Genomic DNA, 52893 nt, shown 5'->3' with positions numbered 1-52893 from the left:
TTTCGTGTTCATAGGGTTTACTAATTTAGTAGCTGCCAAAGTGGCCTAGATTTGTAAAACTTATGAATATAGAACTACATAAAAGAATTGTTAAAAGGGTAACATTAAGGTCGATAATATTCTCAATTGCAGTTATAATTAGGAGGTTGAGACTAGCCCAAAGGAGAGTCACTTTCAAATAATTATAAACTGGGTAGGATAATGTAACTTATGTAATTTGACAGATTAGAATTAAATACCCAAAGGTAACATGACTAACTAAAAAATTACATAAATTACTTTAGACTTACATAAGTGATTCTTGATGAGTGGACAATAGATATACCTAAGTTTTGCCTAAAGGAAAGACTTATGTGATATCAATAGTTCATCATAATTCTCAAAGCTTTAATATGTATATTGTTCTATCTTATTTCAGTGAAAGTTCCCACCTCATTGCACTCTCTTGCATCGAGCGTCCCTCTACTTACTGGCTCAAATTTTTTGGAATAGTATGAACATGTTCAGTTTACACTGGGAGTGTTGGATCTCGATATGGCATTGCTTGAAGGTAAACCTGCAGACATTAATGAATATAGTACTGCAGAACAAGTTGCCCTTTCTGAATCTTGGAAAAGGTCCAATAGACTCAGTTTGATGTTCATGAAGATGACCATTGCAAATAACATCAGGACCTCCTTACCTCAAACTGTTAATGCATTGGAATACTTAAAGGCTGTTGAAGATCGATTTAGATCTGCTAACAAGTCACTTGCTGGTACTATTATGGCTGAATTGACAACAATGAAATATGATGGCAACCGAGGAGTTCAGGATCACATCCTCAATATGGCTGACAAAGCTGCAAAGCTTAAAACTTTAGGAATGCAAGTTGATGAAACTTTCCTCGTGCAGTTTATTCTCAACTCACTTCCATCACAGTTCGACGCATTCAAAATTCACTATAACACCAATAAAGATAAGTGGAGTTTGAATGAGCTGACTAATATGTGTGTTCAGGAGGAAGTGAGGTTGAGGGAGGAAGGACGTCAAACTGCATTGGCTGTAACTCATAGAGCTATAAAGAAAAAGAAGGGTAAGTTTGTAGAATCAAAGAAAAATCCACCAAAGAAAAATAATGAACCTGGGGAAGAAAATCAGGCTCAGAATGGTTTCACTGTCAAGTGCTACTTTTGTGGCAAGAAGGGACATGTGAAGAAAGACTGCAGCAAGCGAAAGGCTTGGTTCGAAAAGAAAGGTAAGAAATTTTCTTTTGCTTGTTATGAAGCAAATCTTGCTGAAGTACCTTCTAATACGTGATGGATTGACTCTGGGGCCATGAACCACATTACAAATGACATGCAGGGATACCTCTCAACCAGGAAACCGAAGGAAAGTGAAAGATTTGTCTATATAGGGAACCGTCTCAAAGCTGAAGTCGTAGCTGTAGGAACCTATCGACTGATCTTAGAGACGGGTCATCAGATGGATCTAGAAGACACTTTTTATGTTCCTTCAATTTCTAGGAATTTAGTTTCATTATCCAAATTAGATCATGTTGGATATTCAGTTTTATTTAATTGTAGAAAACTCAATTTAATGTTTAATTCAAAAGTGATTGGTTCTGGTAATTTATGTGATGGTTTATATAAAATTACCTTAAATCATGAGTTTGCACAATCATGAGTAATTTTGCATTCGAATATTGGTTTAAAACGTGGTCTAATTAATGAAAAATCCTCAAACTTGTGGCATAGACGGTTGGGGCATATCTCTAGAAATAGAATTGAAAAATTGGTGAAGAATGGGATTTTGAAAAACCTAGACTTCACTGATTTTCAGATATGTGTGAATTGCATTAAAGGAAAGCAAACCAAACACACCAAGAAAGGTGCCACAAGAAGTAATGAGCTTCTTGAGATAATTCATACAGATGTTTGCGGGCCACTCAACATCCCATGTCTTAGTGGTGAAAAATATTTTATCACATTTATAGATGACTTCTCACGTTATGGATATGTGTATCTAATTCATGAAAAGTCTCAAGCTGTTGACATCCTTGAGGTGTACATAACTGAAGTCGAGAGACAATTAGATAGAAAAGTTAAAATAGTGAGATCAGACAGGGGTGGTGAATATTATGGTAAATATGATGAGTCAGGCCAAAATCCTGGCCCATTTGCCAAATTCTTAGAAAAGAAAGGCATTTGTGCTCAATATATAATGCCTGGTACGCAACAGCAAAATGGAGTTGCTGAAAGGCGTAATCGTACACTTAAAGATATGGTTAGGAGTATGTTAAGTTACTCAATTGTACCTATTTCAATGTGGGGTGAAGCTTTAAAGACTGCAATGTATATCTTAAATAGGGTTCCTAGTAAGGCGGTCCCAACAACTCCTTTTGAGTTGTGGATTGGTAGGAAACCTAGTTTGAGACACTTACATATTTGGGGTTGTCCAGCAGAGGCAAGAATCTTCAACCCACAAGAGAAAAAGTTGGACTCAAGAATAATATCTGGATATTTCATTGGTTATCCAAACAAGTCTAAAGGATACAAATTCTATTGTCCTAATCACAGTACGAGGATAGTGGAGACTGGTAATGCTAGATTCCTAGAGAATGGTGAAATTAGTGGGAGTGAGAAAACACGAGTGGTGAATTTCGAGGAAATTAGGGTGGATGTCCCAACATTTGACCCTTATTGAAAAAATTGTTGTACCTTAGACTATTTTACAGGCTGAGGGAAACGAACAACATAATGAAATTCCTTCACCACCTCATGTTTCACCACTTCATGAAGATACCACCATTGAAAATATTGTAAAACCACCACAACTGGCAGTTCTGAGAAGATCTCAGAGGGAAAGAAAGCCTGCCATTCCAGATGATTACATGGTGTATCTACAGGAATCTGATTTTGATATTGGGATTAACAAAGATCCAGTCTCATTTTCACAAGCCATGAATAGTGACGATTCTTCTAAATGGGTCAATGCTATAAATGAAGAGTTAAAATCCATGAAACAGAATAGTGTTTGGGATCTCGTCGAATTGCCTAATAACTGTAAAAAGGTCAAGTGTAAATGGGTCTTCAAGACCAAGCGTGACGCAAAAGGCAATATCGAACGATTTAAAGCCAGACTTGTTGCCAAGGGTTTTACTCAAAAAGAAGGCATAGACTATACAGAGACCTTCTCTCCAGTATCTAAGAAGGACTTGCTTAGAATCATCCTAGCATTGGTAGCTCATTATGACTTCGAGTTACATTAAATGGATGTGAAAACTGTTTTTCTAAATGGGAATTTGGATGAAGAAATTTATATGGAGCAGCCAGAAGGATTTGCAAAGAAAGGTAAAGAACATTTAGTTTGCAAATTAAAGAAATCCATATACAGCCTTAAACAAGCTTCCAAGCAATGGTATTTAAGGTTTAATGATACCATTATCTCTTTCGGATTTAAGGAAAATGCAGTTGATCAGTGCATATATCTGAAGGTTAGTGGGAGCAAGTTCATTATTTTGGTGCTATATGTGGATGACATTTTGTTAGCTAGTAATGACCTTGGCTTATTACATGAAACTAAGGAATATCTCTCCAAAAAACTTTAAAATGGTCCATATGGGTGAGGCAAACTATGTTTTTGGCATAGAGATCTTTAGGGATCGATCTCGAGGATTGCTAGGACTATCACAGAAATGATATATTGATCGTGTTTTGGAGAGATTCAATATGCAGTTTTGTTCAGCTGGTGATGCAACCATCATGAAAGGTGATAAATTAAAAAAAAAAAAAAACAATGTTCAAGGAATGACTTGGAAAGAAAACAATGAAGGACATTCCATATGCTTTGAGGCTACAAATCATGCTTTATGGTTGCGAAATTTCATCTCAGGACTTGGTGCTGTTAGCTTAATTGCCAGGCCGCTGAAGATATATTGTGACAATATCGCAATAGTTTTCTTCTTTAAGAATGGAAAGTACTCTAGTGGTTCCAAATACATGGAAGTAAAGTACTTAGTCGTTAGAGAAAGAGTCCAGAAACAACAAGTGTTAATTGAAAACTTAAGCACATCTCTTATGATTGCTGATCCATTCACAAAGGGATTGCCACCAAAGACATACAAAGAGCATGTTATCAGGATGGGTCTTTTAAGCAACCCTTGATGTGTATGGTTAATCGTGAGTGCTTATTTTTATTTGACACTATTTGCGCAATAATAATTTTGTTTATGTTTTTCCTGTTTCTAAAAGTGTGTGTATACATTAATTTGAATGTTGATAAACAGGGAATGTCTTAACAAGACAAATTACAGGGGCCTTTCAGGCAAATAATTATATATCCCAATAAAGGACTGGGTTGGTAAAGGTTATCGATGGTGTAGTGCATAGAAGGAAATATGACATAAATGTTATATAACCGCTATGACTCACATTCGTGATCTGAAGTAATCACAGTATTATAGTTTCTAATATATCTGAACTTATTGGCTATTTTTAAAATTCGTGATCACGTGTCAAAGTTTTTAGTGTGGAATCCAATGAGTCAAAAAATTTTATAAGTTGCATATTTTTTGGAAAAACTCACAATTGCATCATAATCGGCTTAATGGGCCAAGTGAGAGAATGTTGGATTTATTTTCTAGTGTGGCCCAATAGCCTACATATTTTTACATGTTTTATTTTTTTTGGACTCTACAATTAGATAAAGCCAATATTATATATAAAGTTCAGTAATTAGAATTTTAATATAATCACTCTTCTAAGATAAGAAGGAAACCTTGATGGATTAGGAATTCTTCTGATTGAGTTTATCTGGCCCTCTTCTCTCCTCTATATAAGGATGGGTGACTCCCCTTTATATGATAAGTATTTTTCCATCACTCTAAGTTTTATAGTCATCCTAATAAAGTGAGAGACAGAGAGAAGAAGGTGAGCCAAGAATTAAAGATTCAACTGTTAGGGGTATTTTCTCAACTTCTCTAATTCAATGACTGACAAAGGTATGTTCGTTTTATTCTTGAGTTGTATTGAATTCAAGATCCTGTTAAGTTTAATTCCGCATTATTATTATGGTTACGTGTATTATTAACACTTACAAATCAAAGCATTGGTCATCGAATCAATAACCATGATTGTCGATTTTGATATCTAAGAAAATATCTCAAGAAGAATTTGAGAGAGAGAGAGAGCAATTAGGTATAAAGAGAGACAAAAAAAGAGAGTTTGTTTGGTTGAATTTAATAGAATTGAATGGAATGAATGAATTCATCGTTCAATAGCTTTGTATTTCATTTATTTATTTATTTATTTTTTGAATCTAGCACATAGTATCACTAAATAGGGTTTTTAAAGTATTGATTGTGTGTGCAGGGGTACACATTAAATATAAACACACATATATATAATGATTAATGGATTTTAATAGATTAAATTTGAATTGAACAATGCTTATTTTTTTGGATACATATAAAAAAAATTGTATAGAATAGTTTGAGTCAGGCTGATGGGATGATTGGGTTGGGCTTACCTATGATAACCCTGTCCCGTGCTATATTAATTAATCTTAATTATGATTGTGGTTATGTGCTTAATATAATTTTGAGTGCTACTTATATGATTATGTGTGTGTTTGAATTCATATATGTTCACCGTAGGAAAATCTGTTTGATTTTCTACTATAGAATTTAAATTGAAGGCCGTAGAGGCATCAGAAAGTGAAATTGACTGTATTTTTGTACTTAGCATGATTTTTAGAACCTACAGTGAAATTTAATTAAAAATTGATTTAAATCAAAATAGATTTAAATCAAAATAATTAGATTCAATATGATTGAATTATAGCACCATTACTTAACCTTAATCAATTGGGTTAGGCAAACCTATAAATAGGCTTATATACACTCAAGTTCCTTCCTTTGAACTCATTTTGGCTGAGAATACACTAAAGAGAGAAGAGAGTGCACGGTTTAGAGAGAGAAAGAGGCCCAAATTGAAGGCTTTGCTAAGAAATTGGAAGACTAAGGGAATTGATACAAGATTTAACAACATTTGTGAGGATTGGAGCCTTTAGGTGAGTAATTGAACTCAACTTCATGAATTTAAGTTCATAATTGAGTGAATTCAAGCAAGATATGAAATGAATTACAAGAATTGAATTGATTATGATGAATTTGAAGTCAACATAACCATGCATGTAGAGAATTGCCATGAATTTGCATAATCTAGCATGTAGAATGTTAATTATGAGAAATTGAGTGCCAAATCATACATGCAAGTATGGTTTTGTTAAGTTCCATGAGTATGAACATCATTTGTACCATTTGAAATAGAAATACAGTCAATAAGTTGCATGCATGCATAATTCAAGCAAGATATGTAACTTGATTTCATGAACTTTGAAGAACTTGAAATGGTTGTTGGAAATTTGGGAGATGAACCATGATTTTGGGACAATTGATTTCAAATTATCTAAGTTTTATTGTCACACAATGTTTGTCTACATTTTTTGTACAAAATTGCAAGTTTTGGAGCCATGGGGGTTGAGTTTTGAAGCTTACACAGAATTCTGGAAAACCTAGAATTCGACCTGTCCGCTCGAGCGAGGAAAGTCTAGCTCGAGTGTGAAAACTTAGCTCCTAAAAGTTTTGCAGAAATTTGCACTGTGGCTCAAGCGGCGAACTCTATGCGCGAGTGAACCCTGTTTTGCAAAACTCCTTGCTCGAACGTCAGAAATCTCGTTCGAGTGTAAAATTCATGTAACCAGTATCTTTACAGAGTTTTGTAGTCTGCTTGAGCGACTAAAGCTGCGCTCGAGTGGAGAGCCTGTTTTCAGAAATTTTGACAAGTTTTATGTTTTGTTTTCCGTTCTCTTTCATTTCTAAGCACTCTTAGGCATGCATTGGGCATTGTAAAGGACCTAAAAGAATAAGAAAGAGGCCTAAGAGAGATAAATAAATTAAGAACGGATTGAATCGCTTGTAACCTGATATGTTATAAAATGTGTAAGGTCAAGTGCAAGGGCAAATCCACCGACAGAACACTGTGAGTAATATCTTAATAAGAATGTATTGAAGTATGCTACTTCCAAATGCTCACTTATATATGAGTTCTACAGAGTTATTAAATTGAATTGGATATTTGTCATACAAATGATTGGGCCAAAGGCCGTTTGATAGAAATGATTGGGCCAAAGGCCGTTTGATATGAACAATTGGGCCAAAGGCCGTTTGACATGAATGATTGGGCCAAAAGCCGTTTGACATGAATGATTGGACCAAAGGCCATTTGATAGAAATGATTGGGCCAAAGGCCGTTTGATATGAATGATTAGGCCAAAGGCTATTTAACACGAGCGAATTGGGCCTAAAGCTGTTTGACATGAGTGAATTGGGCCTAAGGCCGTTTGATAAGAATGAATTAAGTCCAAGGCCGTTTAATACGTTTGGGCCTAAGGCCGTTTGATGTATTAGATGAAAACATGAATAGGCCTAAGGCCGTTTGATATGTTTGTTAACAAATTTTCATTCATGTAACTTCCTTATTTGATATTATTCACTGGATTTTCGCTCATTCTCATTCATGTGTATGCAGGTGAGCAAAGAGACGTCCAAACCCAGCCTTGGAGAAGACTATGAGAGAAAGTCAAGTTTTTGAGGAGTCAGTATGAATGTCTCACGCACAAGACTTTGTTTTTGTCCCTTTTGTTCTTTTGTTACTCTTTTGCTATTTTGGTGAGCACGTTGGATCACCTATGTATATGAGTTTTTGTTTGGCTGACTGCATATCTGAAAGTTCTTGGATGTATATAAGATGTTAACTCTATTTATATGTGTGAGTTATTTTGAAATACCTTTGAAATGATTTTGCTAAGCACAACTCATTGGACAGAGTTTTTAAATCTGCTTCCATTTTGGCCCCTTTAATATTTATGAAATTGTTTGAGGCCGTAAATAATCTCATGATTATTGGCCGGTTATGACCTTAATCCTTGAGGGTGGGACCGGGTCATGACACTACCCATGTGGGCTCTTATGTGCTGGGTTCATTGGCGGGCTTGGGTTACAAATTTTTGTCCAAAATCCTAAATCATTTTTTATGGGTTAGAATGGGCTTGGTACTCAAGCGGACTATAATGGGCCATGGATCGAGTGGACCATGTTGGGTAATATCGGATTTTTTGTTCGCAGGCCATTTAATGACCCCTACCAGTGATGGCAAGAAAAGAAAAAGACACTGGTAAGAAGTGCACGACATTAATGGCGACGGAGGAAGGTGGTGGTGTGTAGATCGGTGATGTTAGAGTATAGATTGGCAACAATGGAGATGATTGGTCAAGGGTGGTGGTGACCAAACGATGACAGCAGTTGGCGGCCACATGAAGACAGCAGTGGTGGTAAGTGGATAGCATGGCGATAGTGGTGGTATAACAATGGTGGTGGTGTGGCGGTAGACAATGGTGGTGTGAAACTCTCTACAAAAATGGTAGAGAGAGAGAAAGAGAGAAAGGTTCTCTAGAAAAACTGTAAGAAGAAGAAGAAGAAAAAAAAAAAAAAAAGATAAAATTTTTTCTAGAAACATAGAAGAAAAAGAAAGAAATTTAATGAGGGAATAAATTTAACGAAGGTAATATATATCGTAGGACATTGGTGTATTCAAAAAGTTGATAGAACCTATTAGTATTTAAGTATACTTAATAGGACTAGTTGGTAATTAACCCTATAAGATCCAAGAATGACTTCAAGAGGCTCTAAATTCACTCCAAAAGTTAAGTTAGGCACCCCATTTCTTCCAACACCCCAACCCTAATTTTGAATTTTGACATTTTTTTAGTTGAACACCACCAAACACTTTAATTAATTCCAATTTTACCCCCAAACTCATCTCCTGAGATCACCATTGCTAGCAATGTCTTATTTGTCACCGCCGCGGCCTTTGGATGACCACCCCTACCTCTCAGTTGTTTGCCGACCCTTTTCTTCTTTTACCGTTGTTAGTCGCCTCCTATCTCCTCTTATCTAGGGTCTTGAGAGGAAGAGAAGTGAAGAATAAAAAAAAAAAAGAAGGATAATGGAGTGAGAGAGGAGGTTCACGATAGGAACAGGTCACCACAAGGGAGGAGGTGGCAGAGAAGAAAATGAGGAGGTGTCATGGCGACGGTGATGAGTAGGGTGTAAAAATGAAAAGAAAAAGAAGAATGGGTCTGAGACCAGAAGAGGTCGCAGCAAGGGAGGAGGTTGTAGAAAAGAAAAGAGACGGCATAGCAGCAATGGCTATGGTGACGACGGGTAAGGTGTGAAGAAGAATAATGAGGAAGTTATAAGGGGCGACCAGTGATGTAGAGAAGGTATGTTGCTGGCACCAAAGGACGAAAAAGGACTGGAGCATGGCAGCAGGGGCAATCGAAGCTTAGTGGTTGATCGGAGCTGGGTGTTTGGCAAGACGTGTAGTTTTGGTCATTTTGCTCATTTTGTTAAGGGACAAAATTGTATTATTATTTTATAAAAAAAAAAAAGATGCCCAACCAAACTCTTGAGGTGCATTCAGGGCCGCCCAATGACTTCACACTAGTTTTCGGCCTTATTAACAATCAAAACCTCTCTGGATAGCTCATTTTTTGGCTTTTATTAAGCAATCTAGCTCAAGATAATGGGCTTATAGTTTAGAGGAAGCTCAAATGCTCTAATGGGGATTCCATTTACACTAAAAAAATTATTAAGTACTCTCAATTTTTCAGTATATTTTGTTCAATTATTTAGGATTTTATGTTATTCTCAGTACACCTTATAATTTTTTTTTCAAATTACCCTTCAAAATATACCCAAATAAGAACAAAGTCGCTATATTCGAACAATATTATTTGATTGGGATACCGTACAGTGGATTTCACTGCTAGTTGGTCTGATTTCAAGGCAGCCAACAACATTGAAATTGGGGACACATGTTTGTTTTAGTTCATTCCAATTCTGTTGTTGTCATTCATGTGGTGGTGCTACGTAACTACAGTTGATGGCTAAATTATTGTTTTTTTTTTTGTGTGTGTTTTGGCTAAATTATTGTTTTTTTTTTTGTGTGTGTTTTTGCTGGGAAAAATAATTATTCAGATCTGAAAGTCCGAACAATAATAACATTAAATAGACTAAATATTCATTTTTACGTTAAAACAAATAAAAATAAAAATCAAGAATTGTATTTTGATATTTATGTGAATATTTACCCCCTCTTTGATAGGTTGTTTCAAAAAATGGATTTCATTATTATTCTCATCCATTGTTTGATTTTGTTCAAAATTTCTTTTATTCGCAATGATAAGAAATAATGATATTAATGACAATGGTGAGTTTTGGTGGGTGGTTTGGAGATTTGGAGTGAGGAATAAGAAGAAAGGAAAATAATTGAAATTTGGGAAAGAAGATGAAGAATACGTATATGCAATTAGAGTGTACCATGAGAAAAAATATTATTTTATTTTAGAGTTTAATAGGTGTTATCCTTATTAATAAATTTATAGTAGAGTATAATATAAATTAAAATTTTAAAATTTTAATTAAGTGTACTTAATGATTTTTTAGGTGAAAATAGAATCCCCCTTAGCACAATAGATTTGGCCCAGATGGCCAACCAAGCAACATGAAGTCCAACATTTTTATTGTTCTAGCCCATCATGCCCAAGCCATGGGAGAGTATTTCGGTGAGCCCAACCCATGATTAGCCCAAATCAGTGTACTCTTCAGTAATGTAAGTTAAATAATATATAAGAATTAATAATTAATTTAAATAATGAGTAACAATAATGAGTAAATAATAATAATTAAATATTCAGAAATAATTAATGTAAAAAAATGAGTAGTTAATAAATTTAATTAAACTAATTAATGTTACCGACTGACGAATGAGATACAAAAATTAATTTTTTATGATAAAAGTTTCTTCTTGTTAGTTTAAGAGAGAGAATTGTTTGTGAGATTTATTTTGGAAGAGCGGGGATATTTTTAGGAGTTTGGAAGGTTGAGGTCAATTTGTAAATAAATAAATAAAAAAATTTGGGTGGTTGTGTTAAATGGTCATGTGACCGTTAAATTATTATTTTATTTTTATTGTTACTTTTTTTACTTTTAGTCGGCTCTTGCAGACGTTAATTTTTTTTTTTTCATTCATTGAATCATCGCCATTGCCATGGAATGGCATAGGGTAGGCAGGCATCAGCCTCTGCGTAATGAAATGATTTATATATATTTTTTTAACTGTTGCAAGTTGCAGCCTTTTTTTTTGTTTGAAATTTGACCGTTGTCAATCTAATAGAGAGGGAGGGGATGGGTGGGTTGAGTTAGACCGCTCGCAAGGGGAAATTTTTTTTGGTGGGTCGGGTTTCAAATTGGCAGCCCAGGCTCATGCCTAGGGTCTTGGGTTGGGCTTAGGCCTGGCCTAATCTAGGTGGTCCAACATCGATTTACAGGTGGGTTTTGGACCGTCCATGAGCCTTAGACCATTTTAATACCTCTAATTAGACGCTACAATTGAGCCAGTGAGGCCCCAAACACGTCTCGTTTTGATGAGCCGTTCAATGTGTAGTTCAATGAGCCTGTTTGGTAGGGCTTATAAGCTGCTTATTTCAGCTTTTAGTTTAATTTAAGCTATTTTATTGTGTTTGGTGTAGCATAAGAATACAGATTATAGCTTTTTGTAAGCTAAAAATTTACTTTTTCTTAAAGTGACTATTGGGGTGCTTTTCTAAATCAACTTAAACGGCAAGTTGAGAAGGAAGGGGTAAATTTACTTAAATACCCCTCATCAACTTCAGGTATTACCAAAACACCAATATAAAACCCCCGATCTCAATCACAGTTCACTTCTTTAAGAGACAAAAACTTGAGATACGATTTCCGGTTGTGATTTCCAGTGAGCTCTCTCTCTCTCCCTCTCTCTCTCTCTATTTGACGATGGGGGCTGCCGGCTAGGGTTTTGCAAGTGAACCAGAGCTAGCTCAAGCTTTCTCTCTCTCTCTCTCTCTCTCTCTCTCTCTCTCTCTCTTCGCGATCGCGGCAGATCTCTCTCTTTCTCTCTCTCTCTCTCCGTTATTGTTCGTGTCTGTGATCAATCTAAAACCTTTCTATGCCGGTGAACAAACCAAAGCTTTCTCTCACGAATCTCCCGTCACCACTGACATCACGATCGCGACCTAAACCTAACCACCGCCATCGCGATCACGATCTGCTCCGTGCTTTCTCTCTTTTCAGAATTAATATTTACTTTTCAAAATAAAATGAAAAACAATTTAATTCAAAAAAAATTAATTGTAATGAAAAAAATTAATAAAAACAGAATTAATTTAAATTGATATTACAACATTACACAGAATTAATACAGAATTAAACAGAATTAATTGAAATAAAATAATATGTAATGACATCATAACATTAATTGAAATAAATTGATATTACAACATTACAAAATTAATTGAAATAAATTTTTATTACAACATTAATTAAAATAATATGTAATGACATCACATAATTAATTGAAATAAAATAATATGTAATGACATCACAACATTAATTGAAATAATTAACACCACTAATGATTTTAGTATTAATTGATGCTAATTAAGCAATTAATTTTATACTAATTGATACGAAATGATAATTTTTGTAATACTAATTATATTAACTTTATTAATGAAATAATTTTTTTAAATTAAAACTGAAACTATTAATAATTTTAGTATTAATTGATGCTTATTAAGTCATTAATTGTCACTAATTAATTTATAATGAAAAAATAAAATTATTTTATAATAATTGAAACTATTAATAATTTTAGTGTTAATTGATGCTTATTAAGTCATTAATTGTCACTAATTAATTTATAATGAAAAAATGAAATAATTTTATACTAATTGATACTATTAATGAAATGATAGTTTTTGTAATAAAAATTATATTAACTTTATTAACGAAATAATTTTTTAAAAATTAAAACAGAAAAAAATTGAGAAAATAATTATTTTTATATTATATAAGGGCAAAAAAGATAATCATACAGTAAAAAATTATTTTACATTCCGTTTAAATTTATAATCTCACAGCTGTACCAAAAAGGTTAATCGCTTATATTCACAACGGTACCAAACAGGTTAATTGCTTATATTCACAACTATAAATTATAATCTGTTAAGTATAATTTATAATTAATTTTTCAAAGTTATAACAAACCGGGCCAATGTGTAGGGTTGTTAAGTATTTCATTCCTTTTTTTAAAAAAAAAATTCATATCATATTGATTATCGATTGAGCCTTGATCCTATCATATTTTTTAGAAAAATGATTGAGGGCCCGAAATGGCTTGGCTCGAATGTGGCTCGAATTTTTTTTTTTTTTTTTTTTCTGCCATTTTCGACGCAGAGGAAGCGGAGGAAGAGAGAGAGGGAGAGGGAGAGAAAGAGGGAGAGGGAGAGGGAGAGGGGTCGCCGCCGTCTCCGATCCGTCGCCGATCGCCGCGCCTCCGCCTCCGTCGCCTCCGCCATGCCTCTGCTCGCCATGCCTCTGCTCGTCGCCTCAGCCATCGCCGATCGCCGCCTCTGCCATCGCCGATCGCCGCGCCCCCCGCCTCCGCCTCCAGCCCATTTTTTAGGCCCCCTCCAGTCCCCCTCCTCCCCCTCCCCCTCCCCCTCCCCCTCCCCCTCCTCCGTCTTCGTCTCCCCCTCCCCCTCTCCGTCTTCGTCTCCTTCTTCTGCTGGAAAAAAAAAAAAAAAAAAAATTAAAACCACGAAACGACGTCGTTTCGTGGTTTAGGGGCATTCGGGGCGGAGGAATTCGGGCCCTGTAGCATTGTTGTATTTTTTATTAATGGTACCCTAGCAAGAAAAACTAAAAAATCTCCTCGTTTTGTTGAATCGATTGATGAAATAGAGAGTTAGAAATCGAAAAAGAGAGATAAAATGACTAGCGATCGTGAATCCATGGAAATCTTCTACGCGAATTGGGGATGGAGAGAGTTAAACGACTACGTGATTTAGCTCATGAATCAAATTGTCCTTGTTATTGTGAATGGTAATGTTTCAATTGTTTAATTATTCTTAGTTTCAGAATCATAGAACATTGTGTTAAAAGTTTGATTATTGCTTTCCGGATTGCTGGTATTGTAATCTTCAACTTTGGGCTGCTTATAATTGCCCCTTTTTATTTTTATTTTTATTTTTCTTTTTATAGTTAGCATGGAATTTAAGGTGAACTACTTGTCAAGGATATTTTTTTTATCTGTTTCGATGTCATTAGACTTCTAAACCTACTGTTACTTTGTGAGTTTAAAGTCAGAGTCTTGAATAATAGAAATTTCTGTTACTTGTTCAAGTTGTAATTCCAAGATCAATAAAATCCTGCTCTACATTCTGGAGCTTGAGTAAGAGTACTTGGATGGTTGCTGGTAAGCTGGATATGGTTGTTTAATCAGCTTTGGTGTTTGAGAGATTTACTGAGATTGGAAGTTTTGGAAGAACATATCCTTCCTTTTTACATAATAGGGCTCTTAGGGGCATTAGCTATTTGGCTAGGTCCATGACAGAGACACAACTAAAATTAAAATTTGTTTTTTGTTGATACTTATTTTAAGATTTACTTGTTATTGATGTTTTAATTTTTTTTTTTTTTTTCTTTTAGTACTTTCATGTTTAGTTCATAGTACACATTTTGAATGTACGCATGATAGGGTGAGACTTGAAAATTTCCCGAATATGCCGCTTGCAATTGGCTTTGGAGTACTTGAAATTTGAGGAGATTGAGAAGTAAGTTCCTATATTATATTTTTGCTTCTTCTTCTTCTTTTACATTAGTTTTTAGGGGAAATTACAAAAAAAAACCTCAAGGTTTGACCATTGTAACAAAATAAACCCTGACTTTTTAATTTTATCAATTTAAACCCGCAACTTTTGATTTATTTTCAATCTAAACCATTTTTCTATTAAGTAAAATTGATGGAAAAGTGAGTATTTTAGTCATTAAACTTAATGAAAATGGATATTTTAGACGTTTTATATATACTTATATTGAGTTTAATAATTAAAATAATATTTTTTTCACCGATTTTAGTTAACTAAAATAGGCAAATTGTTTATATTGAAAACAAATCAAAAGATTAAGGTTTAAATTGACAAAATTAAAAATTCAGGGTTTATTTTGTTGTAAGGGTCAAACCTTAGGATTTTTTTTGGTAATTGTCTCTAGTTTTTATCTTTTTCATTCGATACAAACTTGAATGCCAAGGTGTTAAAAGAAGGTTGATGTCGACAAGTGTGAGGAAACACTCTTCTATGAGTTTTGGTGCCAAAATGGATATATGGAAGCAGCAGGAATACTCTTTTTAGAGGCTTATTGTAATCCCATTTTTGTGGCTAGTGGGCAGGAAGTATGCATGGTAATGATATGGAGGAGTTGAGGTAACAAGACATGTTTTTGGTGGCTGTAAGAGGTTTTGATTTTAAAGTTTGAGACTACAGATTTTTACTGCTAAAATTCATATATTATGTAAGAAATAATGTATAGAGAAAGAGAGAGAATAAATTGTATGTATTATTATTGATTGATATATTGATTTCAATTACAATGATTCATGATTCCTATATATAGAAGAGGGTGAGTGTGTAGTAGGTAAGGAGTAGGTGAAGTGGAGGTGGTAGTGGTGTAGTGGGTTAGGTTTAGTGGAGTAGGTGAGGTGGTAGTGGTGTAGTGGGTTAGGTTTAGTGGAGTAGGTGAGGTGGTAGTGGTGTAGTGGGTTAGGTTTAGTGGAGTAGGTTTAAGTGGGTAAAGTAGGTGGAGAGTAGGTGGATTTTAACAGCCCCCCGCAAACTCAAGGGGGATAGGAACTAACCAACTTGAGTTTGGAGAGAGTAACAAAATAAGAAAATACATAAAAAATAAAAGAGGATAAGAGACACTGTATGGTCGTGTCAGACCATTGGTGAAGACACTGGATGGTGGTGTCATAACGTTGTAGAGGACACTGTATGGGGGTGTCATAACCATGTAGAGGACACTGTATGGTGGTGTCATAACGGTGTAGAGGACACTGGATGGCGGTGTCAGACCGATGTAGAAGACAGTTTATGGGGTCATGTCGGACCATTGTAGAAGACAATGTTGTGACAGTTGTTGTGACAGTTTACGGAGTCTTGCTGGACCCTTGTAGAAACTAACCGGAATCAATGTCGGGACAGTTTACAAAGTCTTGTCGGACCCATGAAGGAGCTAACCGGAATCAATGTCGGGACAGTTTACAAAGTCTTGTCGGACCCATGAAGGAGCTAACCGGAATCAATGTCGGGACAGTTTACAAAGTCTTGTCGGACCCCTGTAGAAACTAACCGAAATCTATGTCGGGACAGTTTACAGAGTCTTGTCGGACCCTTGTAGAAACTAACCGGAATCAATGTCGGGACAGTTTATAGAGTCTTGTCGGACCCCTGTAGAAACTAACCGGAATCTATGTCGGGACAGTTTACAGAGTCTTGTCGGACCCTTGTAGAAACTAACCGGAATCTATGTCGGGACAGTTTACAGAGTCTTGTCGGACCCATAAAGGAGCTAACCGAAATTAATGTCGGGACAGTTTATAGGGTCATGTCGGACCGTTGTAGAAGTTGCACCCTCAAAAGGTGTGCCCAATTTTGTCAAAAGGCGTGCCATCAAAAGGCGTGCCCAATTCATCAAAAGGTGTGCCGGACATGATGGCGAGGCACGTGGGCGCCTTGGGTTGCGCGCCCGTTTTGTCGTCTGGTGGCAAGAGGCACGCGATACGCGTGGCTGCCTCGCTATTTAACCAAGGTTGATGCTGAGGCTGAGGCAGACAAAAAAACTTCTGAAAATCCTCTGAAAACAACTCTTCCTTTGCTGAGAAAGAAACTCTGTAATACTCTGTAACCAACCCGTCTCTGAAACACTCAGCAACATGGCCTCTTCTTCCCGTCCAGCTACCCAGAACATGGCCTCCTCTTCCCGTGGTCTGCTCACGTTCTTTCCAGAACTGAGCGAGTCCACAAGAGAAATAACTGGTGCGGTGGCCAGTGAACCTCAACCAAACACCTCTGGTTTTGCTCCGTTGAACTTTCCGATGCGGTCGGTGGAGCAAAAAATGGCGGTGCAGTCGGATGTGGAGGCCAGTCAGTATACCTTGAAGTCATGTGTGGAAACCATGACTGCGGTTACAAATTTGTCGAACCGGCTGCAGAGTAGGACAAATGAGGTGCAGCAGTTAAACGCCCAACTGGCTCTGCTCCAACGCATGTATAAGGATGCGCGGGCAGAGATAAGTGTGCTAAAGGCGGAAAACAAGGAGCTGAAGCGGAAGGCCAGTTTTATGTTCCGATTTGGAGGGCCGCCATATGCTGCAGTGGAGGAGCAGTGAGTAGTGATCATGCCCAGTGGAGTGGGAAACACGGAGGCAACACCGGCAAGGGCCGCCCAAGACGGTGGCAAGAAGAAAAGACCGGCAGAATAGGCGAGAAGAAAAATCCCACTGTTCCGATTTGTGTTGGTTGTGTTTTGTTTTGTTTTGTGTTTTTTTTTTATTTTTTTTATTTTTTTTATTTTTTTTTATGGTGTAAAATGCTGATCGGGGTTGATCCCCGACATGAAGAAATGACAAGTTTGTAAAATGTTGTTTTTTTTTTTTTTTTTTTTTTTTTTTTTTTTTTGGGAGTGTTTTGTTGAAAAAATAAAAATAAAATGAAAGAAAACAAGGGAGAAAGAAAATAGATAAAAAATATTTATAGATGGATTATATGAAAAACATCAGTGCGATTGTTTCAAAATAAAGTGGGGTATTTAAAAAAGAGGAAAAGTGACTTGGAAAAAATAAATAAAAATAAGTGATTTTTGAAATCAAATGGAGGAGAGAGAGGGACAAACCCATGTGATAAAGTGGAGAGAGAGTCGGTGAGTGGGGTGCAAAAGGTGAAGGAGAAATGATGGATTGAAAATGGTTTGGGTCAAAAGTGGACACTGTTAGTGGGGAACATGAGTGCATTGATTATTTGATATAATAATAATAATAATAAAAATAAAAAGTTAGAACAGTTGGAGAGAATGAGTGGAGTATGGTAAGGGTTTCATCCAAAGCCAAAATTCCTGCAGCGAATCACTTCGCAAATCCTAGCATGAGCTTTTTCTCTTTCCAGGCTTATTCATGAATTTCCTGGTGATTTCAAGAGCCTCTGGTGGCATTGTGGCAGAGAACACCCCAACCTGGATTTTGGGTGGCAGCAACTGAGAACACCCCAACCTGGATTTTGGGTGGTAGCAACTGGAAAATATCATAGATCTGATTTTTAAAAACCTCGTGACAGCATTTCATCAGCTTCATCCAAGACAAACATTTTGATGTAAACAGGGCGAAGTGATTGTCTCCGCAACATGTCAAACACACGACCAGGAGTACCAACAACAACATGAACCCCACTGGAGAGAATGCGCTGATCTTCGCGCACACTAGTCCCTCCAACACAAGCATGAACCTTCACACTTTGCTGGGCAAGTTCAAGAGTGGGTGGAAGAACCAAAGCTTGGCACTCAACCAAGCTATAATCTAGCTGCTGCAGAATTCCAGAGCAGAATGTTGCAGTGTTTCCAGTTCCAGACTGTCTCGTCATATGAGGTGAAGAATTCTTCTCCATCAGCCTCACACATGACTACAGTTGCACAAATCTTTGTTGATTTTATCAGCGGAATAGGTTGAGGTCCGGCGGGCGGCTAAGGTGAGGTTGCCGCCCGCCGGGGAAGCGAAAATACTAGGTTTTAAACCAGCTCTGATACCATGTAAGAAATAATGTATAGAGAAAGAGAGAGAATAAATTGTATGTATTATTATTGATTGATATATTGATTTCAATTACAATGATTCATGATTCCTATATATAGAAGAGGGTGAGTGTGTAGTAGGTAAGGAGTAGGTGAAGTGGAGGTGGTAGTGGTGTAGTGGGTTAGGTTTAGTGGAGTAGGTGAGGTGGTAGTGGTGTAGTGGGTTAGGTTTAGTGGAGTAGGTGAGGTGGTAGTGGTGTAGTGGGTTAGGTTTAGTGGAGTAGGTTTAAGTGGGTAAAGTAGGTGGAGAGTAGGTGGATTTTAACATATTAAAACCCAATAACATGACTTGATCCAAAGTATGACCCATGTGTGATCAATAAAGCCCATGTGTAGAAAATCCATAAATATTGAAAATAACTCTAGCTCAAAAATTATAGAAAACAAATAAAAAACTGACCTGAATAAAAGTACCACATTAATCTCCTGCTTTCCATCATTTTGAATAACCTGAATATTGAGATATGTCTTTTTGATTTTCTCAATCTGTTGTTTTTCTTGCATACCACATGTTTTTCCCAGCTTATGACTTCAGTAAATTTTCATGACAGTGACTGACATGTATTCACACATATTTGTTTGGACATAGTTATTAATATGCTGCATTGGAATGGGCTAGCCCTTTTTGAAAGTATCCCACAAAATTTGGAAAGCTATCCCTTCTAGTATATTTTCAATATTTTGTCTTGGGAAGTTAATATTGCTCTTAGTGAATATATTACATTAATAAGGTTGATGCAGTTTAATTCTATCATCACTTTGTGAGCAATGAATTTGTAGCTTAATCAGGTGGTTAGACTATGCTATGGTTTGTTAAACATGTAAATAATATTTCAGAATAACTCCATTATTGGTTTCTGGCTGGGCAGCCCTTCTCCCCCCAACCTTTTTTATTTTTGTAGATTCACTTCGTATCCTAGAATGTCAATTGAATCAAATTGTAATGACCCAAAATTTAGTTTTAAATCATTTCACAAATTAATTGAATGGTTTAATGGACCGTGTGGTTAGTAATTGTTTTAATTTTAAAAGATCATTTGTGGAATAGTTTATGATGATCTGAAATTTCAATTTGTATCTCTTGAATTAGAGATCTTATCTTTATGAATTTTTAAAATTAGTCTCATAACTAAGAAGCTTATGAAGTTTTTATACAAGGTTCATATATGAGTATAATGAACTGATTAAAAATTTCAGGTCAAAGCTCTTACAGATGAATTCTATAAAATTCTTGGACTGATTGGCATTCGCATTGGGTGCTGTGCAGATTTTCTGTGTGAAAATGTTATGATTTTGTACTTTTTAAAATAGTTTCTCTACTTAGAAAATTATTAAATTTTTATGTGTTGTTCCCATATAAGCCTAGTACATTTGGATAAAATTTTCAGAGTGAAAGAATTTGTATTTAATTTTAGAAAATTCCCAACTGATTGGTGTTTAGTAAATTGTCATAGCAAAATTTTATGCTCTACAATTTTGGTTTTATGGTGGTTTTGAGTGTTAAGACCCTAACTTGAGATAAAGTTTGGTGGATCTAATTTAATGTATAATTAGGCCATATTTACCTCATGAATGAGAATTTAATACAAGATCCATTACTCAAAAACTATTTTTGAGACCCATTTATTTGTCAATCACTTAGAAAATGAAAGAAAGAAACTTGTCCTTTTTCCCAAGCTTGTTTGCTAGCAGCACACAGCCCCCGCATAGACGTCCTCTTCCAGCAACATGATTACTTTACAATAACTAAAAAGGAATAGTAAATTGGAAGCTGTTTTTGTCCCATCTCCAGACTTGGTTGGCTGACAAGGCCATGTGATTTCAGATTGCATAAGCTGAAGCAATTCCACTTTAGGCTTTGGTTTATCTGTCATCATTTTTATTTCTTTCATACCCTTAATGCTATTGATTTCAATGGTTTGCCTATATTTTCTCAAAAACCAAATGGATGGTAATGAGAATTGATTTGTTACATGTGTATGTGAATTTGTTTGAGCTGTCAGCAGTATCAGTTTGGGTGGAAAGTCAAGTTCAAAATCTAGACTTCTTCCTTTTTGTTCAGTTTCTTGGCCACCAAAAACAGCCCTCTTTCAATAATCTAAAAGTAAATAAAAAGATCAAATTTTTAAGTAAATGGTTTCTCGTTTGTGCATCTGGGTTTGCAAAAGGAGAAAAACCTCACCATATCTCCATATAACATTAATAACATCAAAACAAAAATAGACAAAAACATTGCCACACCACAAATCCTTCCCATTCAAAAACCAAAAACTCAACTCTTCTTTGCTGCATATTTGTCAAAGTAGAAATTAGTTATAAGGGGGTGTTTGGGAAGTTGGCTATTTTAGTTGGCTAAAATAGTTGTGTTTGAGAAGAGGCTTGGATTGTTTTGTAGTTGGATGTAATATTTGTGAGAGAAAAAGTGAAATGATTATTGGTTTGATGTGACATTTTGTCTTATTGACTATTTTAGCCTATGTTGTCTTTTAGTGTTATTTTAGCCCAAAAAGCCAAAAAAGCCTATTGCCAAACACCTCCTAAATACCAAACATAGCTTCATTTCTTTTATGATGCACAATAGCAATCCATATTTTTTATCACATTGGTTATATAGTTGTCAAATTGGGATTTGAATCGTGAATTAAAATGGTCTCGTACCAAGTCGCGAATTGAATCAAATAGTGAATCGTAAAGATTCAGTCCCGTTTCCTAAATTACTTAGAAAAATATATTTACACACTTAAATGTTAAGTATATCTTATGAATATGAAATATTTAGATTTAAATCAATGAAAATGTTATTTTGAATGATGATCACGTAATTTAATAGGTAAGAAGTTAACAAAGGTTCCTATGTAAGATCACCATCTTACCTTTTTTCATTTTTAGATATTTCTTATCAATCATTCTTAATATAAACTAAAGACAAAATCTCAATTTCCGAAGTAATAATAATTTGACAACGATATAAATATTTGGATACTAAGCATATGTATTTTTCCAAGTAACAATGACCAAATAATAAGAAAACATTATTTAGGATATTTTATTTTAAAGTCTAAAATATTTTAAAATGTATAACTGACCTCACTCATGTAATATTTAGCTATTCAATAAAATAACAATAGATAATTTATGGTGTACGTTACTTTAATCTTAAACATCTTTAAAAGATATATTATGATTTTTTAAAAGAAAAAAATGAGAAGAAAGGTTAAAAACATGTTGGGTATGACTCAATCTGATTAGATCCTATTGAAAACTCTATGATCACTAAAATAACAACAAATCATGTATATATTGGTTATTTTGGTGTTAAACGCTATTAGAAGTAATATTATGTCATCTTCAAGAAAAAGATAAAGAAAGAGTCAAAAATATGTCATATGCGGTAGTTTCAAGAATTGCATGAATTGTAAAAAGTGTATTGAATTGTAAATCGATTGTGAATCATGCGATCACTAGAGATTCACTTTCGAAATAGATTCATCCGTAGATTCGTATTGATTTTGAAAAAATTGCGAATCGAATTGTGAATCGAATCATAAATCGTAAGATTCTGATAACAAATTATAAGTACTCATCATAGCTTCACTTCTTTTTGTTTAATAAATAGATAGTTTTTTGGTTGACTTGATTGATTATATTTTTGTCACTCCTAAGTTTATAGAGAGAATTGGTGCCCTTGATTGCTTGAGCAAATCATGATGTCATTGTTTTATGTGAAGTTGAATTTATCAATGGGCAAGCGTTGTGTCAACGGGTAAACAAACTTTTCTTCTTACTCAATTTAAACTTTTCTTCATTATTATTTTTGTGCTTTTATTGATTAAGTGTTTGACACTTTAGCAAATTAGTACATGTGAATCAGGGAGTCTGTGGGTAGTGAAGAGGAGTTGTTGCACGCGACACAGGTTGACGAGCAAGTAAATCTCTTTCACGTTGATATATATAAATACATGTAGACAATCACACACATGATGAGGTTAGGGGTGAGCCTACTGAAAACCCATAGTGTTGTTAGAGGTTTAGGGTGAGGCTACTGAAAACTCGGATATGCTATATTTGTTGTGTGGGTTATTGGTAGAGGTTGCGGTTGAAGCTATTGAAAACCCAGATATATTGTTTTATCAACATTATTGTATCAATGCTTTATGATATTGGTTTAAAAGAACTTTAAAAAAAGGCCTGCCATAATAGGTTTAACTAAAATTCATTCAAAATGGATAAATCTTGGATTCTCAAAGATAGAAGATCAAAAGACTATGATTCATGCGAATGATCTTCAATCCATACGATGTCCATGTAGTGTATGTGGGAACTTGAGAAGCCAACTTGTTTAAGAGATTAGAAATCATCTATTTGTTATACGCGAAAATATATGCATGTCCCTATGATTGCATACTCTATAGAAAGGAGTACAAAGATGCAAATTCTTGTCCGACATGTAAAACATCAAGATGGAAGTTAAAGAAATTCAACTGAAACAAGAAAGGGTGTGCCAGCACAAGTTTTATGGTACTTCTTGCCTATCTTGAGATTCCGAAGGATGTTCCAATCAACACAAATAGCAAAGGACTTGACATGGCATACTCACCAAAGAGATTTTGATGGCAAACTAAATCACCCAATAGAATCTCCATCATAGAAGTTAGTAGACCACAAGTGGCCAAATTTCGCTGCAGAGCCAAGGAACCTTCGACTAGCTATTTTTGCATATGGAATAAATCCACATGGGTTCTTGAGCAGTAGGTATAGTTGTTGGCCAATCATAATGGTTACCTATAATCTTCCACCATGGTTGTGTATGAAGAGAAAATTTATAATATTATCATTGTTGATATCAAGTCCACAATAACCCGGTAATGATATTGATGTTTTCTTGCCACCATTGATTGATGATTTGAAGATGTTATGAGTAGGCATTGAAGCTTATGATGCTTACCAACAACAACACTTTAGGTTGAAGGTTGTATTATTATGGACGATAAGTGACTTTCCAGCATATGGCAATTTTAGTGGTTGTTTTGTGAAGGGATATTATGAGTGTCCAATTTGCAGTGATGGAACGTATTCCCATATGTTGAAATGCATTAAGAAGGACATATATGCAACCCACATAAAATTTCTTCCATGCTACCATCCACATTGAAAGCAAAAGAAGGCTTTTAATGGTGAGCAGGATTTTGGATTGCCTCCATTATCATTAAGTGGAGAGGAGATACTCGAGAAAGTTGAAGGGATTATAACTAAATGGGGAAAGAAGCATAAAAAATCATTGGATGTTGGCACTACAAATTGTTGGAAGAAGAAGTCGATATTCTATGATCTTAAATATTGGAAATACTTGCATGTTCGACATAACTTGGATCTTATGCACATTGAGAAGAATGTGTGTCGATATCATTAGCACATTGCTTCATATTCTAGGAAAAACGAAGGATGGAATTAATTCTTGCCTAGATCTTGTGGACATGGGTTTACGTAAAGATTTGGCATCACAAATTGAAGAGAAGAGAACATACTTGCCTCTGCATGTTATACATTGTCTAAGGATGAGAAAAGAAAGGTATGCATGTTGAATATAGAAATCAAAATATTATGTTTGAATATGGAAATTAGAATAGGAATTAGAATATGAATTATTTTGATTATAGGAATCTTACCTTGTGTATATTGTTTCCTAAATTGTATCATGAATATATTATATTTACATGGCCTCTACCTAGTTGATTGGTAAGCCAAATAATTCTTTTCATTCAATTTGGTATCAGAGCTTGGTTGGGTCTGTGACTGGTGTGCCGTTTGTCCGGCTAGTGTATGTTATGGTTCAGGAGGGTGTGTTGGAATGTGTCCCATATAGCCTGGAGTTGCCCCATCTGTGCTAGTTATAAGGTTTCAATTTCCCTTTCCTTAATACCTGGGTTTTAAGGAGAAATGTGGGTTGGGCTTTCCAATTTTTTGGTATTAGAGCCTCCGTAGCCATCTCTCTCTCAACCACCTATCACTACTGACTGCCTTTTTTTGTTCTTTTTCTTCTCTCTAGCCTCCGATAGCCCTTTCCAGCTCCTTTTCTCCCTCTGACAACCTCAATCCAACATCAACCTAGCCTTCGCAGCCCCTCTCCTTCCTTGTCTTCACCTCGGTAGGCTTTCTTTAGGTGATCCGTGGCCGTTCTTTTCCCCTTCTTGGGGTGATTGGACTGATGTATTAAGCCCCTTTGTTTGTCCTTTTGTTCTTTTGGGCTACCGAGTTTATTCGGTAGTATCTATTTAGGTAAGCCGTTGAGAGTTTTTTTTTTTTTTTTTTTTTTTTTTCCAGCTTCTTATTTTTTCTTGGACTGTGTTGCTATGTTTGTGTGTTTTTCAACCCCTCTTCTTCCACCATGACTGATCCATCCTTTGTTGATATACCACCTAGCCTATTCCAGTTAGTTCTGATTTTTCTCTTTTGCATCACACTCATGGTTCTCGAGGTTCTACTGGTCCAGTTACTTGTCATCATTGTGGCGTTTCTGGCCATGTTAAGGCTCGTTGTTTCAAACTTCATCCTGAGTTGAGGCAACGTTCCTTTTGCCCTCGTGGTGTGGCACCCCTCGCATTGCGGCTCTAGTGGATTCTGCTACTTCTGCTCCTGGGTCTCCTCATCTCCCTAATTTACAGGAGTTACAGACTGAGATTGGTTAGCTTTAGGCTCAGCTTGGATCTCTTACTGCTAGTTCTCCTGGTCCATCATCTACCATTGTTGCCATCCTTGCAACAGGTATTTTTACTACTTTCCATGTTCGGTCTGCTAGTCCCTCATGGGTTTTGGATTCTGGGCTAATGATCATATGACGAGTGAGTTTTCCTTTCTTTTTTCGTCAGTCCCAACTACTATTGCCCAATCTATGTGTCTTGCTGATGGTTCGTCATCCTCTGTTCGTCATAAAGGTGTAGTGTCTTTATTCCCTACCATTACTTTATCATCTGTTTTACATGTTTTAAATTTTGCATATAATCTCTTATCTGTTATTCGTCTTGCCAAACAATTTAATTGTGCTATTATCTTCTACCCTCCTCTTGCCTTTTATAGGACCTGAGTTCGAAGAGGATTTTTGGCAAGGGCTATGAGCTTGATGGGCTGTACTACTTTGGGGATCCACCGGACGAGCCTTCCTCTTCTTAGCTGGTTTTTAGGTCTTTGTTTTGCCTGCTTCCATGTTTTGTGTTTTTAATATTCAAACTTTAGAATTATGGTACGCTCGTATGGTTCATGTTAATTTTTAGTATTTATGTCAACTTTTTCCTTCATTTGATAAAGCTTGCAAAGATTCTAAGTTTTATTGTGTGGTTTGTGAGTGCTCCTAGTGTTTTTGATTTTATACATTCTGATGTCTGGGGCCCTTCCCCTGTCACTGCTTTTTCTGGTCATAGATATTATGTGACTTTTATTGATGATCACACTAGGTGCACTTGGGTTTATCTAATTCGTCGTAAGTCTGACGTCTTTCCCTTTTTGTCCAATTTTTATAGATGGTTAAAACTCAGTTTCCTGCAGTTGTTAGGACTATCCGTTCTGATAATGGTGGGGAATATATATCTAATGCATTTCATTCCCATCTTAATTAAACCGGCATTCTTCAACAACGTACTTGTCCCCAGACCCCTGAATATAATGGTGTTGCTGAATGCAAAAATCGTCATATTTTGTCAAGGTTGTTAAAATTGGGATCCTAGGTAGGATTGTTGGGAGGGACTAATGGATTGGACCGTAGAATCGGATCGAGAATTGTAAGATCCTACTTTTAATGCAAAATAAAATGAAAAATTATCGATAATGATAAACTTTGTTACATAATTTTAAAAAGATTAAAGAAAATTGATAAATTTGATAGAATGTATATTCTATGTTAATATAAATTAGAGAAGACATTTGAAAAATCAGTTTATAGTCAAATATTTTATATAGATATACACATATATATAAGAAATAAATAGTAACAAAAAAAATTGGTAGGATTGGGATCAAAGTAGAATCAGGATCATATGCGATTCTACATCATTTTATGACTAGGATCGTAGTGACTTTAAGATCCTACTAAATTTAAAATCCTAGTGTGATTTGAATCGTTTGGCCCAATTGAGATCGTAGAATCGTAAGATCCTATGATTTGAATTGGGATTCTGCTAACCATGTATTATGTCTGTTGTTCGGTGTCTTCTTCGAGGTATGGGTGTTCCCAAGTCTTATTGGCATATGGCTGTCCTTACTACTGTTTACCTCATTCATAGGATCCCTAGTCGTGTGTTGCATAGACTCACTGCGTTTCATACCCTTATGCCCACCACCACTCTGTTTCAACTCTTGCCTTGTGTCTTTGGGTGTACTCGTTTTGTTCAAAATCGGAGTCCCACTCGCACAAAGTTAGATGACAAATCTATTCGTTGTATCTTCTTAGGGTACTCTTCCATGTCCAAAGGGTATAGATGTTATGACCCTGTGTCTTGTCACTTTCACTACACTTTGGATGTTACGTTTTGTGAGGATCTTCTTTTCTTTAGTACTAACCCATCTTTGGAGGCTCCTCCTCTTGTTACTTCCATTGTTCGCCCGGTGACCATTTTAGACGAGGTTGAGAATGAGGCTGTCCCCTTTCCTCCTTTTCCACCTTCGCCTCCTCCTCTATTGCAAGTATACTCCCATTACCCACGCACTTAGCCCCCCTTGCCGCCTCTCCGATCTCTAGGTCAAGTAACTCTTCTCCTTTAGCTTTTCCTCCACCTCCTCGTCGTAACCCACATCGGGATCGACATCCTCCAAATCGTTTGAGTTATTTGAGTAATACTTATCATCCTATTTCCCAGCATGTTTCCTATGACAAGGTTTCCTCTTCTTACCGTTCTTTTCTTGGCAAGCTTGAGTCGGAGTCCATTCCTCGTTCTATATCTGAGGCCTTACAGAATCCCAAATGGGTAGCAGCTATGCAGACTGAGACAACGGCCTTAGAACATAATCACACTTGGGATCTTATATCTTTACCTCCTGGGGAAAGCACAGTTGGTTGCAAATGGGTATTCACTATAAAGTACCTCGCTGATGGCTCAGTTGACCATTAAAGGTTTCACACAGATTCCTAATAAGGATTTTGGTACCACTTTTGCCCCTGTCGCTAAGCTTACTTCTGTACGTCTTCTTATCTCCCTTGCAGCATCTCATTCTTGGCTTCTTGATCAGCTTGATGTCAAGAATGCATTTCTCCATGGAGATCTTGAGACAATTTATATGGCTCCTCCACTCGGTTTTCGGGCTGAGGGGGAGTATTTGGGGAAAGTGTGCTGATTATGCAAATCCTTGTATGGTTTGAAACAGTCTCCACGAGCATGATTTGGTTGCTTCAGTTTTGTTATTATATTTATGGGCTTTGTTCAGTGCCACTCTGATCACACTTGTTTCATTCGCCAGAATTCTGCAGGTCAGTGTATAGTCTTGTTAGTTTATGTGGATGATATTATTCTCACAGGTGATAACTCTGTCGGCATTGGTCAAGTAAAGAAGGACTTGGGCTAAACTTTTGATATTAAGGATCTGGGATGTCTCAATTATTTTTTGGAAATTAAGGTGGCTTGCTCAAGGGAGGAAATCTTCTTATCTCAAAGAAAGTACACCCTTGACTTGCTTCAGGATTCTGGTATGTTAGGGTGTAAACCTGTTTCTACTCCTATGGATCTTAATGTCAAACTCACATCAGAGTCTGGTGAGTTGTTGGATGACCCAAGCATGTATCAACGTCTTGTTGGACGCCTCATTTATTTGATGACCACTAGACTTGATTTGACATTTAGTGTTGTGAGTCAGTTCATGCATGCACCTCGTAAAGGGCACCTTGACGCGGTTCATCATGTTTTGAGGTATTTAAAAACTTCGCTTAGCTTGGGATTGTTCTTTACTACTGGTCTCCAATTTGGGCTCTCCTGTTTCACCGATGTAGACTACGCAGGATCTAGGACTGATCGACATTCTACTTCTAGCTTTTGTACTTTCTATGGTGATCGTCTTATCTCACTGAAAAGTAAGAAGCAAGCGGTGGTTTCTATGTCTTCTGCAGAGGCTGAGTATTGGGCTATGACACATGGGACGTGAGATTCTTTGGATTCGTTCTATTTTGCAGAGTTAGGTTTTGAGGAGACTGTTCCTTCCTCTTTATTTTGTGATAACAAATCTGCCATTATATTATCCTCTGATTTTGTACTTCATGAGCGTACCAAGCATATTGAGGTTGACATACATTTCATTCAAGAAAAGGTTCGGACTGGTATTGTGCATCCATCTTTTGTCTCTTCTTTTCAGCAGTTGGCAGATATGTTCACAAAATCTGTGGGACCAACTTTGCTCCAGTCTTCCATTGACAAGCTGTGTTTGTTGAATATCTTCACGCTAGCTTGAGGAGGAGTGTTGAATATAAAAATCGAAATATTATGTTTGAATATGGAAATTAGAATAGAAATTATTTTGATTATAGGAATCTTACTTTGTGTATATTGTTTCTTAAATTGTATCATGAATATATTATATATACATGGTCTTTACCTTGTTGATTGGTAAGCCAAATAATTCTTTTCATTCTTTTATGCACACAATTGTTCGTACTCAAGGTTCTAGAAGGATACTCTTCAAATTTTATTAGTCATGTATCAATGCAAGATTTGAAACTTTATGGTTTGAAGTCACATGATTGTCGTATATTGATGCAACAATTGTTACCTATGGCAATACGATATGTGTTGCCTAAGCATGTGAGATATGCCATTACGAGATTATGTTTCTTTTTCAATGCTATTTGAAGCAAAGTGGTGGATGTGCCAAAATTAGATTAAATTCATAAAGATCTTGTGATCACATTATGTGTGCTTGAAATTCTTTCCACCATCATTTTTTGATATCATGGTTCATTTGATAGTGCATCTTGTTAGAGAAGTCCAACTTTGTGGACTGATTCACTTTACATGGATGTACCAATCTGAGAGGTTCATGAATGTGTTAAAAGGGTATGTTTGTAATTGTAATTTTCTAGAAGGTTGCATTGCTGAAAGTTATATTGTAGAAGAAGCTGTTGAGTTTTGTATAGAGTACTTATTTGGAGTGGATACAATTGGGATTCCTCCTACTAGGAACATGACAATTGATAATGATACAAAAATTGGAAGGGCTTTGCTAGGTTGTCATGTTGTTGTTGTTGAATCGTGAAGAATGGGAGCAATCACATCATTATGCGTTTGAAAACACAAAGTGTTGTTCAACCTTACATTGAGTAAGAATTACTCATCTCCATTTTTGTGACAACTGTATTGTCTCACAATAGTTGTGATGTATTTGCTAACTGATCATATTTTACTTATCTATAATTTGATGACAGTGAGAATATGGCTTTTTTGAAGCTAGAATATCCTTATCAATCAAAAAGTTAGAAATGGTTACAAATTCAACACAATAACATATTTATTTATTGGCTACGTGAAAAGGTATTGAAACAATTAAATGTGTATTTTTTACTTCTTGTATATCATTAATAAACTTATAGCAAACAGTTCAGCGATATAACAGGTTTCAGATGAATTAAATGCCGAGAATAATATCTCAACTACCTTGAAGTGGATAGCACAAGGATCTCGTTTTGATGTTACAAAATGTTCTGGCTATATCATAAATAGTTGTCATTATTACAACAAAAACAACAATAATTTGTCAATCAAGACAGTGGAGTTAGTTTAGTGGCGACGGCAATGCCATTTTCAATCTACAAAGATAAGAATCCCGTATTTGCAGAAATGAGTTTTTATGGGGTTATTGTTGAGATATGGTAGCTTGATTATCATATGTTCAAGATTCTTGTATTCAAGCGTGATTGGTTGACAACAATAAGGGAATTAAAGTGGATGAACTTGGTTTTACATTAGTTGAGCTTGGAAGGATAGGCCCCAAATTTGATTATTTCATTTTGGCTTCCCAGGCGAAACAAGTTTTTTGTGTAGAAGATCAACTTGATTTGAGATGGTCAATTGTGCTGGAATCTCCTCAAAGACAATATCCTTGTGAAAGGGATGATGAGCTCAATGATTGTTCTATAGAGCATCATGGATTAATAAATGTATTGCCAGAAGTTGAATCATTTGATGAAGTTGACGAGTCTATGTCATCTTACATGCGAGGAGACTGTAAGAGAACTTGGGTTGATAATACCTGATATATTTTTCTATTTTTTGCGTTGGATGTAACATTGAACTTATGAATTGTTGAGTGGATATATTTTTTACTTTTCTTTTGCTTTTTGGTCCTTGTTCCTTTTGAGTGGGAAAAAAGTTTAAGTCTAATTTGTCTTTATGATAAAATGAAGTGAATCTCATTTCTGTTTATTTGTATCTAAGAATGTACGAGATTGTTGCTTTTTTCTATTTATATTTGTGGATGGCTTAGCATTATTCAATAGTTTTCGTTTCTTTTCTTTCTTTTCATAATCTAGTAGTGTGCTAATGTGATTTTCTTCCAATTTCATGACACAGATGGATTCATCTTACGAAGAGGATGCAAGGCTGTCACCAATAAAATCGAAAATAAGGAAAGGTAGAGAGAGGTTCAACAACCCTACCAGGGATCATAAAGGATGAAAGTTCTGAAGTGCAAAAAATCATTCACTATAATGAGTTAGGTCAACCGATAGGGGACGTACAATACCCGAGCTATCTTGGAGTTTTGGTTCGAACAATGGTCCCAATAGTCTATAAAGATTGGCATAAGGTTCCAAAAGAATTGAAAGAGAAATTGTGGAGTTGTGTGGAGGTAAGTAGGTCTCATATATCTACATACTTTTAATTTCATTTAAATTTTTTGTTTATAACTTTATTTCTTAATTGCTCAGTTGACATATAATGTGGATCCAAGTAGAAAAAAGAAGACTTTGTTTTCAATTGGAGAGAAATGGAGGAAATTCAAAAAATACCTTAGCAAACACATCCGTCAATACAAGTCAAATCCTAAGTTCCTTTCAAAACCACCGGAAATTTATCCTTTCAGTGAACAAAGACATTGGAATTCATTTATGAGGGATAGACTGACAGAAAAATTTGAGGTACATGTCAGAACAGTTTACTTATTTTGTTAGTGAATATTTAATATTATACAATTGAATATAATTTTGTGTTATAATTTAAAAGGTACAAAGTAATATTCAGAGAGCGAGGCAAAGCAAAAGTATATATAACCATATTTTTGGTCGCAAGGGCTATGCTCGGTTTCAAGAACTTGTAAGTATTTGTAGATTTTGTAATTTAATAATACATTCAAAATTTGGTATGACTATTTCTAATTTTATGTTTGATTGATAGAAACAAAAGACTGGATCAAGTGAGAATTTGGATAGGAGCATTCTATGGAAGAAGGCTCATCAAAATAAAAAAGAAGAATATGATGATGTGAAAATTATGCAACAAGTTGCTAAAATTGTAATCTCCATGCACTTATGATAATGATTTTATATTGAAACAATATTGTTCATTCTTCTTATATATCATTGTATACTGTAGGATGAGTTGACCAAACAAACAATGGATGGGAGTTTGTCCACCCAAGGAAGCACCGACATCCTTACCATGGCATTGGGTACGGTTGAACATTCGGGGTAGGTAAGGGGTGTAGGAAATTTTATCACACCAAACAGTTACTTCCACATTCCTAGACGTGGAAATCATTCAATTTGTGAAGAGAAGCTGAAATCTTTTGAGTCAATTGTGTTACAAATGCAAGCTCAAATCAATACAATGGCACAACAAAGACCCCAAACATCACAGTTTGATGATGCAAACTCAAACACCTTGAAAATATAGGCAATCCACAACTTGTTCCTAACTCAAAGGAAAGTAGGCTGCTTTTCAAGATTGACATGTCATCTTCAAATCCTAAGCACAATATTAGACCTCCAAATCCTAAGAAGAATATCAAACCTGTAGTTTTCAAGCTAAATATTAGAAATGTATATTCTTTTTATTTCAATTTTAAGTTATATTATTTTGTAAATTATGAATTGTGTGGGGACATATTTTTTGAATACCAACACGTGGCATGGTGACGCCGACGTGTCAGCCGAGGTGCCACGTGCCCTGGTAGTTAAGCCGAGGTAATCTCGGAGAAGCCGAGGTAATCTCGGAGAAGCCGAGGTCATCTCCGAAGATGTCGGAGTCCGAAGATAAGGGACAAGAGTCCTAAGGCAAAGAGGGGACTTAGTTAAGATAAGGATAAAGCTCTTAGGGAGTTTATCTCTATCTCTTAAAGAGTCCAGAGTAAGCACTGAGATTGGAGTTCATAGAAGTCATACTTCTAGTTGGACTTGGATTGAGTACATTATAAAAGAAAGGCACCCCCGTGGGTCTAAGGTATGTAATTCATACTTTGAGTATTCAGTTTAATACTTGATTATCCTTGAGAATCATACTGACTTGATCGTCGGAGTGCCCCCGGGTGGAAGAACCACCGCCGGAGCTTTTCTTTTCTGTTACAGGTTGCTGGAGCCATCTATTCTGCCGGTGCTTAGCTGCTGATCACTAAACGGGCAGTGTGGTCAGATTTTTACCCACACAATTTGGCGCCGTCTGTGGGAACGAAGGAAGAATAGATGGCCAGTAACGGACAGCAAGGAAACGCTGGGGACGATGCTCCTTCTGGAAGCAGCAGACCGATTAACCTTGACGCCGAAGGAGACAATCACAATACAGAAGCCCGTGACCAGGGTCACAGGGAGAACAACGATATCCAGGAAGGTGACACAACAAAAAGATCAAACCAAGGAAAATATTACAATGAAGACAACCTCCAGGTATGGAGGGACAGGTGCCTACGCAGAGACGAGGAAGTAAAGGAATTAGCAAACAAGTTGGCGGACCTCCAGTCGGTCGTCAACTTCATGATGCAGAACAATGTTATGCAACCACCATACCCGCTGCAAGATACGCCAATGCCAGCAACCAACACCCAGAAGGGTGGAGGAAAAACAATCCCCGAGGCCCCTCAACATACCAGGAGCGGAAGGCATTCTCACCGGCCTTCCAGGGAAGTCGGACGAGAAAGGCCGAGGCAAGAAGAGTCCCGAAGGACGCAACACATGAAGAATCCAGACCCCAAAGAACATCGACATGTTCAGGGGCAAGTACTCCACTTTGACACAACCCATGAAGAGAGACCCAAACGGACCCACCTCGAGGCCGAGAGCAGTATACCAAAAAGACTAAAATCAAAAGACAGCCGAGCTCCAGGGAGGAGCAAAGAAGACTTAAGGGACTACCTCAAGAGGAGGCAGCAAAATGCAGAGGCCGAGGTAAACTCCCCAGTAAAACCGAAGACAGCCTTCTCGGTAGAACTGGACAAATTCGAACCACCCAAGAGGTTCAGTATGCCGAGGTTCCAAATCTATGACGGTAAATCAGATCCAAACTTTCATGTTGGGCTATACCTAAATTCAATGGCACTATATAGCGGGAACGAACCATTGCTCTGCAAGGTATTCCCCTCATCCTTTGGGGAAATTGCATCTGATTGGTTCCACAAGTTACCGAAAGGAAGTATAAAGACATGGGAAGGCCTGGCCGAGATGTTTGTGGCCAGGTTCGTGACCAACAAGCTGCAACCCCTGAGGGTTGATGCTTTGATGGCTCTAAGAATAACCAAGGAAGAAGGCCTTAGGGCCTATGCGAAAAGATACTACGAGGTGTTCAACCGAATACCTGAATGCAACCAGGAAGTAGCAGTCGTGTCTTTCAAGAACGGCCTGAAAGATGACTGCCCACTACGGAAGTCTTTGGCAAAAACACTGCCAAAGAGCATGGAAGAACTCATGGCACGAATTGAGAAATACGCCAGGGCCGAGGAAGATACGTCGGGAAACAAAGAGGTGAAGCAAGAAAAGGGAAACGGCTCGCCAAAGCGAGGCCGAGTCAACAACGGACTCACCAGGCAAGAAATAGAATTAAGAAATAAACAGGCGGTAACCACGGTATTCCGGATCCCCATCCATAAAATCTTGGATCGGATTCGGAATCAACCATATTTCAGGGCTCCAGAAAGAGCACCAGGGGAATTCATGGGAAAAAACGTCGGCAGACGTTGTGCCTACCACAATGAAGGAGGGCATCCAACTCAAGGTTGCAGGGCCTTAAAAGCACACTTGGAGGACCTAGTAAGGCAAGGCCTTCTGAGGGACCTGGTCGATGAGGCCAGAACAAGGGAAGAACAGGCAAGGTTGCCTCAAGCACCAGCAGCACCCCCTCCCCCAGCACAGCGACCACAGGCAGGAGAACCAAGGGTGGTCAATGTGATCCACTCAAGGGTCAACGAAAACGAGGTCAGAGGAGAAACCCAGAGGGTAAGACATTTACAGCATATCCACCAAATTGGGGACAAGAGACATCGGCCAGAAGAATGCCAAGGGCCAATGATAGCCTTTACCGAAGCCGACCTAGAACTGGTCCAACATCCGCATAATGATGCCTTGGTAGTATCCCTCCAGGTTGGGGAATGCTAAGTAAAACGCATCCTAATAGACCAAGGCAGCTCCTGTGACATCATGTACGTCAGATGTTACAGAGAGCTAGGCCTTCACCCCGATGACCTAGAGCAATCCAGCGGCCCGATGGTCGGCTTTAATGGAACGCCAACATGGCCACTGGGTGCAACAAGCTTAGAGGTACAAGCCGGCACTAAGAAGATCAGGACAGAATTCCTGGTCATTGACACACCCTCACCATACAACATCATCCTTGGAAGACCGTGGTTGCATACAATGGGGGCAGTTCCCTCGACGTTGCATCAACTACTCCGGTTCCCAACGGAGCATGGGATTGAAGAAGTCAGAGGGGATCAACTACAAGCCAAAAATTGCTCCATGGCAGCAATAAAGTCCACCTGTAGTATACAGGAGCCAAAGAAAGCAGAAGTTGAAGATGGAGACATGGAAGTCCTGGAAGACGTCGGGAAAGAACCGACCGAGAAAAGCGAAGAAGCACTAAAGAAAATCTTCGTCCAGGAGGGCGACGAAGAACGATTTTTTCTTCTCGGCTCCGGCCTAGCCAAAGAAGAAGAAAAAGAACTAGAAGATTTTTTAAGGGCAAACATAGAGGCATTTGCCTGGACACCCTATGAAATGCCTGGCATTGACCCCGAGGTCACTTGCCACAGTTTGAATGTCGACAGATCGGCAAAACCAGTGATTCAACGAGCCAGAAGGCCGACGTTATTACACGTCGAAGCAGTGGAGGAAGAGGTAGACAAACTCCTTGAAGCCAGGGCAATCCGAGAAGTCCAGTACCCAACGTGGCTGTCCAACACAGTAGTAGTAAAAAAGAAAAATGGCAAGTGGAGGGTTTGTGTGGATTTTACCAGCCTCAACAAAGCTTGCCCCAAGGACAGTTTCCCTCTGCCCAAAATCGACCAACTGGTTGACGCCACTTCGGGACACGAAAGGATGAGTTTTTTAGACGCATACAGAGGGTACCACCAGATTGCTATGTACCCTCCAGATGAGGAGAAGACCGCGTTCATCACCCCGAAAGGCCTGTACTGTTATAAGGTAATGCCTTTTGGGCTGAAAAACGCAGGAGCAACCTATCAGAGGTTAGTAACAAAGATGTTTAAACATCTGATCGGCAAAACAGTAGAAGTTTACATTGATGACATGGTCGTAAAGACCAAGGAGTCAAAAGGTCATCTTGCCGACCTAAAAAAGGTCTTTGACATACTCAAAAGATATCGGCTCCGACTCAACGCCGCAAAGTGTGCCTTCGGAGTTGGGTCAGGTAAATTCCTAGGCTATCTGGTAACAAGAAAGGGCATAGAGGCCAGCCCAGACCAAATCAAAGCCATCCTGGAGCTACAGAGCCCAACATCGGCAAAGCAAGTCCAAATGCTCACTGGAAGGGCCGCAGCCCTGAACCGATTCATCAGCAGAAGCTCGGACAAGTGCAGACCCTTCTTTAACCTGGTAAAAAAAGCCACAGACTTCCTGTGGACCGAAGAATGTGAAGCAGCCTTAGCCGATCTGAAAAAGTACCTGACCACAACCCCGGTCCTTTCTAACCCTGTTCCAGGAGAAGAATTATTTTTGTACTTAGCAGTCTCTGAACACGCAGTCAGTGCAGTGCTAATCCGCGAGGAAAAAGGGGAGCAGAAAGCTGTCTATTATGTAAGCAAGACTTTGGCTAACGCAGAAACAAGGTACCTACCACTGGAAAAATTAATGCTAGCCTTGGTAATGGCCTCAAAGAAACTAAGCCATTACTTCCAGGCACACAAGATTGTGGTTCTAACAGAACACCCATTGAAGTCCTTATTACATCAAGGAGACTTAACAGGAAGGATAGCAAAATGGGCAGTAACACTGGGACAGTTTGACCTAGAATTCAGGCCAAGAACAGCAATAAAGGGCCAAGTTTTGGCCGACTTCGTCACAGAACTCACACCTGAAGCCATCGCACCTCAGGCTCCGTCGAGCCGAGATGAGCATCACCCCGACAAACAAAAAGAAACCCAGTCAAAGACAAAACAGCAAGAGAAAGAAAGGCTCAGACCATGCAGCATCTACATCGGCGATTCGTTCAGACTATATGTCGATGGAAGTTCAAACCGCCAGGGAGCAGGAGCAGGAGTACTGCTGATATCTCCAGATGGAGAGATTGTAGAACAATCCATCCGACTGGGGTTCAAAGCCTCCAATAACGAAGCAGAATACGAGGCATTAATTGCAGGACTAAAGCTAGCAGCAGCAGCAGAGGCAGACGAGGTAATTGTTTTTTGTGATTCGCAATTAATTGTTAACCAGTCAACAGGAGAATTTGCAGCCAGAGACGAAAGAATGTCGGCATATGCAAAGGAAGTCATCCGACTGGCGGCCCTATTTCAGAACTGCAGATTACTCCAAGTCAGCCGAGATGACAACACCCATGCCGACGCATTAGCCAACCTGGCCAGTTCAATTCAAACTGGAAAAACAAGGACAATTATGATCGACTACATGTCGGCCCCGAGTATAGATAAACAGAGCACCGAACAAGAAACAATGTGCGTGGGCCTTGGACCAAGCTGGATGGATACAATCATTGCGTTCCTAAAAGAAGGGAAGCTGCCAGAAGACCACAAAGAAGCACATAAAATTAGGCTGAAATCCGCCAGATTCAGCCTAACAGCGGAAGGCCATCTTTACAGGAGGTCCTTCACTGGACCACTTTTAAGGTGCGTACACCCTTTGCAGGTTGAAGATTTTCTTTATGAGATCCATGAAGGAATTTGTGGAAGCCATGCCGGGGGCAGATCGTTAGCCCATAGGGCCATTACCCAGGGGTATTGGTGGCCCTATATGCAAAAGGATGCCGAAGCCTATGTAAAGAGATGTGAGCAATGTCAAAGGTTTGCACCTTTGATACATCAGCCAGCTGCCGACCTAAACCCAGTATCCAGCCCCTGGCCGTTTGCCCAATGGGGCATGGATCTGGTGGGACAACTTCCCCAGGCAACTGGGCAAAGAAAATATTTACTGGTAGCAACGGACTACTTCACAAAATGGATAGAGGCAGAACCTCTTGCCAAAATCCGAGATGTGGATGTCAAGAATTTTATTTGGCGAAACATAATCACCAGATTTGGGATTCCAAGAGCAATAGTTGCCGACAACGGAACACAGTTCGACAGCAAACTTATCAAAAACTTCTGTGCGAAATTCAAGATCAAAAACTATTTCTCAACTCCAAGTTTTCCTCAAAGTAATGGGCAAGCAGAGGCGTCCAACAAAGTAATCCTGGATGGGATAAAGAAGAGGCTCCAAGCAGCAAAGGGAAAGTGGGTGGACGAGCTGCCCAACGTACTTTGGGCATATCGGACCACGCCGAGAAGATCAACGGGAGAATCCCCTTTTGCCATGGCCTATGGCACAGAAGCAGTCATCCCATTGGAGATCGGCATCCCAGGGATCAGAACCCAGGGAGTAGAGAATGGCACCAATGACATACTCTTAGCCCGAGACCTGGATCTACTGGAAGAACGAAGAGAGAAGGCTGCAATTCAGCTTGCAGTATACCAGCAACAGCTTGCCAGAGCTTACAACAAGAAGGTTAATCCAAGGGATTTTCAAGTTGGCGACTTAGTCCTAAGAAAAGTCGTCGGAAACAAGAAGGATCCCAGGGAAGGCAAGCTTGGCCCGAACTGGGAAGGACCCTACAGAGTTACTTCAGTATTGGGCAATGGAGCATATCGGCTTGAAGACAATGAGGGCAAAGCACTACCCAGACCTTGGAATACTTGTAACTTGAAATTCTTCTATCATTAGATAAACATCATTGTTTGGCCGATATTATCAATAAAGTCTTTTCAGAATTCTCTCAACACGTATGATTAATGGTTATTGAAGACATATCAAACTCAGGCAAACTAAGCTGATATGATTCCTTATCTCCACTTGTTGAAATTTGTAGCAATTTACAAGTTGGAATCAAGCTGATTCCTTATCTTCACTTGTTGAAATTTGTAGCAATTTACAAGTTGAAGTTAAGCCGATATTATTCCTTGATCCACTTGTTGAAATTTGTAGCAATTTACAAGTTGGAATCAAGCTGATTCCTTATCTTCACTTGTTGAAATTTGTAGCAATTTACAAGTTGAAGTTAAGCCGATATTATTCCTTGATCCACTTGTTGAAATTTGTAGCAATTTACAAGTTGGAATCAAGCTGATTCCTTATCTTCACTTGTTGAAATTTGTAGCAATTTACAAGTTGAAGTTAAGCCGATATTATTCCTTGATCCACTTGTTGAAATTTGTAGCAATTTACAAGTTGGAATCAAGCTGATTCCTTATCTTCACTTGTTGAAATTTGTAGCAATTTACAAGTTGAAGTTAAGCCGATATTATTCCTTGATCCACTTGTTGAAATTTGTAGCAATTTACAAGTTGGAATCAAGCTGATTCCTTATCTTCACTTGTTGAAATTTATAGCAATTTACAAGTTGAAGTTAAGCCGATATAATTCCTTGATCCACTTGTTGAAATTTGTAGCAATTTACAAGTTGGAATCAAGCTGATTCCTTATCTTCACTTGTTGAAATTTGTAGCAATTTACAAGTTGAAGTTAAGCTGATCCACTTGTTGAAATTTGTAGCAATTTACAAGTTGGAATCAAGCTGATTCCCTACCTTCACTTGTTGAAATTTGTAGCAATTTACAAGTCGAAGATAGGCCGAGGTTATTGCGTAAGTTTTCATAGCAATATGTGGGTTGTTTGAACCCTAGAGAAGATGCTTAACACTTGTTGAAAGTTGTAGCCATTTACAAGGTTATGTTAAGCCGACGTATGATCACCCGCTGAGGTATACAGAAAATTAACGGGTCGATGCAAAGGTTAAGTATATTATTTAAACACTTGTTGAAATTTGTAGCAATTTACAAGTAGGTTAGAACAAAATCATTGTTTAAATACTTATTGAAAACTTAAAAGATGGCAAAAGTATACATTGAGTAGTATATGTTTAGTTCTTGACAGAATTTATACAAGGTTTGCAGGTCAGTATCTTGCCGAAGTAAAAGCCTTGCAGTTATACCCAGGGTATGTAGCCCCGAGAAGATTGCACAAAGAAAGCATGCAAAAATTTCTAAGTATAGAACTATGCAGAAGCAAGCAACAGAACATCACAAAATCAAAAATATCCATTGCAAGAACAGTTGCAATTACATACTGAAAAAGGCACATTGGCCATAAGAAGGAATGTACATTGTTCAGGAATTAAAAGAAAAAACAAAGTCCAAAATCCAGAAAAGAAAGAAGGGAAAATCAAGACTCTTGAACATCAGCAGCAGCAGAAACTGGAACCTCGGATGATTCAGCTGGAATATCCTCGGCCACCTTCTCCGCTCGTATTTCGGCATCTATCTCTGCTAAAGTTGTGTCAAGACTTCTGTCAGTCAGAAGAAGGTCAGATGACGGACACCCCTGAACAGGTTCCCTGGGCACTTCCTCAGCCTCATCACCCACTTCATCTTGAGTTAAGTCTAAAATTTGCTCAGCCGGAAAGGACTTGGCCTCAGTAGCGCCCCTGGGTTTTCTCACCAAGGCTTCACCTTCATCTTTCTCTTCGTCTTCACCCTCAGCTTCTACCTCAGTCTCTGATTCATCCTCAGCTTGACTTGGAGGAAGAAATGGTAGAAGATTAGCATCAACTTGGCGCAATGGCGAGTCAGCAGGGAGATCAAGCTTCTTTATCAGAGACATCCAACCAAGGGAAAATCCCCTGTTGCATGCCTGCCTGACTTGAAGTTTGTATTCTTCTGCAACGTCGGCCATGCCTTGAGCATAGGCCTTTTCATCGGCCTCCTTGACTTCGGCCTCCTTGGTGGCCAGAGCTTGTTGAAGTTCTTTTTGCGCTTGGACCTTCTGAGCCTCGGCCTCCCTTTTCTCGGCTTCAGCTACTTTTTTAACGGCCTCAGCAGCTTCGGCCTTTTCAAGAGCTAAGGTTTGGTTCTTCGTTGCAGCCTCGGCTTGATCTTCTAGTTTTTTCATTTTTACTTCAAGGGCCCTTAATTCTCTCTTCATTAAAGTTGCTTCCCTCTTCATATCAACCAATCTTTGACGATTCTCAAAGGATTGCATTGAAAATGAATGGGCATGTTGGATAGCCTGAATGAAAACAAGAGTATCAGAAAGTGTTCCCAGAAAGAAACAGAAGGAAAAAACACAAAAACAAATAGAAATACTTACTTGGGCAGAGTGTTGGAGCATCAGAGCGTAATTTTCATACTCACTGAACTTGGCATTTCGCTCCAAATCATTCGGTAGAAGAAGAGCGGTACTAAGGGCGACAGCAACGTTGATATCATCAGTACTTTCACTAGCCATGATAGGCCTGTCCTCTAGAGATAGATCAGGGGCCCATGGGACGTCGGGCTTCTTTGAAGCCGAGGTCGTCGCAGACGATGACCTTGGCCTCTTTGTTTGTGTAGATCCTGAGGGTTGGCCCTCAGCAGACCTTTTGGTTGAAGTAGAGGTCGATTTTTTGCTTTCAGCTAGCTTCAAAATCGGCAAAGCATCCTCAGCATCGGCATCTGTAACCTTGGCCTTAGGCTGAGCCTTTTTTACCCTCTTCGGTTTGGGTGGAAGCACTGATTGCGTTGCTGCGGCTTCGGCGTCAGCTGGAATGTCGGCAAGAAGATCTTGGACGACAGGCCTCGGACGAACCATCTCGGCAGTCTTTACTAGCCTTCGTCGGCGTTTACGTTCAGGAATTGGTATTAAGAAGGGGGCCGAAGTTGATGGAAGATCGGCTGGGTCAGATGTGGACTCTTGATCTGTCCGAGATGTAGAAGCAGTTAAGGTTGTGGCTGTTGGTGGAGAGAGACTCTTCTTCCTTTTTCGAGGGACGTCGGGTAAAATGGATCTGTGTGTGGGGACAAAGTTTAATAATACTGGGGCTTTTCGTTTAAGGATTGGAAGACCAAGAAGTGTTCTCAGATCTGGTCCTGGGAAGAAGGATTGACGAAAATTTTTCGGTGGTTGATGAAGATCTGCAAAGAATCAGACGTCAGAAACAACAAAAGTATTTAAGTGTTGAATGAAAACAATTAAGTGTTGACTCAGGGCTCTTACTCTTGCCCTCTGTAAGTGTTCGAGGAAGAGGGTAAAGGTGGACATCTTCATCTGGGCCAAATTCCCAATTTCCAGAGGCAATAAGATAGTCATCTCCAGCCCCCTTGTTGGAGTCTGGAAGGTCGGCTATAATCTTGTACTGAGTGGATCTCGGCTTAAGGTAATATACAAAACCCCTATCCTTCAGATCAAGAGGGCACATGGTATAACAATATTGAAGGTCGGCGAGGGTGATTCTGAGGTTTTCTTGCCTAGCTAAGGCTATAATACCATTAATTATCCTATAGGAATTGATAGTAAGTTGCATGGGGTTTAGCTTATAGAAATAGAGAACTTGACGAAAAAGGGGATCGAGTGGAAGCCGAAGTCCACATTCGATAAAAGCAACTACTGGAAAAGGCATTGTATGGTCTGTAGGCACGATAGTGTCATTATCCCCAGCCAGCTTAAGATGAACGTCGGCTGGGATAGAGAATTCTTGCCTAAAGTATTCAAGACTTGTTGGGGTATTTACCCTGTGCCTCCACATACCCATTGTGTCGGCCTAAATTAAGAGGAATATGTTTCAGAAGACGGGCGTTTTTCAGGTTTTCCTAAAGATTAAGGGTTTTACAGACAAATCCCAAACCTACGAACTATTAAGATAAAGATCGAGGGCACAGATCTGGGGCAGATACAAAAAAGAGAAAACAAAAACGAGGTTTCAGATTCAAGAACAGAGGTATAATTTTCAGAAACAATAGAGGTACAGGAAAAAATCAAGAACAGCGGCGAAAAGAATGATGGAAAAGCATAGAGGTTCAAAATATAGCCACAAAATCCAAGATACAAATAGATCCCAGACCTCGAGTAAGATCAGCAATGGCAACAGACTGGCAATAGCGCATAAAGAGAATGAAAGAAATTAAAGGAAGGGGACTTACCAGGAGAAGTGAAGCCAAGGCAATACTCGTCGAATCCAGAAACCAGTTGCGACAGCAAAAAAGGCTTTGCAAAAAATACGGGACTAAGAACAGTTCCAGAGAAGAAATTGAAGCAATGGCAGATTTGAAGAGGAAGAACGAGCTTTCGGAAGAGAAAGAGTAAAGAAGATGAAAAGAAAAAGTGAAGAAAAGATAGAAGCAAAAGAAGTTTTGTCAAAAATTTGAAACGGCGGCAAAAATAGGGCAATTATTGCGCCTAGGGTAACGCACGCGTCAGACGGCGCAGACGAACGAACAGACAGCTTCCAGGCGCGTCACTAACACGCTCAAACAAAGACGAAACACGTGGAAGGAACAGTTAGACATGAATGACAGCTCATGTGCATAGGGGAGTACGACCGAAGCCACGTTCTCCGAAGAGAACACGTCGGCTGAAAGAAGATAATCTTGGCAAAAGCAGTCTTCTTGAGCCATTATTCAGAAAGGAAGTGACAAAAAATTCGGAATAGGTTCCATCACCTCAGAATGCCGAGGTAATAGAACCTAGGGGGCAGTTGTGGGGACATATTTTTTGAATACCAACACGTGGCATGGTGACGCCGACGTGTCAGCCGAGGTGCCACGTGCCCTGGTAGTTAAGCCGAGGTAATCTCGGAGAAGCCGAGGTAATCTCGGAGAAGCCGAGGTCATCTCCGAAGATGTCGGAGTCCGAAGATAAGGGACAAGAGTCCTAAGGCAAAGAGGGGACTTAGTTAAGATAAGGATAAAGCTCTTAGGGAGTTTATCTCTATCTCTTAAAGAGTCCAGAGTAAGCACTAAGATTGGAGTTCATAGAAGTCATACTTCTAGTTGGACTTGGATTGAGTACATTATAAAAGAAAGGCACCCCCGTGGGTCTAAGGTATGTAATTCATACTTTGAGTATTCAGTTTAATACTTGATTATCCTTGAGAATCATACTGACTTGATCGTCGGAGTGCCCCCGGGTGGAAGAACCACCGCCGGAGCTTTTCTTTTCTGTTACAGGTTGCTGGAGCCATCTATTCTGCCGGTGCTTAGCTGCTGATCACTAAACGGGCAGTGTGGTCAGATTTTTACCCACACAAATTGTATCCTTAGTTGTAAAAGCATTTATTTTTTTAATTTCTTATAGAGCAAACCATGCAAACTAGTGGTGGGATCTCTTGAAAACATTGTTGCCCATGGTACGATGTATGAAAGAACTGGACCTCAAGAAGTTATTCATATGGTACCATCGGGGAAATTCAATGTACAAGTGTCTGTTGATGTTGCCATAGTTAAAGATGCCCCTCTTCCCATTCCTATCCCGGAAAAGATGACTATTCTTGGAGAGGCAATAGTATGTCAGGCGGCTTGGCCCAAAAAATTCATATTGGTCAACAATGAGGTACAAATATCTTTTCTAGAAGTGTTACTACATTTTCCTTCAACTAAAATTGACTTGTGTATTTTTGCATTGTAACATTTCAAATTTAGGGAGCTTTAAAAGATGTTGATTGTGAAAAACATTTGGAGTGCATTCCAGCTTTTACTTCATTGGTTTGCAATGAGGTACAATTATATTTTCTAGTGGTGTTGTTACATTTTCTTACACTGAAATTGACATATTTTTGCATTGGGAATTTTCTTAGGGAAATTCAAAAAATATTGATTTTGAAAAAAAATTGGAGTCCATCCATGCTTTTGAATCATTGGTCGAGCATTTCAAGTATGATGAAGCCATTAACATTCCACTAGAGGACATATTTGGGGAGGAGATCGGTGTACAACTTCAAAGAGTAGACATGGAGTATGTATGTCAAATGAAAGAGCTATCCATTACATGCATCATGTTGTATGTTAGAATTTACCTTCACCTCACCTACTCCACTAAACCTAACCCACTACACCACTACCACCTCCACTTCACCTACACCACTACCACCTCCACTTCACCTACTACACCTATATCTCCTATATAAGGAGCCTCTCACATTTGTACTAAAAACAACAATAAGATATCAATCAATAATACATCAGTTTATTTTTTACATGGTATCAGAGCAGGTTTAGAACCTACTATTTTCGCTTCCCGGCGGGCGGCAACCTCACCTTGGCCGCCCGCCGGACCTCAACCTAATCCACTAAAATTTTCTACACATACCTTCACTCTTCTCTGTCCTAAAGTCTGATCTTTCATTCCGATCCGATCCGATCCAATCATCAACATCGAAATCAGAGAGGCCTAGGTCTCATCACTGTCTTCATGTACCTCTGGATGCACAATCTCCCCCAAGAGAAACCTCGACACCAACACACTGAAAGCAGGCTCACCACTCTTGATGATGTGAGTAAACGACACTGCAATACTCACTGTCGCAGCCACATGCCCAATTGTATGCGCCACAGCAACAGGAAAGAGGGTTTTCCAGAACTCGAAATCAGTCTTTGGTGCTTCGGCTAGTCTGGTAGCCCAAGAGATCAACATCATGAGAGATCCACAAGCGAGAGATAGAGTCGAATACCCACAAATCTGGGAGATGTACAAGAAGGCCGCAGCATCGTTCTGGACTGCCGAGGAGGTCGATTTATCACAAGATCAACGACACCGGGCCGCAACTCTACCTGCCGATGAGAGGCATTTCATCCCCCACGTCCCGCCTCTGCTGGACTTGTCTTGGAGAATCTCGCCGGAATCATCGTCAACTCCAGTCTCCATTTGGGAGTCTCAGCTTCGTCTGAGAGGGTCCTCCGATTAGGAGCTGTGAACGAGGGAAATGGATGGCTTAGTTGAGGATAATCTGAAGGTGGAGGCAGATGGGAAAGGAGATGAAGCAGAAGTCTTCTCTGGTCTCTCTCTCTCTCTCTCTATAATAATCAACCCATATGCCCCCACATGCCCCCCACGATATTTCCCTTTTATTCTCACTTCCGTTTATTCTTATTCTTATTATGAACCACCTCAGAACCATGTGCATCCCTTTTATGAAACTTTCTTTATTTTATTATTTTATTTTATTTTATTAAAAAAAAAAAAAAAAACCAAAGCCACCCACGTGGGTTGGTTCTCATAAATCTGCAATTTGATAGCATGCCATCATCCACTAATTTTTTTTTATTTTTATTTTTTAAACCCATCTTCACCTTTTGCACTCACGTGGTTGGTTCTCACTTTTTCATCATCAATAGTTGGTTCTCTTTTCTTTTTCTCTTCAATTTTTTATTAAAAAAAAAAATAAAAATAAAATAACAATAAAAATAAAAAAAATAAAAAAAAACTGGGCCAATAAACCCCGTGAACCACTTTCCTTATTTCCCCTATCTTTCGTTTTGATTTCAACTTTATTCTTATTATTTCTTTCTTTATTTTTCTTTCACATTATTTTTACTTTTTTTTTCAAATTTCATTCATACCATATAACTTTGCACACCAAACCATATTTTATTCATCTCAGGGATCAACCCCGATCACAATTTTCCCACAAAAAAAAAAAAAAAAAAAAAAAAAAAAAAAAAAACAAACAAACAAACAATCAAAACCAACACATATCGGAACAGTGGGATTTTTTCTCTCTACTCTACTGCAGGTCTCTTCTTCTTGCCTCCGTCCTGTGCAGCCCTTGCCGGTGTTGTCTCCATATTTCCCACTCCACTGGGCATGATAACTACTCCCTGCTCCTCCACTGCAGCATATGGCGGCCCTCCAAATCGGAACATCACGGTGGCCTTCCGCTTCAGTTCCTTATTTTCTGCCTTTAGCACACTGATCTCTGCTCGCGCATCCTTATACATGCGTTGGAGCAGAGCCAGCTGGGAATTTAAATGCTGCACCTCATTTGTCCTACTCTGCAGCCGGTTCGACAAATTTGTGACCGCCGTCATGGTTTCCACGCATGACTTCAGAGTATACTGATTAGCCTCAATATCAGTTTGCACCGCCATTTTTTGCTCCACCGACCGCATCGGAAAGTTCAATGGAGCAAAACCAGAGGTGTTTGGTTGAGGTTCACTGGCCACCGCACCAGTTATTTCTCTTGTGGGCTCGTTCAGTTCTGGAAAGAGCGTGAGCAGGTTCTGGGTAGCTGGACGGGAAGAAGAGGCCATGTTTTTGGATTGCTAAGTGTTTCAGCGAAATAGCAATTTCAGACTGGTAATGTTCGGAAGGGTTGGTGACAGAATGGCAACAAAGAGTTCCACAGTTTCTCTCTCCGCAGAGGCAGAGTTTTTTCAGCGAAGGGTTGGTTTCAGAGGTTTCAGAATGGTATGCCTCAGCCTCAGCCTTCGTCTTGGTTAAATAGCCGAGGCAGCCACGCGTATCGCGCGCCTCTTGCCGCCCGACAAACTGGCACGCCTTTTCATGGCACATCTTTTGACAAAGTGGACACGCCTTTTGATGGCACGCCTTTTGACAAAATTGGGCACACCTTTTGAGGGTGCAACTTTTTATGGGTCCGACAAGACTCTGTAAACTGTCCCGACATTGATTCCGGTTAGCTCCTTTATGGGTCCGACAAGACTCTGTAAACTGTCCCGACATTGATTCCGGTTAGCTCCTTTATGGGTCCGACAAGACTCTGTAAACTGTCCCGACATTGATTCCGGTTAGCTCCTTTATGGGTCCGACAAGACTCTGTAAACTGTCCCGACATAGATTCCGGTTAGTTTCTACAAGGGTCCAGCAAGACTCCGTAAACTGTCACAACATTGTCTTCTACAACGGTCCGACATGACCCCATAAACTGTCTTCTACAACGGTCCGACATGACCCCATAAACTGTCTTCTACAACGGTCCGACATGACCCCATAAACTGTCTTCTACAACGGTCCGACATGACCCCATAAACTGTCTTCTACATCGGTCTGACACCACCATACAGTGTCCTCTACAACGTTATGACACCCCATACAGTGTCTTCACCAACGGTCTGACACGACCATACAGTGTCTCCTATCCTTTTTTATTTTTATGTATTTTCTTGTTTTATTCCTCTCTCCAAACTCAAGTTGGTTAGTTTCTATCCTCCTTGAGTTTGCGGGGGGCTGTTAGAATTTACCTTCACCTCACCTACTCCACTAAACCTAACCCACTACACCACTACCACCTCCACTTCACCTACACCACTACCACCTCCACTTCACCTACTACACCTATATCTCCTATATAAGGAGCCTCTCACATTTGTACTAAAAACAACAATAAGATATCAATCAATAATACATCAGTACCTATATCTCCTATATAAGGAGCCTCTCACATTTGTACTAAAAACAACAATAAGATATCAATCAATAATACATCAGTTTATTTTTTACATTGTACATAAGGTAAGACTAAATTATTACATGGTTTGTGAGAAGCTGAGGTTTTTATCAATTACAAAGTTTCTTATGACAATTATTTCTTCTTTAATTAGTGATTTCCATCAAGTGTTAAAAGCGGCGAATTTGGACAGAAGATTTGCATTTGTTAACCCATATGTCGTTAGTGGTAAATGTCAGACTGGTGGATATTCAAAATCAACATTGATTGCTAGAAGATTAGATGATGCCAAGCCTGACCAACTAATATTTGTTCCTTATAATATTGGGTAATTGTCGTAGTGTTATTTATTTCATGTGTTTGAAAAATAATTACTTGCTGAGCTCATACTTGTGGTTTGTTCAATTTTAGGTGCCATTAGGTATTATTAGTCATTGATCTATCATTGATGATAGTGTACCATCTTGATTCATTTTATCATGGTGAAATCAACACAAGTTTAAAAATTGTAATAAACATGTAAGTTTATTACTTTTGTACATTTCTTTGCAATAGAGCTATTCTAATGATAATGTACTAATCTTTGTTCTTTTTATAAAGTGGTCTTCGGATTTATGGAATAACTAAAGGGATGAATAGAAAGCCAATTTGGCAAGTAGTTGAGGTAATCAATATATATATATTTTTGAACTATATATTTAATGTTAATGATGATTCATCTTGAGTATAATTGTTATATGTAGTTTTCTAATAAAAAGCACATTATTTGTATGTAGTGCCCACAACAACTGACTAGCGTGGAATGTGGATTTTATGTAATGAGGTACATGAAAGACCTTATTAGAGATCAAAGCATCCTAAGCAAAACAAACATAAGATCAATTTTAGTAGTTGTTTACTAATTATTTACGAATGATCTTTCATTTACTAATTGGTTCTTAATGATCTCTTGTACTTTAATGGGAAGAAGACTTCCATGGAATCTGAACTTGATGAAGTGCGTGTGGAGTGGATTAATTTCGTCCTAGATAACATGTGATTATCTTCTATATGTAAGTATAAAAAAGAAGGGAAAAGTAAAAACAATTTAGCTTCTATTTTACTTGATTAATGGCTTTTGTGTTTCATTATTATTTCCCATCAATAACTGTCTAGTAATTACTTTATCATTTGGTGCAAGGATAAGATCACCTCCTAAAAAAAATATTGTTGTTGTAATGGATTGTAGAAACCATTCACATTTCTTTTCTTCATAAGTTATGGTAATGGATCCCCAATTGATGGTTTAGTTTTAACATGTGATTAACTAGTTCATATCATGAACTTTTTCAATGATACATGAAAATTCTACTTTTAAACAAGATTTCTTTGTAAGTATTTTTTGGTGCAACAGTTTGGACATGTGTAGGTATGGAATATTGAATTTTCAAATTTTTAGCATGAGCACGGTTTGTTAGCAATTATGAATGTTAGACTTAGTGATACAAAATTTGAAATTTTGATGCAATAGTCTAAGGAATGTAGATTTGAAATATTGATCTAACTTGAGATATGTGGGAGAGAAATATGCTAGTGGGTGAGAGTTTAGAGTAAGGACAGAGAGTAGAGTGAGAATCATAAAATGTTTTGTTTGGAGATGGTTAAAGACTTGGGTAATGATGTATGATGGTTCAAACCAATGATGGAGGGGTGATTGTGATTTGTAATTAGGTGGCAGAGAGAGGTCAGTGTAATTTAAACTTGTGGGGATGTCTCCATCTTGTCAAAAGCCTCAAAAGATAGGTCAGTGTAATTTACCCAATTATTTAAAAAAAATCTTGGACTATATCATATTTCTTAATTTTTTACATATAGTAGTAACGAAACTAGATTCAGTGTAATTTACCCAATTATTTTAAAAGAATCTTGAACTATATCATATTTCTTAATTTTTTGCATATGGTAGTAACGAAATTTGTTTGTGGATTTTGATGTATTTTCTAGTTTAGAGCTTGTGACAGAGCCATTTACCTATTATTTTCTACTAAAATATTTATTGATTGCCAAATGGAATTCCAAGAAAAATGCTGCTAGTTTAGCTAGCTTACATATGGACTTCCTCTTTGCTCTCCAAATATTTTTTCCCTTTGATCCTTCCGAATTTTTGAGAGTTATGTTTGACTCTTTTTGGCTTTGTAGTCCATTCTTATTCTCTATTTTTGACAAGCTTGATCTCAGGTATAGTTATATGATGCTATTTGTGGAATGACTGACTTTTTGGGAAACATTATTAAGTTCATTTAATCCTCTCCATAATATTGGTGTTTTTTAACAATTAGGATTACGTAATTTTTCTTGTTGTATTGAATTTAAGGAATTGTTTGTGCTATATGTCCCTATCATCATATTTGATGGTTGGTGTTGTATCTTTGTTTTGTGATTTTTGCCCCTGTTCTTTTCTCAAATCATTTTTCTTGTTTAGCTTTAATTCACTTTAATTTGATTTTTTATTGAAGCATTTTGGGTGTTAATTTGTAGGGTTCAAGAGGGAATTTGGAGGGAAATATATAGAAAGATGGCGGGAGAGAAAAGTGGTGGCACTACTTGCATAACGACGTCGCCAAATTGAAGGTTGCTTATAGTAGTCCATAGGTTCCTTAATTTTTCTTTGCTCAATCAAACTTTGTTTTGTTGTAGGAATGATTCATTTTTTGTTGATAGAACTACTATGTATGTAGCAGCAGATATTTGAAAATTGAATTCAGTTTGTGTAATTAAAGTCTAATGCTTTGATTTACTAGGAAAATATTTGTTTTTTTTTTCAAATGTAAACAATCATGTTTTTAAATTTTAGAAAGTCTGAGATTTTTATCAAATACCAATCATAGTTAAATTAGAATGGAGATCTGTTGTCATTTACAATGACACTAATTGAGATGTATGTTTTAGAAATGATCACAGTTTTATTCAAAAACTGAAATCTTTTGCCATTTATAATCACACTTTTTAAAAAATGCGATCTTTTGCCATTTACAATCGTACTTCTTGAAAAATTGAGATGTATGCTTTAGAAATGATCAGTTATGTAGAAAAATTGAGATTTTTTGCCATTTACAATCGTACTTTCAAAAAATTGAGATGTATGTTTTAGAAATGATCAATTATGTAGAAAAATTGGGACCTTTTGCCATTTACAATTACACTTCTTGAAAAACTGAGATGTATGTTTTAAATATGATCAGAGTTTTATAGAAAACACTGAGAACTTAATAAGAATATTAATCATACTTTAAAATTTTGATCTGTGTTTTTAGTTGACTATCACAGTTAGAAAGTGATGGAAAATAAGGACAAACCATCACACTTGCATAGATCACGCTTTTTGTAATGTGAAAAATTGAGATTGATAAATACTATTATGGTTAAAAGTTGAGATCGTTTAGTTTTTTTGTAGTAGGTACTCTAACTCACCAACAACCAGTTTAGCATTTTTTGTAGTAGTTAGGCTAACTCACCAACAACCAATTTAGAAGAAATTTGGCTCAATTGAACCATAAAAATTGCAACTGATGCAAAGCTTTAAACTGCTATGCAAGGACAAGTCAAATAAAACACAATTAAAAACTACTACCAAAGTAAACTAACATAGCTGAAAATACTCAAAACATTGTGCACAGTGGCAGATCCAGCGGGTCTAGAAATTCAATCAAAACAGATGGCACATATTACTCACAATATTGAAAAAAAAAGAGAAGAAAACCCACAATAAGCAATGAGATATTATTAATATATATATATATATATATTTTGGGAGGGTAAGTTGTTGAGATTCAATATTATACAATCAATAACCTAACTGAATTTACGATAAACAAATCCAATACTATGAACTCAACAAGTGTCCCACAATGGAGAAAAACAATCAATTAAGCAAACCCGCAAACCCCATTGTAACGGCCCAATTTCTATAGATCCGATTAACATTAAAAATTCACTTTAATTCCTCTATTAGATATTCATTCAATTCATACATGCGGAAGCCAACATAATATTCAATATTCTCTGATATTCATAATGAAAGTAAATCTTCTTTTCGTATTCTTCATTTCATCAAGTAAGATGTACAAAATAAATCACATGCATTACACATTCATAACTCTTAAGCCTAAATCTAAAGTGATACTATTACAAAACAATTTCATGTCTCAAATAAAAAATAGCCCCAAGGGCTTACATCTTTCAAGGAATATTACCTTGTCATAA

The 52893-nt window shown here is 37.9% G+C and overlaps 2 protein-coding genes across 11 annotated transcripts; both read left to right on the top strand.

Moving 5' to 3' along the window:
- The first annotated feature begins 13816 nt into the window (after positions 1–13816).
- Positions 13817–48602, top strand: LOC114295933 (uncharacterized). 7 transcript variants are annotated; one of them, XR_014366477.1, is made up of 8 exons: positions 13817–14026; positions 31363–31639; positions 31719–31928; positions 32014–32103; positions 32185–32301; positions 32383–32477; positions 44544–44962; positions 45043–45116. XR_014366477.1 is itself a non-coding variant. In XM_082924900.1 (8 exons), exons 3-8 carry the CDS (start codon positions 31565–31567, stop codon positions 45370–45372), a joined length of 1035 nt encoding a protein of 344 aa, XP_082781026.1. In that variant the 5' UTR covers positions 13817–14026; positions 25898–26001; positions 31363–31564; the 3' UTR covers positions 45373–48602. The 7 variants fall into 7 exon arrangements, 4 of the variants coding, with proteins under 4 accessions (XP_082781026.1, XP_082781025.1, XP_082781028.1 ...); XR_014366479.1 differs by having other exon boundaries at positions 32383–32481; XR_014366478.1 differs by having other exon boundaries at positions 44888–44962; positions 45043–45105.
- Positions 48603–48711: 109 nt separating this feature from the next.
- Positions 48712–51630, top strand: LOC145824637 (uncharacterized). 4 transcript variants are annotated; one of them, XR_014366476.1, is made up of 6 exons: positions 48712–48979; positions 49063–49170; positions 49252–49315; positions 49428–49474; positions 49622–49703; positions 51169–51599. XR_014366476.1 is itself a non-coding variant. In XM_082924897.1 (5 exons), exons 1-4 carry the CDS (start codon positions 48735–48737, stop codon positions 49677–49679), a joined length of 414 nt encoding a protein of 137 aa, XP_082781023.1. In that variant the 5' UTR covers positions 48712–48734; the 3' UTR covers positions 49680–49703; positions 51169–51624. The 4 variants fall into 4 exon arrangements, 3 of the variants coding, with proteins under 3 accessions (XP_082781023.1, XP_082781022.1, XP_082781024.1); XM_082924897.1 differs by lacking the exon at positions 49063–49170 and having other exon boundaries at positions 51169–51624; XM_082924896.1 differs by lacking the exon at positions 49063–49170 and having other exon boundaries at positions 49428–49523; positions 49607–49703.
- The last annotated feature ends 1263 nt before the right edge of the window (positions 51631–52893 follow it).

Source organism: Camellia sinensis, chromosome 4, assembly GCF_055761805.1.
Source record: "Camellia sinensis isolate YWXY chromosome 4, ASM5576180v1, whole genome shotgun sequence".
Classification (NCBI taxonomy): domain Eukaryota; kingdom Viridiplantae; phylum Streptophyta; class Magnoliopsida; order Ericales; family Theaceae; genus Camellia; species Camellia sinensis.
The sequence above is the reverse complement of the archived record's forward strand: the minus strand, read 5'-3'. Positions and strand labels throughout refer to the sequence as shown.

What these genes read in the sequence shown, in the direction of transcription:
- LOC145824637 (XM_082924896.1), top strand. Translation starts at nt 48,735, where the DNA reads ATGGTTTGTGAGAAGCTGAGGTTTTTATCAATTACAAAGTTTCTTATG. An exon ending in TTTGTTCCTTATAATATTGG is followed by an intron (nt 48,980 to 49,251) that starts GTAATTGTCGTA and finishes CTTTTTATAAAG; the next exon opens with TGGTCTTCGGATTTATGGAA. An exon ending in CAATTTGGCAAGTAGTTGAG is followed by an intron (nt 49,316 to 49,427) that starts GTAATCAATATA and finishes ATTTGTATGTAG; the next exon opens with TGCCCACAACAACTGACTAG.
- LOC114295933 (XM_082924899.1), top strand. Translation starts at nt 31,565, where the DNA reads ATGGTCCCAATAGTCTATAAAGATTGGCATAAGGTTCCAAAAGAATTG. An exon ending in AATTGTGGAGTTGTGTGGAG is followed by an intron (nt 31,640 to 31,718) that starts GTAAGTAGGTCT and finishes TTAATTGCTCAG; the next exon opens with TTGACATATAATGTGGATCC. An exon ending in CTTCATTGGTTTGCAATGAG is followed by an intron (nt 44,963 to 45,042) that starts GTACAATTATAT and finishes GAATTTTCTTAG; the next exon opens with GGAAATTCAAAAAATATTGA.